This window comes from Ipomoea nil, unplaced genomic scaffold (assembly GCF_001879475.1).
Source record: "Ipomoea nil cultivar Tokyo-kokei standard unplaced genomic scaffold, Asagao_1.1 scaffold0803, whole genome shotgun sequence".
NCBI lineage: Eukaryota > Viridiplantae > Streptophyta > Magnoliopsida > Solanales > Convolvulaceae > Ipomoea > Ipomoea nil.
The window spans coordinates 91,193-163,281 of NW_017617231.1; the positions used below are offsets into that span (position 1 = coordinate 91,193).

The window sequence follows — 72,089 nt, forward strand, 5'->3', positions numbered from 1 at the left end:
TTTAATAATAAATTTTATAAAAAATTGAAAATAAAATTAATAAAAAATAAAATAAAGTCATTTTTATTTTTTTAAAAAAAATTTAAATAAAAATTTATTATTAAAATTTATTAAAAATGATTTAAAATTTATTAAAAATGCCAACTCAGCTGCCACGTAAGCAGATAACCTGCTAAAATTGAGGGTAACCTGCTATCAGGTGAAATTGCACATTTTTGGAGTGTTCAGTGGCCTAATTGCACTTTTTTTTTTCGTTCAGTGGCCTAATTGCATTTTCAGGTTACATTTAGTGGCTAATTTGAACCTTATTCCTAATAATTATATACGTACAACATATATAAATCTAAACTAAATATGAAATATTTCATGACATGAAAGAAAAAATAAAACCTGCAATGCTAAGCTCAATAAACATTTAATTATCTATCCATATAACCTAGTTATGTTGCATTTCAGCCCAATACCCGAGCCCATTAACCCAATTATAAAACCTCATTACTAAATCCTAATCCATATTTTTTGACAATTGCGCTTTCGTCTACTCTGTTGCGTTCGTCATTCTCTCTAAAATGTTCACTGACTTACGCGAACCTTCTCTGTTTCCAGCATCTTGACACACTCGATTTTAAATCATCGCACGTCCAAGTAATCCACTGCTAAAAAACTTTTCAGATAATCTGACCGTAGCTTTTGGCCGTTGTGGAATTGCTTTCTTCCCCAAATGCCGATCTGAAAAATCGGGTGACCGGAGCAAATCTAAAACAAACTAATAAATACAGTATCATCTTCAAGTAAAACTTATTGTTTAAAACGAAATTAAGAAATACATCATATTTTCTAATTACTTAATATCAATTCAATAATTATTTGTTTAAACTTATTCGTCTCTCCAATATTATTGTTCATGCAACTGATTTAAATTTTAAAAAACTTTTTTTTCAATTTAGTAACTGATTTAGTAACTTTTTTTAAAAAAAAAATTCCCTCTCAAAACTATATTAGAATGAACAATTAAATTGTTGTCAATCAACAAAATTGTAAGAATAAAAAAACAGGTTAATCTTATTTTTTAAAATTGGATACTCTAAATTTTTTTTTCCTGTAAACAATAAATTAATTTATATAATAAAATGTTAACTTAAAAATACTGGAATGTATTACCTGCTTCATCATTAAATAACAATAATTGTAGATTAACATGTATTGAAAATAGATAAGTATGATGCATTATATACCTTAAAATGATGCAATTTCATTTAGGCGGGAAATTGATTGGCAAAAAACATTTTGCTATTATATATTGTAAGATAAGATTTCTATGAAGAATTTTGAGCTTGAAGATTTTTGCTTAGTTACTCTCCTAAGTATTGCTTCGTGCTCTCCGATTTGTTCTATCGTCACCTTTCAATCTTCACGTCTTCATGCCTTTTATAGGTAATCAAATATATCCGTTGGAGTGGGATAATTTGATTTTTGAATTCTTGGAAGTTGTAGCCTGATCTGATAAGTTGACAAATTTATCTTCACTTTCGGCTGTGTTGTAGTAGCTTGATCTGACAAGTTGAAATTTCTCATTTCAACTTGGTCCGTGTATTCAAATTTTGTTGACTTTGTGATCCTTTTAACATTTGGCATGTAATCTTCTTGGAATTTGCATAGAACTATTTTTGTAATGTAGTGGATGTTCACTTCGAAAAATATTTCATGCAATTCTTTGATGTTGTGAATGATGCTTGAGTTCTTGATCTCCAATAATCTTGACTTGATATGGGGTTGATCTTCTAATATATTTAATTTTGAAATTAAACACCACATTGATCTCTTCTACCACGTTGTATCTTCAAATCTTCTTTGATATTGCTTCTATCGTTTGACCTTCTTCGCTTGCCAAGTGTGTTATTTGTCTTGCTACAATCCTCGCTCCAAGATGTGTTACTTGGTATGCTACAAATGTGCTTATTCGGCTGTGCCTCTTGCTATCAATATTTGCTCCTTTGCTACATGGTGTGTTACTTGCTTATAAAGTATGCTACCACCCTTGCTACAATCTCTTCTACCAACTTTTCTTCTTGATTTGGTTTCGAATTGTTGAGCTTATTCCATTGTTAACACTTTTGCTTCAAGTCTTACTACAAGATGTGCTATCAATCTTACTTCTTAGAGTTTGATTTCTTTTTGGATTCGAACATAGCTCAAGAAAAATATTTGTGGTTGCATCCTCTTTTACTTGAAGTCTTCTATCATCTCTTCTACTTTGAAGTCTTCTACAACCTCATGAGTTCGAATAATCTTGCAATATAATTATTTCCTACCATCATTTTGTACTTCCACGATAAAATGATCATTAACGCCGTTTAAGATGTGGAGAATGGAGACCCTAGGGGCGAGAAAATTTCGCCTTTTGTGGGCACAAATATAAAGTAAATTTTTAATACGGGTACGGGTGTTGCCATATCAAAATAAAATGTCATTAAAAACAAAATTATGTGCATGTATGACTACACAAAACGGCTCCCCAAGACAGTGTTTAGTTTTTAGCATACCAATCTAAACGGTATTTACATGGCAACCTACACTGATCTTTACTTTTAGTTGCCCTGCCAATAACCAAAACACTAGGATGCATACTTTTTGTTAACACAAACATTACATTTCACAAATATTTACTAAGCATTGACATGAAATTCGAGACAGATTCTTTATTTAGAACATTGTTTCCATGTTCTACATTCTCCAGCAATCTTGATTCGGCTAACAAGCCAGAATACTCGGATTTCGCGTTCTTTAGTTCCTTCCGGAGAAAAACAACCTACAGAATAGATCACGATCAAGAAGTCCTAGTTAAGTATTATAGCAGTCCATAACACGGTTAGGGAAATGGCAATTACCGAGGTTTCAAGATTTGGTCATCTAAAGCAAACGAGAGAATGAATTCAACAAAAAATTCAAGAGTTGTTTGAGATACCTTCAGATCAAGTTCCTCCAGCGACTTTCCATATTCCAAGCACCTGCCAAATGAGAGAAGACAAGTCAAGGGTATGGAACGAATGACAACACTCGGTAAGACTACTCTCGGTGGATCATCTTCACGCTGTGCTACATTAACTTAGTCTTCAAATGTGCACGACGCTAGTAAAAGATGAGGTTTTACGAATACAAGTGTAAAAAACGAAGCACTATGTCCGGTTCTTACCTTGCATGGAGCTTTTTGTTCTCTCGAATCAAGTTGTTCTTCTTACTGGACTCTTGAGCTTCCAAATAACTAGTGGTACTAGTTACAGGCTACCCAAAAAAAAAAAAAAAGATAAATAAACTACAAAGTGAAAAAATGAAGAGTTCAGTGAATATCTTTTATAACTCTCTAGGGGGAAATTTTGTAATCTGTCTCCTATCCTCTCAGTGAATTATAGTCTGAAACAAGAAGTCTTCTCCCAAAATTTTGATACCAAATGATGGCTGACTTACAGATAAGAGTTCATAACAATAACAATACATACCTCCGCGGTTTGACTGGCCCTGGAAATAACACCAGCACTACTGACCGTTTCATTTTCAAGTTCTATAACTTCTATTGGAGGATCGTGCACCTTCCTTTTAGGAGGCGCTCCTGTGCAATGAGAAGGATTAAGGTAAGGATTGCAACAGTCAACAATTGAATTCTCAACTAATATGACAACTATACACAACATAAGCAGGCATATATATGACATGATAACCATTCACCCCTAGCTTGAAATACCTTGTCGGGCATTATCCTTAAAGGTTGGTGTTAAGCTTCCTTGTTTTGAGACTTTTGAACCAGTGACACTGGAACGGTTTTTAACTAGCAGACCCGGCTGATATGTAGGACTGGGTTGATGGTATTCAGATGGAACCTGCGTACTGATTGAACTCTGAGTTTTCCTGACTGGTTGATAACCAAGATGTCCACAGTGATGATCCCTATCAAAATTAACAGTATTATCAGCTTTCTTACACTCCATAAAATATATGTCAAGTACAGAGGCAAGCATGGATGCTATAATGGTAAATATACAAGCACATGTATCTCTTAAACAAAGAATTAACTATTGTGTTGAGTAAGAGAACTCCAAGGAGTATCCAATTTCTTGTTAAAGAAGTTCCGTACATTGTGCAGACTTGATTGAGTCCAAATGTGGCATAAAATGCAGAAAAGATGGTGTATCCGAGTATCTCAGACAAAAGGAACTTAAAGCTCTTGCTAGTTACTTCAGTCAATAGCAAATAGAATAGTTCCCAGGTGTATCTTTCTATCTCTCAATAAATATATTACCAGTACTCCCACATCATTTCTTTCAAGCGAACTTCAAGCTTATGAAAAAGTGCAGTTCTTTCAAAGTCCTGCTTATTGTGAGTAGGCTGAATGAAGTTTGCTTCGAGAACACCTGAAAGATCATTAAGGTTTTTAAAGCCTACTTTTACATTAAAAATCAGGTCCAAAGATGTAATGCCTCAAGAGATTCTTACCCACAACCCCTCTGCCTCTATTAATAGTGTAGCTGACAACTTGCCAAAATGGCTGTAAATAATAAAAAAGCATGATGTAAAACATAGGCTCAATGGAGAACATAAATCATAAAGTGCATACTACCAAGTACCAACAAGCAACTAAAAAAAAAAAAAAAAAGAAATACAAGCTCCTCAATATTAGAGTAACTGATTGCGCGTGTGTGTGTGTTCTTAATAGGAATCCTGAATATTTTTGGAGATCTGGGCTCAACATACCACAAAACCCATCATTCTATATGACAGCCTCAATCTCAATTAGACACTCCACTAGATGTTAGAGATCAATATTGGCAGCCCTTAAGAAGAGCTTAACTACTAATCGAATGGGACAAAAGTGAAAAATGATACAGGATCAGTTTGGAAGGCTTCAAAATTATCTAGGGTATGGGAAAGGAAGATTTAGACAGCTTTACCTTTATTTTCAAAGTAGTTTCTAAGCTTTAATCAAGACCTAGTTTCAACTAGTGAGAACTTGCCTACTACACTTAGCCCAACCTTCAACTAAGAAATGAATAATAAACAAATATGAAATTAAAACAATCAAAGGAAAGCTACTAACCAGTATTAATCGATTTTTGTGGTAGATATTGAAACCATGGTGATTCACTAATGGAGCCTCCTTTAGGAATCCAATTGTAGTCACCACTGAACCCTGAAGTATAAGGACAGAAATAAAAGTTATAGGGAAAAAGCGGCCTTTCCAAAAGGGCTACTGGGAAATCTCAAGCTTAGCATATAATTAACTTAAAGGCCACATGAAGGTAAAACAGGTATAAACTGAAAAGGGTAAACCCAAACTATATTCAGGTTCTTCCCCTGATTCATCATATTCAGGTTCTTCCCCTGATTCATCATAATCACATATAGCCAAAATAAAAAGTTCCAAATATCTTGTTCAGCAATGAAATGCCACATTGAATTGAAAATAAAGGTAGATAGAAGCATAGTCTGCTTTCATCAAGAACATGAGAGAAACACAATATGTTTTCCAATGGAAAATCAATACTAAAAAGATCAGGTATGTACAAATAGTCAAATACACTAGTAAATATCTACTTAATACAATATACGTTAGTTTAAAGACAAAGCATTTTGAACCTCTTTGCATCCACCGCTTTGAGGTCTATACAAAATGAATTCAGGGTACTTGAGATCAGTAGCAATATTATGATACTCAATCATGCGTCCTCTCAACAATATGAAGAACTTTTCTGGGACTTGCAAGTACAAGATTGATAGATATGCCTGTTGGGTATCAATTACAAAGTGTTAGCAACTGATGACCTTGCAAACACATTGCATAGAGGATTTATTTGTGAACTGCAACCAAGTAAACTTACACGCAACGAAAACCGGAGAGTATTAGCAAGATGCTTATCACTTTCTGATACACGATTGCATTTCTCTGTAATTGCATTTCCACAAACACGAATATCCTGTAGTTAGTGTGAAAAAAGAAGTTATTCACAGTAGGAGATGACTTGAAAAAACATTTGAAATGTGAAACAATATAAGGAAACAGACCTCAGGATCGGTGTCAAAATCAAGCTCTGTTTTTCCTCCATCATCTAACCATAAACTATAAATAATAATCTTCGTACCATGATTGCCAATATCATCACACTGCTCATTATATAGGAGGAAAGAATGAGATTTAAATAAATGCTTCGGAAAAAAAAAAAAAAAAAAAAAAAAAAAAAAAAACTCATTATATAGAGTTCATATTGCTAGAAATGCAGCAAAACAGAAAATACAAGAGTGCAAGCTTTCCTCAGACATCACTATGGGCTAGAGCTCAAATAGGTTTTTATATTATATTTCAAGATACGTATCAAAACTCTTCAGCACTTTCTTTAATAGGGTGCCATGTGTAATCAAACCACAAACCACATATTTGTGACTATACCATATGAAAACAAAGGATAACAAAAATCGATGTCTCCAAAAATGAGAACTCCGTATCAGATTGCTATAGTTGGAATAGCTGTATAGGCTGAGGATATTGCAAAAACATATTCTACTTGGGGCTGATATCAACAGGAAAATGTATCCAATATTCAATAATTTGCAGATTAGAGATAACAAAGCCACATATTCAATTCATCCTAACCACCCTATTGGAATATTTCTCTGATGAAGCTGCGAACTTTACATATAATCAATAGACAGGCAAACATGAACTTCTTAGATTGGGAAGTGAGAGGTAACCCAATAAAGTAAGGAAAAGGTGCACATGGGTAAGTGTGACCAGAGGCTTGATCACTTAGATTAACAGGCTAAAAACAAAAACATATGCCAAAAACCTCAAAATTGATAGACAAACAAATAAGCCTCTTCCTTTACTCCCAAGACATTCCCTTATGATGTTCTAACACTATGGTTACTCACTTAGCCCTTTTGATCAGACAACTCTTGCTACCGGTTTAAAAAAAGATCCCCATCATCTTCATTTCTTGCCAATGGAGCACTTAAGATAACAAGTCTTCTCTTGGTGCCGGGAATGGAAGAACAGCAAGAGACAGGGCGATAGGTTACAACATGGATAAAAATGGAACCACATCTAGAATTGACTACAAATTCAGTGGCAATAAGACAAGGCCATCCAGTGTTTCGCATAACAGAGGAAATCAATAAGTAATGAGAGTACCAAATATGGAGGTTAGACATACTTGTTCAAGAAGGTCTGACTCTGTTGAATATGGAGACCACTGCAACATCAAAGAAAGATTACTCATAAACTTTTCCTCTGTGGATAATGAATCCCATGCACCAGTTGATGTTTTAAACTCATAGTCAATCTGCATCATTAAGCAAAAAGATGAGACCCTAAGACAAAACAGGACCAGATACCTCTAAGAGGATTCAATAAACATCATTTGCATTGTGCTAATAATAGAATATACAATCTTCCTCCGAAAGCATGCTCAATTTCAGAAACCAAAATCTATTGACAGGATAGGGTAATGAACTAATGACTACAGTGGAACAAGATGGAAAGTTATGCAATGGATGGCAAAGTTTATAATGCAAATGTGACTTTGAGGTCTCATACCACGAGTGGATGATAACAGCAGCATGGTACAGGGCATGAAATGTATGACAACAACAGATGATGGATATACATAGACAATGCACTGAGAATAGAATATCACCTACTATTCAAGGTTTGGACCAAGTCTTACTAATAGGAGTATTGGACTCCAGTACAAAAAGATCACATAAAAAAATAAATTCCTAGCCATATCAATATTCATTTTCATATGAAATAAAGGCAGAGCCACTAAATATTATTTGGCAGAATGGGAAAGAAGGGCACAATTATTCAGTTCAAAGCAGCAAAAATTAATATCCTTCAGGCTATGTGCAGTAGTTAAAATGAATAAGATAAAGATCTAGAAAATTAAACTAGAAACGCACCATGGGGACCACAATTCTATCAAGGCCTGCTTGTGTCAAAAAAGAGTAAGATAGAAGACCGATTGTTTGGGTCAATTTCCTGGACAGACACACATTTTAATATATCAGTGTGTTAATGTAGAATGAGTAATTTAAACTGAAAAGAAATACAAATGCTTCCAAAATTTCCAAGTAAAAATGTTCTCTACAATGGTGAGTACAGAAGAGATTTCCATTGTCAAAATAAATTTATAACTAAATTAAACAATTCAAGTTGTATGTTATTAATTGTTTTGTTGAGGGCACAATCTCCATGACACTTTAGAAAATGTGAATCAAAAGGTATAAGAATTAAGAACCACTCTAGTTTACAAGGGTGCAATTTCAGCAGAACTAAAACAGAGTACATGCATTAACAATAGCACAACAACCCTAAGAGAATAGGTGCTGCTGCTAAGCTTATAGAGTGGATGTTCCCAAGTGCATATACTTCTAAAGATTAGTTCTATTCTTCACAAGGAAAGAAGATTGATGATGCAAATCATAAGGTGAGTAGCATGAAGTGGGATCAAGTCCTCTATATCAAGAACCAAATGATGAAGATATCTCTTACAGAAAAGCAGAAAACAGAAGCAGACAAAAATAAAAAACTTCTAGTATTTAAACCTGTTCCTCATTGCGCGGCTGAAGACTATAACATCTGCCCCAAGTCTCATAGTGCTGGTCTTAAAACCATTTCCATCTGAAAGGCTGAAAGTTAGAAATTAGCTAGAACAGAAAAGGTCAAACAAATGTCAAGTAATCATCTACATACACTTTCCAATAGCTGACTTCGACTTATCTGAAAATCCAAAACTCAAACAATGGCGCATTGCTTCAGGGTCCATTCCACCACCATCATCTGGGCACAGTTAGCATGCATATATTATACTCATATAATTTAGCATTTTCATAAAGCCAGATTAATAGCAAAGTATCATATGCATCTTGCAATTTATAACTTGAAGATGGATTACCTTGAATTAACAAAGCAACACTTCCATCTCTTGGATTTAAGCATTTATCTACATTGACAAAAGAAGCCCCATTCGGTGCCTACATAATCAATTCAACATGTGATGTAGAGCACAGAAATGTTATCCACATTAGCATGAATGCATGTAAATTGTTACAATAACAACAGAACACAACATTTGCAAAAATGGTTCTCCACTTCTCTATATATCTTTTTATGGGGTAGAATTCACAAGATCAAACCATACGACTTGCAAGTACTCTCAGTTCTAAAGATATTAATGCATGATAGGAGATCATGTACATAACATTAGATACGTCAAGAATGCAGCATTTTAAGGGGCATCACACTGATGCATTTTGGGGACAGTTATTTTTGCAGAACTAAGAAGCAACATGAGGCAGAAACGGAAAGTTGATGTAGAAAGGAAGCTATTGTAGTACATTTGGAAAGCTTCGGTTATTTGGGAAGCTTCTCAGTTGGAAGAGATTCATTTTTTATGAAAATTATTGCCTTGCTTTATATATTAATTCATTGTTTAGTAAGTTGGAAGATTTTAGCATATTACTAAACTTATTTAGTTTCTTCGTTGGATTTTAGCCATTCTATGAGTTGCATTTTACCCAATAAAAAGGGGGAACCAGTTTCAATGGAAGATGTTGAAATTGAGGGATTGATAGGTCTGGCGGGTGGAGAATAACCACCACCTGCCAGTTAGGGTGAAGCAAAATATGTGAGCACCAAAGAACAAGAGAATAAAGAGAATATATATTATAGTGAAAGATTACAATAGATTGTCTCTCTTAATGTATATTCTATACTTCTATGGACCTCTATATATACTAAACTAGATACTAAATTAGTCCTAATAGGAATAGGAAACTACTAATAAGAATAGGAAACTAAGACAACTTTCCTAATATTCAACACTCCCCCTCAAGCTGGAACATCTGGAAGTTCCAAGCTTGGATCAAAACAAACACTCTACATCACTCAAAATTACAAATGAAAAATAAATGCAACTAGAGGTTAACAGTGCTGAATGGCTTCGGAGGGACAATGCAACCCTTGGAAGGAAAGCACCAGGGGCGAATCTTGTCATGAACATCCTTGGAATGGAGGCACCAAGGGTAAAGACTAACACGAACACCATCGCAGCAACATAAGCACTCTAGGACGGATGACTTCAAAGAAGATTGCACTATGTCTGACCCTTCCTTGGGAATGAACACAAAGGCACCAAGAACGGAGCTGAACAAAATCCTTGGGAATAAAGACGAACACACCAAAGAGCCTTGGGAATAAAGACGAACACACCAAGGACGAAGCTAAACACGATCTTGGGAATGAACACACCGAGGGCAGAACTGAACACGAACCTCGGGAATGAAGATGAACACACCAAGGATAGAGTTGAACATGAACAACCTCCCGATAACACAAGAAAGCGGTAGAGGCAATAAGGGAGCAAAGAATAGCAAAGGATGCAATAGAGCCCATAGTAATGAAGACAAAATAACAAAGGATAACACACTGATTGTAGATAGTCGCACTCCCCCTTACTTGAAACATGGGAAATAATCAAAGGCCTTTATAATAGTGTGAAGACCCATGGGATAAGGCATACCGGAGATAAAGAAACAAACACGGTTATACCAAAACACAAACACCATGGGGAGAAGTTCGCCAACAAATCCAAAAAAGAACCTTCAAATTTCACCAAAAAGTCCAAAAATGGCAAGAGATTCTGCCTCAAGGGAGGTTTGACCGGCGTTGACCATTGACCAATGAAGTTGACCGGCAACCAACGGAAGATCGGGAAACACAGGTAGATGCGTCTCCTCGGGACGAATCCAATGGTGGCAACGACGTCTCGAACGGAGATCGGAGCAGAGAGATCTGGCCGGAAAACGATAGCAGATCTCGGTGGCGGTGGTGGCGCGTGCTGCGGCAGACGGCGACCGGATTTCACTCTGAAGCTCGCAACGAGGTTCCTAGTCCGCCTGTGGAGTTGGTTAGGGAGAAAAACCAATAGGCAAGCGACGGAACAAAGAAAACAGTGGCGGCAGTGGTTAACCTCCGGTGGCAGTAGCGGCGGCGGAAAGCTAGGGTTTATATTAGGGTTTTAATATTTGAAGAAAAACAGCGAAAGTGGCTCTGATACCATGTTGAAATTGAGGGATTGATAGGTCTGGCGGGTGGAGAATAACCACCACCCGCCAGTTAGGGTGAAGCAAAATATGTGAGAACCAAAGAACAAGAGAATAAAGAGAATATATATTATAGTGAAAGATTACAATAGATTGTCTCTCTTAATGTATATTCTATACTTCTATGGACCTCTATATATACTAAACTAGATACTAAACTAGTCCTAATAAGAATAGGAAACTACTAATAAGAATAGGAAACTAAGACAACTTTCCTAATATTCAACAGAAGGCAAGCAGTTTTTCATCCCAGCAAAGGGACTAGGGAGTTTTGGGGCCTCAAGAAAACCCAGTCTGGTTCTTCAGTCATTGTTTCCTTCATTTTTGTTTTGCCTGTGACGATAGTCCATAAGTCCATAACATTGGCTCCATTGCTAACCTCATGGTCGATCAACCTCCCAACAATGCAATTTCTAGAGCTGAGTACAATGACCTGTCCTAATCTGTTAAGGAATTGAAAAAGCCCCTCGCCGATCTCACCAGTAACTATAATGTTGTTCCCAAGCAGCCTCAGCCAGCTTCTTCCGCAATCCAACCTGCCCTTGTTGAAGCTACACCCCTCACTAGTGACGATACCATCTCTTGTTCCCAATATACACACATTGAGTTTCCTACATTCCCCAACCAAGGGTGCGAACTCTATTTTCGTACTACTCATACCCCGAGTCAAGCACAAGTCGAGTTGGCAGCCTTTAATATGACTAGTGAAGCTCAATTGTGGTTTACCAAATCTTGTGAGGTGAACCCCAAATAACTTGAGTATTTTCAAGTAGTATTGCAAGCTGCACTTTGGCCCTCCTCGTAGTACTAACCCCTTGGGGGAGTTGGTGAACATCAAGTAGCGTCCATGCCATAATGATGAATGTTTCAAATTTCCAACTTCTGTTGGCTAGGGTAGATTCCGTGCGAATTGACCAACAAGTCAATTTATTTACCGCAGGATTAGATGAGTCGCTCTGGATTGATGTGGAACAGAGTAAGTTCCTTGGTGGAAGCCAATAATACTTCTCGGGATTTCTACCGTCAAATTCTTTACATGCAAAAAGGGACATTTTGGATATCCCCACCTCCTCTTCAAGCCCCTACAAGAAGGAAATTGGTAACTATCACCAACTCTAAACCGCAAGCTATGCAGAAAACTGGTCCCAAACTTCCTCCCATTAGTCAATTGTCACCTGGAGAGCAAGAAAAACAAAAATCCAAGGGCCTTTCTTTTAATTGTGATGAGACATGGATTCGCGGCCATTGGTGCACATATTTTGTGTCCTAGGCATTAATGATTAAGAGGAAATTGGAGAGCCTGACATTGAGGACCTTGAGGTGGTTGAAATCTCCTTACACACAATAATGAGAGTGTCAACCAAAGAGATAATGAAACTTCGGGTAATGATTGAGGGCATGCCCCTACATGCATTGGTGGTTACAAGGCACACCCATAATTTCATAACACTTCAACTACACATGAGTTGGCTATTCCTACGGCTACTCGTCCTAGAATTAAGGTTGCAGTCACGAACGGGGATCGTCTATCAAACACTAGACTCTGCGAACAAATTTTGGTTTCTAAGGGCTCATTCTCGATTTTGGTGAATTTATTCCAGATTCCACTTGTGGGTTTTGACTTGGCCTTAGGTGGGATTTTAACTCCTCAACAATGTAGTTTATTTTGAATGGGAAATTGGTTTCGCTGTCCAGCGACAGTCCTAGTGCATTGGCTGCAGTTGCTTCCTTGCACCCAGCTTCCAACCAAGACATTTTGAACATCCTTCTATCGGAGTTTGACCCATTATTTCAGGAGGTCTCGACACTGCCACCATCCCACTATTGTAATCATCAAATTGTTCTCTCTTCTGGTTTTGATCGACTAACCCAGTTGTGATCTATCCTTATGGGTAGCCCCAACAAAGCCAGCTTGAAACAATTGGGTTGATGAAACAATATATGTTATTTTATATGTATTGAGGAAGAAATCATATGTTTTAAATGAAAACGAAGAGACAATACATTACACATCTAGCTTGGGATCAAAGAAAAAAATCCCAAGTATAAAGCTTAAAAGGAAAAACTGTTTGTAGCAATATAACGGGATTCAGTCTTGTTTAAGAATAATACTAGCAATAAGAAGGTAAACGTGTTTTAACCACTCTTGAGTCCTTACTTTCCATATGTTTTAGGCCTCAACTCTTGCTTTGTTTAGTGTCTTTTATGTGAAATTATTGCTTGTGGATAAGTACTTTGCTTTGTTTTTTTATTTATAAGTGAAAGCATTAGAAAGTTGGAAATTGAAGAGAATGCTATATTTCATATATGATGAGTGATACATACAACTATTTATACATGTAGAAGAATGTAAAAAATGAAATATTATCCATACAATTATGTTATCATATCGCTAAGATCATGTTAACTATCTCTAAAATCATGTAATCACAATGTTTCCACATTTACAATTCATAACACTCTCCCTTAAGTTGGAGCATAGATGTTAATCATGTCCAACTTGTTACAAATTGTTATTACATGGTCTTAGGGATAGTTAGCATGATCCTAGGGATAAGATAACACATTTGTAGGGATAATATTTTCAACATGTATAAATAGTCGTATGTATCACTCATCATATATGAAATATAACATTCTCTTCATGGTATCAGAGCCTATTCGGTTCACTTTGTGTTTACCAATTATGAGTACCGGTGGCGTCCAAGCTTTCGTAAGCCCACTTGTCCAGTCCACCATGGTGGCGTCCAAAACTTTCGTTTAGGGGGGGTCCGATCCAATTTCGAGTAGTCAACCGGTTAGATTTAAAATGGCCCGGTTGTCCACTTGAGGAGGAGTGTTAAGAGTTTCACATTGATAAAATAAGAGAGAAAATATGGATTTATAAGACTACGGGTTAGACTAGCTAATTGGTTGGATTCAATTTTTTAGTGTCATTTGGTCCATGTGCATTATAGCCTAGTTGAGTGACCCCTAACCCAACCTTAATTTATAAGAGAAATAAAATTTAAAGATCAATTTTTGCATAAAAGCGTCTCATGTTCAATTGTTCAAATGTATCCTAGCACACAATATTCCAATTAAGGCGATTTCAATAGTATAGGAAAAGCTAACTTCAAGGGGCTAAAACTTTCATGAAGACAGCAAAGACAAACAAAGTTACTAAGTTCACAATGAAAAGGTTACCTACAAAGCGGAAAAGGAAAATTAGAGCCAAAAATGGTTCAACCATTTTATGTGCCTATATACCAAAGCACAAATATGCGTGAAAAGCATAACATAGAGACTTTTTTACATGGAAATTGATCTTTTGCACCAAGGTTATCAAGGCGGACTTTCTAGGCGAGATGCCACCGACTGCCTAGTCGACTAGCGACCGCCTAGGCGATGAGTATTAAATAAATAAAAAGTATATATATATATTGAAAACATCTTGTCTTGGGCAGCCTTTTTGCTAGCCTATTTACTTGAAGTATGACCCTATTTACTTCAAGTTGTCTTGAGAAGATGAATAGTTTTTCCTAGGGTGGTGAGAAGTCTAGTATTTATTGATAACATGCCAGAGTGAGGTAGTGGGCTTTGCTCGGAACAGGAGGACGACGCCGGAACTTTAACCACGCCGCCATCAGAGCCTCCACGCGCCGCCGCTGAGCCGCTGCTCCGACGCCACGCGCCAGCGCCTGAGGCAGATTCCGACGACTTCTCCGGCTGAAAATTACACCGGTCAAACTCGCCTTAGTGTGTAGGTCCAGCCCATGTATGTTTTGTGGAGTTTTGGGTTGTATTCTGCACTTAGGTGAAGCAAGCACATTAGGCGTTCGGTCTCGACCGACCGGACGCCTAGGCGTCGCTTAGGCGACGCCTTAATAACACTGTTTTGCATAGTACTTCCAGTTACGATAAAAATATATATAATAATAAACATGTAATCTCACTATACGATTAATTTTTTAGTTGAAATAAAACACATCATTCAATTTGGTAAAAGATTTCCACACTTCAACATCATGTTGGTTAGCTCATAAAAAGTATTCAGCACACATACGGGAAAGAGCATGTTGAAGATAAATATATAAAATAATAAATGTGCAATCTCACATAAAATACTCTAGATGAAACAAATCTTTCAATTTTTCTAACTTTTCAACACTTTTAGCTATAAATACATGTTGCAAGCTATAAACTCACATAAAATACTCTAAATAAAGCAAGAATTCAGACATAAAGTATATGCAATATAAGGGCCCAACAAACCAATAATCAAGAAAGGGGAAACAAATATACTTATATACATGCGTGCAGACACACATACATACTTTTATCACTTTTGGTTCTCCTTCTTTTATGTGTGTGTGCGTGTGTGCACGCACATTTCTATTGCTTGTGTAGGCATGTGTCTAAAGGATTTCAAAAGAACTAACCTCATCAACAGCATTGTCAACCAGCTCAGCTATGGCTGCAAACATTGAAACAAAAATGATTTGGTGTCACATATTCCACATTAGCAATATACAATGTATTTGTGTTTCTTTCAATGAGGAAAATAAGTAGATAATGAGCATACCACCAAATGCCCATTTGTGTGATGTGGCATTTGAGTGTAAGAACTTGGGGTGAATGCGCAGGTAACTGGTATCATCTGCCAATATAAATATTACCAGTTAGATAACTGGTTATTGGAGAAGCAAGTAAATGGCTAAATGCTATAGTATATGCCTTCCATTAGACACAGCATACTGCTGCCTTGGACAAATATGGAATAATTAACTGATGGGCCAAAGCTAGGAAACTAACTGTTCCACCAGTTTTAAAGTTTTAAAAACTAGGACTTAATTTAAGTATGTGAGCTTGTGAAGCTCAATTGCTGAATTGTATCCGTTGATCATCAAAGACAGCAAAGCATTGTATACTTTCCCAACAAATATAACATTTAGCATTTGGCAGCAATACTTTTATGAGTTGGCTTAGAAGAAAAGTCATCCACATAATTTCCAGCTTTCCAGAATTGCCGACAAAGAGGTGCTGGACATATTTGCGATGAGGTAAGGCTTGAACCACCAATGGAGCACCGCTCTTGATTTAAGATACGTGTACTATTTTGGCTAGTGGTTAAAGCCTTTGAGCTTCCATTCCCTTTAGAGTTCATTTCAGATTTCTGGTGCAATGTTATTGTTTTACAGCATTCCTGATGTAATATTGACTTTCCAATCAAATCTGGCACAACTTTACACCTCTCACGTCAACCTTTCTGAGATCTTGATCATAACATAAGTCAAGAATGTCCATTGAACTCAGTTTAAAGACTGCAAAAGATTTAAATATAGGAAAATAAGTTGGGAAAGTTCACCAAATATGATAGTCTAAAAGAAAAGAAAAGCAAGCCTGCCTTCTTAACATGACCTCTTTGCAATACTTAACAGCAACAAATGTTATATATATAGGAGTGATCTTACTAGAAATCTGCAATTCCTAAGCAAAAATTACTCAAAAAAATTTCCAAATCCTAAACCTCACTTTGATAACAACATTGTAGGTTGTAAAGAGACAGAGGAGTGTTGATAAAAATGTTTTGGAGACTAGAGTCTCAGTCTCAAGTACATGGACTAATACTCATTAAGGGAGGTGCAGAAAGACCAAGAGTCACATAGGGAAATGAAAGAATCACCCAAGTATTTTTCACACATGCATAACATAGTTAACACATTATATATATATATATATATATATATATATATATATATATATATATATATATATATATATATATACACTAATCCTTTCAACAAGGAACCTTTTTTTCCTTTAAAAAAAGGGTGAAATGAAAAAATTCTCACAAATCAAGCACAATGAGACTCCAAATAAGCACAAAACAATCTAATGACCCTCGTAAAGATGTATCTTTGGCACTTATCAAAAATTTTCCAAGAGAAATGAAAAATAGAGATAAAAGACACAAAAATGTACACTCAAAGTCAAAATGTACACTCAAAGGTCAAAATTGTACATTCGAAGGCACAAAGATATGCACTCGAAGGTTAAAATTGTGCTTTGGTATGGAGCATAATATACCATTAATTATGATTTGAGAGACCAGATCTTTGACTAAGATTTGTCACAAACCACCATCATCATCTCTATATCTTGAATCTGAGAAATAGAGCTAAAGCTGCTTAATAGGGTTTCTGACTGTTATCACACGAACATGATTTAGTGCTGCTATTGTGATATTTCCAGTAGTTTCTTCATTTATTAAGCGCTAACCTCAGTAAATCAGCAATCTTCCCTCTTCATTTTGGGCTGTTTACCCCAACTAATATTATATGAAAATGATTTTAAACCCTAAAATTATTCTTAAACTAGTTAGATCTAAAACAAAACAAGAAAGTGTTGATCAAGAGGAGAAAGTTAAGAAGAAAATATTCATCAAATCAAAGTGGATAAATTGAAGAAAAGGAAGAGCTACTCAAAGAGAGAGGTAAGCAAGCATGCAAACAAGGTGGCTACAAAGTTATGAACTTATAGAGCTCCACTTGAAAACCCTAAAGAGTAAAAAATTTCACTTTTAGTCCTTAATTATTATTGTATTATCATATTATATCCCAAACTTTTGTTTTATTATCTCAATCAATTCTTTGCTTAGCTAATCCGTTTTAGTGCAGAGTTTTACTGTATGTACTCTCAAATGTACTCTTTAAATTTCACTGTCTAATGTGGTGAGCACTGATCAGCTAATTTTTTATGAATCCCAATATAAATGTCTATATCAACATTTTGTGTGTGAAAATAAAAATTGTTAGTAAAAAATAGGGTACACATAATATTTTCCTTAAGCACATCAGACATTCCTCACTCTCCCTCCCTCTTCCTCGGATAAACTCTTGTTTTTTACACTTCTTCACACCAAAATTCGAACACATAATCAGAATCAAGTAAACCAGTATATCCCTAAATTGAAAACCCCAAACTATTGTATTTTGAGGAGTACGCATTCTCGCTTGTGATAGTTGAAATCCACTAGCGAAGTACTTGAGGCTGAAATTTTCATTACCGTAATAGGGAGATTGATAAATGGATTCAGGGCAAAGATCTTTAAGCATTAACGGTCCAAAATATGGAATGCATACTCGTGGCTGGCTTGTATATACGTATATGGCTCTGTCCTATACATATATATAGTATTTGCTCAAGTATGTACGTGAAATGAAACTCAAACTTGATACCTTCTTTATGGGAAGCAACAATGATGTTTAGGGATGAAAATAGTCTGAGTCGAGCTTTAAAAAATTAGATATGGGCCTATTATGAAAATTTAATGTTTGGGCTAGGGCTAGGGCATGAGCTTGTATGTAGCCTTTAAGTGTGTATGTATGTATATATATAAACATGTTAGGCTTGTAGGCTTGAACGTCATGCCTGGTATATATAGATCGCTTAGTTTAATAGGCTTTGAAATGGGTCTAAGCATATTTTTTTTACTAACTAAATCAGACCTAACTAGGCTTTAATTATGTCATGGCATAAGCCCCTACAAAGGGGGCTGACATGTTCCTATTTTTAGTGATGTCATCAAACCACAAGGTATTTGGTGGCAAATTATATCGTGGACCAGAGTTCATAGTGTCCAATACATAGAATTTGACTTCATAATTAAGGTACAAAATTCATGTTTGTAATGCACATAATTCATGTTCATAAACATACACATAAATACAACATAATGAACATGAATTCTGTGCATTATAAACATAAATTCTTTGCATTATGTGTGGCCCTGTGGGGCTTATTGTTTTTCTTGTTTAAAATATTTTAATTTTTTTATTAACATAGCCCCCGTGGTCTCCTTTTATAGAGAGCCATGCATGACAGTATCGTTGTCGTCTAAAAAATTGACTGAAGTGTCATCCTGCACCATAAACTATACGCGATTATTCATGTCGCACACTGACCTGCTAAAAAGTCTAGACGAACAAAATTTTATGATTTGTAGATCTAAACAGCAGATATGAAAGGTCAGGATGCGGCATGAATAATCGTGTATGGTTCATGGTGCGGAATGACACTTAGCAAAAAAAAAAATTAAAAAGAATATAGAAAGTCCAGGTTGTTTTATCAAAGGGTCATTGATGTCAACTACTCCAATAATTTAAAGAGTTCTACTGCATAAACTCCTAAATCATACTCCTTAAATTTTACTCCTGAATGTGACACGCATTGATAGGTTACTTTTTTTATGTGGGTCCCAATAAAAGCGTCTACATCAAGATTTTGTATGTGGAGTAAACGTTGAGAATAGAAAATGAGAGTACATGTAGTATTTTCCTAATTTAAAACGAACGAGACAACCATGGTTGTCGCTTTTGTTTCAAATTCCCAGGGGAGATATATATAGAGAGGGTGTTAGAAATTTATATAGCAATGATGATTAATGTTTCAGATTGACTACCATGAAAGCTTAAATAATATTTGGAGTTGTGGAGTTATAAATATTATTTTAGCTTGGTAGAAAATTAATTGGAATACAGCAGTTGGAGAATGAGTTTGCCGGAAGGGCTTTGACAGAAGGCTTCGTCCATTCTTAAATATTGGGGAATTGTTTCAGTTGGAACTTTATCTATTTCCTAATATTGGGGAATAGTTTCAATTGGAACTTTGTCCATTCCCCAACATTTGTGAAATGTTTCAGTCATGGTTGTAGTAGGCGCTAGTCGGGCGCCCCGGCAGCGCCTAGCGCATAGGCAGAATCTAGGCGGGCGTAAAAAAAAAACAGTGACAGACTTGCTGTTTGACAATTTTAATGAGGTTATTTTTAACATTCAATCAAATAACACATCCAAATAAATGAAATAATGATAATTTATAAGTCATAACATCATAATCATAATAATATTAAAATCAATAATTAATGAAAGACGACATCAAACGAAACCGGTCAAAATCAAATGACTCAGCCGAGTTGGCTGACTCAGTCGATTTTGGCCGAGTTGGGCACCTAGGTGGCCGCCTAGGCAACCGACTGAGGAATGGCCGACTACATTCAAAAACGACTTGGCATAGGCGCCGCCTAGGCCGAGTTTTACAACACTGGTTTTAGTTGGAGTTTTACAACACTGGTTTCTGTTGGAGCTTTGTCCATTTATTAATATTGAAAATTGTTTCAGTTGGAAAATGAATATACAACTCGTGAGCTTTCAAACTTTCCAAACTTCCATGCAGAATTGTGCTAGCAATTATAATATATATAAATATATTATTCTTGCACAGTTATTTACACGGTTCATAACCTTACCAAGGTTCATAATTACGTATATATTCATGTTGAACACGATTTACGTAATTAATTTTCTCCCATGATAAATATATCATTTAAGATATGTTTTATGGAAGTTGAGTTTTTAAAACTGCAGAAACTTCCATGTAACTTCTCCAACAGCCATATTTACATTTATAAATATGTTGGAGAAACATCTAAATGATATGACATGCAATAAATTTGCATTAAACTGAGATACTTCACAATACTACATTTCTACAGGAAGTTCTTAAACAAAGCTACTTACGAATTTCATTCATTTTCTTGTATCTCATAAGATTAAATCTTAAACCTAGCTTGTTGCTTTATATGAGAGAAATTTAAAGCTTATAGGAAAGTGATTACACGTCTGAAAATCTCGTTTCCTCACTTTCCTATTATAAGTCACTCCACATATCAATGTTTTCTAAAAAAGGGCGCACCACCTTCATTTCAAACCCTCATCTCTCTTTGAAATGAGGGTGGCAACCATAGTCAATAGTCATCGCCCTCATTTCATATGATCTTGATCTAGACCTTATTTTTAAGGTCTAAATATAAAGAATAGTTATGACGGTAAAAAAAATTAATTTTTTATCACCACATCTATGCGTGATTGTATTAATAAAATAAATAAAAATACAAAAGATTTTAAAAAGAAAAAAGTAAAAAACAAAAATTAATTATTTTTTTTTTTTTAAAAAGACACATGTCAACTACATAAGTATTAACATGTTACATTATAACTCAATTGAACTTTTCTTTAGCTAGGTTAAAGGGTTTGAATTGTGTTTTTTTACTTACGAAACTCAATTGCACTATTTGTTCAACCTAAGGATTTAATTTGATCATTCTTCTCATTTATTTATAAGTTGGGCATATCTAAAAAACATAATAAATAAATAAGTGTGAATGATGGTTATACCTTTCATTTATGTGTGTTTTTTCGTTACGTTTTTTTTTTTTTAATACATTATGCTATAAAAGTTGTACTATACAATATTTTGGACAACATATCCCTACCGTTATAACTTCCGTCATCCACCATATATTTTATTATCTTCTTCAATAATAATAATTGATACACATTATATATTGAAGTTATATGTTCTTCCAAAAGGCTGAACCCCAACCCCGACATGACAGAGCATTTGGGAGGATGTAAATCATGGTAACTCAACTGAACATGAACCACAGAGGGACCCCCCCTCACTTTGAGAGGTTGCTCCCACACTGCCGCTGGTGAGACTCGATCCCTGGTCATTCTTCCAAAGTTTCACCTCTATGACCAGTTTCACCAGGACTATGTGGTCTAATGGTATCCGGATTGGACTTCCATTTGGAAGGTTGTGAATTCAAGCCTCAGTGGAGACGTTATTTGACTCTTTGTGTCACTACATTGTAATAGAGCATTGCACCTCTACAAGTTCTATGTTAGTTAATTCCTAAATTATAAATATTAAATTTATTAAAATGTTTTAAATTATTATTATTATTTACAATAATTTTAATAATTTTAATATCTAAAATATAAATAAATCTAAATTTTTTAATATAAAGTGCTAATATTGGGCACTTATTTTTTGCATATTGCACATAAAAAATACTAATATATATATATTCAACGATATATTTTTTTGGATGACGAGAAAAACTCATCACTACTCATGTAGTAACTTATAAACCACGTTATAAGAGAGGTAAACCTAGGGGTGTTCAATCAGTTAACCGTTCGGTTAACCGAACCAAATTAACCGAAGTTTTTTTTTTTCCTTTAACCGTTAACCGAATCGAAGTTTGCTCTACCGAATTCACCGAACCGAATTTTTTTTCGGTTAGTCGGTCGGTTAACCGATTAACCGAACTTTTTAAAGCTAAAATTTAAAATTCTAAAAATAACACCTAAAATAGTAAATCCAATTAAAATAAAATACATATCATAATAAATTCATAACAAAATATAAAAAAACATGAATTATAAACTCCAAACATCCATAACTTCAAATTAGTATTTATATTTATATTATTATCCTATATATAATAAAGCTATATGGTCTTGTGAAAATTAAATGGTGATAATCAACATTTAATTTTCACAAGACCATAATAATATTGTTGTTAATTATAATAACAATAACAATAATAATAATAATAATAATATATATATATATATATATATATATATATATATATATATTTATTTATATTTCAATTTCTACTGGCAAATTATTGTGTGAACGATTGTCCACATAATTGTATGGATCATGAATATCAAATACATTGTTAATATATTAAAAATACATTATTTTTATATTGAAAGTACCTTACATACATATATAATGTACCCTTAGTATATTTAAAATATACTTTTTATTGCATGCAACCTCAAAGTTCATAAGTTTGAAATTACTATATGGCATAGCTAAGCGGCCTAATATTTAAGATTGTTGATGTGCAGATTAAGGACTACGGAGACACAGATGCGTTATTCGTGGATTCATCGGATACTATCCAACAACACTCTCCAACTTAATTGACGTGAAGTAGGCTTAGTAACATTAAGATTATATTCTCGAATTTTTAGTTCTCATCTTTTATTGATTACGCACTTAATTCGATAGTATTTTGAAGAAAAAATCAATGTTTGAACTAAGATTGTGATTTTGGTCTTTAAAGGTCAATTGTATGTTGCTATATCTAGAGTTAGAAATCTCAAAGGTCTAAAAATTGTGATCCGTGGTGACTCTAAATTGTAATTCAATTACTATTGTAGTTTACTAAGTTCTTAAAAATTTGTAATATTAAATATTATCTACTAAATTTTTAATATAGTTTAAGATTTGTAGTAATCACCCACCTTAAATATTATTTTAATTGTAAATATATTTATGTTCATAATTTTATCATAGGAATTCACACATAATAATTATTAAATAACAAAAATTTTATATATAAATAAACCTCATATAGAGTATATTTTTATAACATATTTTCCGTGCATTGCACGGGACAAATACTAGTTTATATATATATTAAAAAACTTCGGTTAACCGACCTTTCGAACCGAATTAACCGTTAACCGAAGTTTTAAAATTCCTTTAACCATTAACCGAACTGAATCGAAAACGGTTAACCGAACTTCGTCGATTCGGTTGATTAACCGAAAATTATCCGAAGTTTGCACACTTCTAAATAAATCGCACTAGAAAAATATTATGTGATTAATTAAATCACACTCATAATATTCTAGTATAAGAATCACTTTCATCCATTTGACACCACTTTCGGGGCATGCTCAACGGATTTAGGCTTATTCGACCAATGTTTCTAAAAAACATAATTTTAAAAAATGGCTTTTTGAACTTTCTATTACTACCAAATGACCTCTTAGTTTTTCAGTTTTCATTTTATATTATAAAACTAAAAAAAAAAAAAAACATTTTCAAATTTAAATATTTATCAATTTTCGAGGGATAGGAGTCCATGAGTTGGCCAAATCAACACTCTTGTGTAAAGATTCGGCACTGGCTATTTGAGCCCCTGTTCTACAAATTTCGATTTCAGTTTTCAAAAAAAAAAATCAATTTATTATATTAAAATACAAATATCAGGCAACATTAATATCTAGTGTTATGATAGTGTAGGTGTGCGTGTTGGGTACAGGGTATAGCCGACTAAGATTATAAATTGAGTTAATACCTAAAATCGTCCTCGACTATAGTGGTTTTTCTCAATTTCGTCCTAAATGACTTTGGTGACCTAATATCGTCCCAGACTTTTGTGTTTCGCTCAATTTCGTCTTCCATTTGTTATTCCGTCAAATTGGTGTTAAATAAAGGGACAATTCAGTAATGTCAATATTGGTCTCTCTTTACTTTCAACTTGTGAAGTGCGAAATTCCTCTTTCTTGTACGAATTACACCCAGAATTACTCCCGGACCTGCAAATCAAATTTTATATTCGCAGTTTTAGGAGTAATTCGTAAAAAAAAAAAAAGATTTCGCAGTTCACATGTCTATGAGTAAAGAGATGCTAATATTAAAATTACTTAATTGTCTATTTATTTAACACCAAATGGACAGAATAACAAATGATGGACTAAATTGAGCAAAAGCACAAAAGTCTGGGACTAAATTGCGCGAAACACAAAAGTCTGGGACGATATTAGGTCACCAAAGTCGTTTAGGACGAAATTGAGAAAAACCACTATAGTCGAGGACGATTTTGAGTATTAACTCATTATAAATTTATGTCAAAAAGTATTTAAAATTATGAATGATATTTTTAAATTTTGATATTCATATTATTATCGAGCATGAAGCATCACCATCTCTCCTGGTGCAACGCCAGCTTCACCGCCGGCCTTTATAGTCGCGATGCCATCTCTGATTCGCAAACCTCTGTGCCATAGTGGCGGCTGACGGAGGAAACACGACACTGATGGCGGCTGACGGAGGAAACACGACACTGAAAAAACTGTTTTGTTTTTGTCCTTTTTTTAAAAAAAAAATTGTCGGTCGTTTCCTAATGCACACCCTCATATAGTAATGGCACACCTCAAATAGTAATGGTTGCGGATTTTCCTAAGCTGGTTTATCTCATTGTGCTCATTTTTCGTCATTTGCCAACTAGGGTCACAAAGCAATATTTTACCTAATACACATCCTCAGATAGTAATAGTTGTGGGTTTTCATAAGCTTGTAGTCAATCCTGCAAGAAGACAAGGTTTCTAAGATAATAATAGTTGTAGATTACCCTAATTTGATTTACCTCAATATGTGTCCTTTGAGGGCTAGAGTCATAAGACAAGATTTACCAAATACAAATACATCGTCATCTTGTGGACTTGTCTAAACCTCATTATTCATTAACCCCAATGAGGTTTAATTTCTCCATTGAGGATGCATTAAGGATACGACCTAAGTTTAAGACTCTATATTTTCATAAGCTCCCCCATGAGTTTTAAAAGAGTACTTAATAAATTAATAAACACAACTCATAAATTAAATCAAATAACAAACTATAAATAAAGTAATTATAAAAAGGAAATTACTATACATATTTCAAACTTTTACTCTCAAATATTTGAGGTAAACAATTTGTTCTGAACCCACATAATATAAATATCTTATTTATTAGAGAAGATAATAGAGAAAGTGAAATTTAAGAGTCTATATAGCGTTTGATTGAAGGGAATTTAAATTCCACTTAATTCTCACCTAATTTCAAAGACCACAAAATTCCCTTGTTTGATTGAAAAGAATTGCAATTCCAAGGAATTGCAATTCCCTGTGATTTTAATTTTTGGGATTTTAAGAAGAAAAAAAGATAGTGATGAGTCAAAATTACTCCTTCTTTTTTTAACCTAAAATTAATGCCTAACAACAACAATAGACATTTTTGACTTTATACTACTTATTCCCTTTCAATTCCCATATATACCAAACATTAGAATTAAAATTCTCAATAATTCTATTCCTGTAAACCAAACACCGTAATTTAAATTTCCACTTTATTCCCAGTAATTCATCTCCCATGGAATTGCAATTCATTTCCCATGCAATTCCCACTCTCCAACCAAACACCCAATTATTATTCAAGCCTTAAAAAAAAAACACGCACATTTATTACTCAAGCATAAAAGATTTAAAAATTAAAATTGATCTTACAATTTCATTGATTTCGACCTTCTGTTTCTTTGACAAAGCTAAAGAATTAGGCATGCAGACTGCAGAGCTGGTGAATAAAGCCGTAGGAAAATATATATATAAAATTAAAACTAGAGATGGGAGGTAAGAGGGAGAGAGATACGTTGGCAAGTCGCACTGTGAAAGTGAGATGACTCTCCTTTAAATACACATTGTTTTGTTACGGGAGACCAACAAAATCTCCTCAACAAATTCTGAAAAAGATAGGAGTCTTTGACCGTGAGAATAACTGAATAGATGAAAATCACGCTTGTTACATCTATCTATAGTTTTTTTTTTTTTTTTTTTTTTTTAGATAATCTCAACTTTGTCAGATTAATCTTCTTCCAAAAGGCTGTACCCCAACTCTAAGGATCCCCTACACTCCGACCCGACAGAGCATTTGGGAGTTTGTCAGATTAATCTTAAGTTCACAGGACCCCGCATCTAATGCTATTGTATAGGTAAATCGTGAGTTACAGAATCAATCAATCGGTCATACCTTAAGAGATCGAGTGTTTGGTAGGTTTGGTTTGAAGGAATTGAAATTCCACACTTTACGGAATTGTAATTCCATGACAAATGACTATTTTACCCTTATTCTTATTATTATATATTATATATTATATATTTATATTATTAATTTATTACTCCGTACAATGACAATTTTTTTTTCGATCAAGAGGAGGGGTGGACCCTAGCAGAACTAATTGCTCTCACTGCGCGACCAAGTTGCACGAATAATTTCACGATCAAGCATGTCCTCCATACCAGATGGGCAATAATCAAGTTCTCTCCAGTTTGCATTCATCATCGTCCCCAGAGAGGCCGCAGCATCCGCAATCTCCGTACAATGACATTTGAGTCTTTATTAATTTCTTCACTTTGAATTCCCATCATTATATTTATGTCTACCAAACAATGTAATTTAAATTATCTCTTTATTCTTTTCTCACCAATGAATTACAATTCTTTTCCCGCATAATTCCCTCCTCCCAACCAAACGCCTTGTTAATCTTCATGCACACCCGTACAAGGGATCCAAACCATACATTCCATTATCTTGGGACCCTAGTTTTCATGCGCGTCCTATTGTTTTTTTTTCCCCTTTTTGTTTTGTTTAGATGACTAGAAAATCCGTTTTTATTATTTGAGGGTGTGAAAACTTGCTCTCATGTAATAACTTACAAATCACACAATTTGAATGTGCGCACTACACAAAATATGTAAATAAAAAAAACATGTAAAGTTAATAATTTTTAACAAAGCCTATGTCTAACAATTTTTTTGGGTCTCAAACTCTCAAACCCAATTCCCTGGAAGCCTTGCGGAAATATGAGGAAACAATAAAATTGGGATCAAAGAGTGGGGCTTGCGTCTGATGTATTATACATGAGACACAAGTCCCACTTGTGGCTCTTAATTGGTCGTATGTAAACTTCAAACCCATTTTCCACTTGCTTTCTCACCACCGGCGACCGGCCAGCAAAGATGATTCATTACTTCTACAATACAAAACAGGCACATTCCCCCATTGATGTCAGCTTAGCACACTTGAAAAAGCTCTAGGTTGAACAGCAACCAATTTTGTTTACTGCAGAATCATCTTTTTCTGCAACTTCAATCTTTTCACCATCGGAAGGAACAATTGAAGACTGGGTTCCATTTTTGCCATCGTCGATGGACTTTTTGCTCATCACGTCGTAGATTTGTGTGAGAACTTCCCCGAATGCAGTCTTGACGTCGGTGGATTCAAGGGCATATGATATTGGAAAAAAATAGCATAAAATACAAGAAATGACATTGTAAATGACTATTTTGTAATATAATTATTAGTGGGGTCCACTTTCGATTTTGATTGGGTCATAGTGGTTTCGAGTTCTTCGTAGTGAGACGAAGAAATTGATATATTATACGCTCAAAACGGATAATGAGTGAATGAGATATTGATTCTCAAAGTAAATCCATTTGAGTTGGGAAAGTGAAGAGAAAAATCTTAAAAGTAACTTTTGTCCTACATTGGTTTGAAAAGTCATTGTGTATGTACCACGAGAATGCATTATGCTCGTAACACTGGTCGTAATGGAAGGCATCCGTAAGTCATTTGTGTTGTTATGAGCACGAGCACGCATTACGGTCGTAACTGGCCTCGTAATGTGTCCTATCTAGCATCTTAAGTCCAAAGCTATAAATAGGGGGAGTTGGGAACCATTTGGGGCATTAAATTATAGAGTTAATTCCAGCAATGGTCCTCCGACTATATTGATTTTCCAAAATTAGTCCTTGACTTATAATTTGGACACTTTACGTCCCTTGACTTTCAATTTCTTTCCAATTAAGGTCCTTTCGTCAAATTACGGTAAATTGGACTTTAAATGAAAGGGTAAATTAGTCATTTCAAATGTCTAATGTATAATTCTTCGTATTTCTCCCTTGTATGCGCGACTTTGGAATCATATTCACTTAATTGCTTAATCCCAAAATCCACTCGAAGAACAAAATTCCATTAGGGATTAAGCAATTAAGTGAATCTGATATTCGAAGTCGCGTATACAAGGAAGAAATACAAAGAATTATATATTAGGCAAATGGAATGACTACTTTACCCTTTCATTTAAAGTTCACTTTACTATAATATGACGAAAGGACCTCAATTGGAAAGAAGTTGAAAGTCAAGGGATGTAAAATGTCCAAATTAAAAGTCGGGGACTAATTTTGGAAAATCAATATAGTCGGAGGACCATTGCTGGAATTAACTCTTAAATTATACTAGTAATTCACCCGCGCGATGCACGGAAAAAAATTATGTTATTATAAATATAAATAAAAAAATAGAAAAACTAAAATATTTTAAATTATTTAATATAATAATATTTGTGAGCTTTCATTGGTCAAGTATTTATTATTTTTATAGAATACAAAATTACAATTAAAATTAAAATTATAATTTTGTATGGTTAATATAATCTATAATTATGTGCATATTCAAATAAACTTATAGAGATAATTTACATAATTACATTGATTTATTTGTAATTGTATTTCATCTATATTATAATTTTCACAATACAAATAATAACTAAAATAATTACATTTGGAAAGCAAATTTCAAATTTTATATGTGTAAATTTAAACTCTAATTGAACACATTTTTTATTTGATTATATAATATTTAGCTATTTTATTTTTCAAAAGTATATTTTTTATATGATTATATAATATATAGCTATTTTATTTTTTAAATGTTGCGTTTTTTTTTTTTTTTTAATAATAAAGGATGTTGTTGTATTAATTGTAACATTAATTATTTCCCAAACCATATAGCTTTATTATATAAAGGATTAGATTAGGCCTTCGGGTAGAATAGGATTTTTAGATATGAAATCCACCGATGCAATCAAGACGTTGGCCTACGCCGCCAGCAAGTTGAGCGGCTTCATGTATGTGGGCGAGAAGGCTGACTCAACCACAAATGCGCCGTCGTAGAAGTACAACAAAAGCGGAAGTTTCAAGCCTACAGGAGTTATGGGCGGCATGTAGAGCCTAGCATAAAGTTTGGGCTTCGGAGAAATCACGACGTCTTTGCTTAGCACTCTGGTTCCTGCGTTGAAACCGGCCGGATAACCTTACCACACAACTTTCTTTCACGAAGGAGATAGCCTAAATTGACAGAAATACCCCTCTCTTAGACGGTCAACTGATGGAAGATCAAAATTGTCCATGTCATAATAAATGTGTCCAAAATGTGTCAATTTTTATTTTATTTATTTTTTTTTTTATGGAGGACTAAAATTGTCCAAGCCACAATAAGTCTATGGAAAAAAAGGGAATTCACTCTTTAATAAATAAAGAAAAAGATTTTTAAACAATAAAAATAAAAAATATTTTAAAAATGTCAAGTTTGTGAAGAATTAACCTGCTATACTGGTCGATTTGGACTCAATTGAACAATTTTACAGGTTTAAAAAATATAAATGATTTTGTTTTTTACTCAGAGAACCTAATTGCACTATCCGAATTACTTAAAAGAGTCAATTTGACCTTTTATTTATTTATGGAATAAGGGTCAAATAGGCCATCCAATTACACACAAAAATACAATTAGGCCATCGAACTCACAAAAACTACAATTAGGTCCCTGAACTACGCAAATTAATGCAATTTCACCAAAAATGACTTGTTTACCTATTGTGTCGGTTTCAAAATTAAAAATAATTTTTAAACTTTTATTTTAATAATTTTAAATAATAAATTATTTTAAAATTAAAAAAAAATTAATAATAAAAAAAAAACAATTCGCCGAAGGCTTCGTCTCCGGCCAGCCATGGAGAACCCTTCGTCTCCATGGCTGGCCGGAGACGAAGGGGTCCCCTTCGTCTCCATGGCTGGCCGGAGACGAAGGGGTCCCCTTCGTCTCCATGGCTGGTCGGAGACGAAGGGGTCCCCTTCGTCTCCGTGGCTGGACGGAAACGAAGGGGACCCCTTCGTCTCCGGCATATTGTTTTTTATTTTTTTTTTTTAATTTTAATTTTAAAATAATTTATTATTTAAAATTATTAAAGTAAAAGTTAAAAAATTATTTTTTAATTTGGTAACTGACACGTCAACGTATCAATAGGTATACAAGTCATTTTTGATGAAATTGCATGAATTTGTGTAGTTCAATGACCTAATTTTAGCTTTTTTGAGTTGGGTGGCCTAATTGCATGTTGGTGTGTAGTTGGATGGCCTATTTGAACCTTTTTTTTTGTTTTTTTTTTAATAAGGAATAAGGGTTAAATAGCCCATCGAACCGCACAAGATAATGCAATTAGGTCACTGAACTCAAAAAAACTACAATTAAGTCCCTAAACTAACCTATTTCAAGCAATTTATTCAATTTGTAGGTTTTCCCCTTTCTAACAGGTCACTCAATTTAAAATATTATTTAAAAATAATTTTTTAAAAATAATTAATTAAAATAAACTAAAAAAATAAAAGATTAGAAAAAACCATCGTATCCGCTGAAAACGAAGGTCTCCAGTCATGGCCATGGCGCCTTCTCCCTGTCTCTCACTCTCTGCTCTCTACGAACTATGCAAAGGCGAAGGCGCGAAGTGACCGGCAACCTGCGGTCGCAGGGGAACGCCGGAACTGCCGACTGCGAATTCCGAGTCTCCGATCGGTGACCTGCGTGCTGCCAGTGCGGTTTGGCCTTCTCGAGTTCTCCCAGTCTCGCTGTGAAGTCGAAGCGGAAGTGCAGAACTACTGACTGCAAACTCCAAGTCTATGACGGCGACCTGCGCACTGCCATCTCCGATTTCTCTCCCTATTGGCTATTCCGGAGACGATGCTTTAAAAAAAAATATTATTTTAGTTTATTTTAATTAAATATTTTTTTTAAAAAATATTTTAAATTAAGTGACCTGTTAGAATTGGGGGAAATCTGCAAATTAGACAAAATTGTTTGAAATATGTTAGTTTAGGGACTCAATTGTAGCTTTTTGAGTTCAGTGGCCTGATTGCATTATTGTGTATGGTTGGATGACCTATTTGACCCTTATTCCTTTTTTAAAAAATCAAAGGAAAAAGGTACAAATATGCCTATTGAACTATTTGGGGATAACAATTAAGTCACCGAACTCGAATAAACTCCAAATTCATCTATGAACATGGAAAAAAAGTGCAATTAGCTTTTTTAGCAGGTTAACAACAGGTTTGGATTGACATGTGTATATTTTATTTTATTATTTTTATTATCTTACTAAGCATTTGACCCTCCTCTTGGATGTCATGTTTTCATAATTTTATTTCCCTGACGTGTCTTTAAAATAATATAGTATTTTTTTTAAAATTTTATTTTAATAATTTAAAATAAAATAATTGTTTTAAAATAAATATATAAAAAAAACAGCATCCCTAGTTGGGCGGAGACGAAGGGACCGTCGAGCTAGTCTCGGAGATGAAGGCCCCCTTCATCTCTGGTCGCCATGGGCCCATGGAGACGAAGGGAACTGTCTCCATGGCTTGCTACCGCTTCATCTCCCGTTAGTCATAATTATTTTATTTATTTTATTTTCAAAATAATTATTTTATTTTTTAAAAATAATTATTTTATTTGAAATTATTAAAATAAATTAAAAAATTATTTTTAAATACAATATTTGACATATCAAGAAATAAAATTAGAAAAACATTACATTCATGAAGAGAGTCAAATGTTTAGTAGGATAATAAAAATAATAAAATATATACATGACAATTCAAACTTGTTGTTAACCTACTAAAAATGTTAATTATATATATATTTTTTCAGATTTATGAATGAATTTGAAACTTATTCGAGTTCAATAACTTTTGCTATTTTGAAATAGTTGAATAGCTTATATGTATCTTTTTCCAAAATCAAATCATAAAAGGTTTGGGCACCCGGTGGCCGGTACCCCACGGAGCGCTGTAGCCAGACCATGAATTGAACAATAACTTACTTCAGTCGTTAGTACTTTACCTTTTCTCCATTCTAATCTAAATGCTCGATTTATATCTGCGATCAGTAGAACTTAACTATGTTGTACTCTCGCATTTCTCTTACGTTGTAGCGATCGGTGTTTGTTGAATTCGGCAATGGAGTCAAAGCGGCAGGTGTTCTCTGTGGATCTTCTCGAACGATATGCCACAAAGGGGCGTGGAGTGATTACCTGTATGGCTGCCGGAAACGATGTCATCGTTTTGGGTACTAGCAAAGGATGGGTGATCAGACACGATTTTGGAGTCGGCGATTCTGACGGTATTATCGGTTTTCTGTACTTGTACTTTCTGTGTATCAATTGTTTGTATTATTGGCAAAATCTGTAATTATGCATAATTTTGTAATGACTAGAGCTAATGAAGCAGAACTGAAATTCTGGAAAATTGAATTGATTGAAATGGAAGGAAATTGAAATCTAAATTGCACAAATTCCTAGCTTTTCACCATCAATGTTAATGGGAATCTAATCCCATGTGCATTGGTGTCAGCTCTAGATTGCCCAGTTAAAAAAATGGGGAAATGAAAGTTGAAGGGAAACAGAGCTGGATAAACTGAAATCTATTAGGACAACATTTGCATGGTTGACAGTTTTCCCCAATTCTTACTTGTTAATTAACCAATCCCTGTGACCAAAATGCAGTTGTGGTTCATAATGCAAACAACAGGATTGGTGCTCTGCATCCACAAAACCCATATTTTGCCCTGTTTTCCTATCTTCTATATGCTACTGTATCCCCAAAACATTGGGCACACATCACACTGGAACAATAGTACATGGAGTAGAATGAACCTTGGGAAGGCTGAAAAGGGAATTGTTATTTTTTTAATCAAAGTTAACTTGATCTTATAATGTGGTGATTAGATGAGATATTTAACCAGAATATATTCTATCAATTTTCCTAGTTATTAATAAATTGTATACATGCATGATTTTTCTCGGAAAATAAGACACTTAGATTGTGTTCTAATACAAAAACTGCATGTGTGCCATGTAAAATAAACGTGTCTTAATAGATTACCTTTATTTATGATGGGTTTTTGGAATCTTTCAAATGAAGACTTGATAGGCGTACTTGTATTACAAGTCTTAAACAGAAAGATGCGTGGAGTTGTATTGTTTGGTCTTTTGAATTAGCTATGTGGGTGAAAGGCTGTGCTATCTCTTGTTTCATTGGATCTCAAATTCATGCTCATATGGTTTATATTTTAACTCTATAGTTTGTTTTGGTTGCTAAATATGCTTCACTTAACATAACATAACTATTCCTTTTTAGCTTATCATTATATTTCCCTTCAAACATACTCATTTCTCTTTATTTTACTTTGTACAATAATGAAGTACATGTGTTGATTTTACATGTTATGGCCCCATTCTTATTCACAACTTGCAACTTGTTGTAAGCCTTGCATAGATGGAATCTGAGTAACGTCCTTTGTAAGTCCAAAATTTAATGCATTCAGTTTGACAATCATTTGCTTACTTTGTTAATAGAATTTCAGGCTTTTTGATGTTTCTCATTAATTAAATGGAGTGAGCAATTATTTACTCATAATTCTGTACAGTCATTTAGTTTCTAAATAGAAGCTGTTGTAAGACAGATATGATGTTTGGAACACCATGTTCTGAACAATGATAAAAGTATAATAGTTATTACTGTCTGAGTAATTTAAATAATATTGCATTGAGTATTTCCTTACATTTTTTTAAGCTAGTCATACTCGTATATGTGTCATATTTTTGTTCCAGACTGTTGGCCATTTTGGCTTGCAGCATTTTTTGTTGGAACTAAATTCTTAGTATGATTATAAACTCTAACCACTGTTTTCTTATTGAACTTTGTACAGATATTGATCTTTCTGCTGGTAGACCCGGGGAGCAATCTATTCATAAAGTTTTTGTTGATCCTGGTGGTAGTCACTGCATTGCCACAGTTGTTGGCAATGGAGGTGCTGATACATATTACATGCATGCAAAATGGGCTAAACCTCGTGTTTTAAGCAAATTGAAAGGGCTTCTTGTCAACGCTGTTGCTTGGAACCGGCAGCAAATAACAGAAGGTAAGCAGTAGTATCAGTTTCTTCTCTTCTTATACATAATTGCACCATAAGTTAAGAATCTTTGTACACTGCCTTGATTCTATTTGTTGACTATGCAGCTTCAACAAAGGAAGTCATTCTTGGCACGGAGAGTGGCCAACTGTATGAGATATATGTGGATGCAAAGGATAAGATGGAGAAGCACATAAAGTTGCTATTTGAACTCAAGGAACTACCTGAGACTTTCATGGGTTTGCAGGTTTAATTCTTTCTAGCTTCATCTTTTTCCCCTCTCTCTCTATGTCTCTTTTTATTATTTATTTTAGTTTTTGTTTTAAATTTATTTTTTTTAATATTCCTTCTATTTAGTTTCATTGGTCCGTGGAGCATCTCTAGGTTGGCTCTGCTTTTTATTTTTAATTTTTCTCATCTACTTGCTTTACTCATACTCTTGAATTGATCTTCTGCTTTATAGCTTTTAGTTTCGTTTTTCTTTTTCTTTCAAAAGGGATGGAGTAATATGATAGTTTTTTTTTTTTTTTTTTTTCTTCTTCTTCCTTTCAGATGGAAACAGCTATTGTAAACAATGGAACTAGATATTATGTGATGGCTGTTACTCCCACACGCCTATATTCTTTTACTGGGATTGGGTCGCTAGAGGTAATTTCGTTTTTGTGTTTATCAGATTCATTTTGCATGTAACTTCCTGGACATCTAACATAGAAGGAAAACAAAAATAAATTCTTCATTTTCTTTTGGATTATTTTAGTAATTAGTTTTTCATTTTTTAAGCATTGTTTTCCATTTTCCCAACTTGACAAAGGATTTGGAACACATTTTTTTTCTTGTTTTCCAAATACAAAAATACAGATAACTCCATTTATAATCATTACCTACAAGGCTACAAACTTAAACTTCACTTATCTATCATTCTATCTACTCCTACCATCTATCCACCCACCTATCTATATACCCCTACCTCCACCTACCTACCCTATCATCATCCCTATCTACTTTTCTTCCATAATCACCATTACGCCTAGTATATATACCACCACTATAACTACATTTAATGCTGTTTTTCTTACTTCACCCACCATCATCTATCTTCTATATTTCCATCTACTTATTTCAATATAATCTACTTACTTGCACCTAGGATTAAATTTTATTTAGGATGACAATGGCTAGGGTACCAACCCCTTTAGCCATTTCTGAACTCGTCCCGTACCTGAATAAATATTTTGTATTTATCCAAACCTGTTCCACACTACTTGTATGGTACCCGAAACCAGTTTAATATATTGAACAAAAAAGATAAATACAGCACGCGCACATACACACACAGGGGGGTTTCTCTACTTCCTGAACCTGTGACGAGTATTGTTTTGCGGTTTTGCCTGCCCAAACTCATCCCAAGCCTAATTTTCAACTATCTGAACTTGTTCTATTAGGGTCCGGGAGGGTTGGGTACTTGGTATTACCCAACTTCTTGTTATCCCTAGATGTTTTTTATATCATACTAACCAGTATTAATTTTGAATATTCAAAATAATATTTAGATAATACCAACCCGATCTGATGCACACACCACTCAATATTATTGGTGCTTATTACTAGCATTTGTAGGTTAAATGAACAGAAGAAAAAGAATTTCAAATAACTTTGTATTTGATGACTTGGAAAATAATATAGAAAATAGATGCTCATAATACGATTTTGATTTTTCTATCATTTTCCTAATGGAAAAAGAAAAATGAGAAAACTGTGGAAAAAGAAAACAAAAAAATGAACTAAATGTGCCCTAGTGTCAATTGCTATTTTTAAGTCCTACATTAAAATATCTAGCTAACATCTTTTGTTTGTAACTTAATTTTCAACTTCTTTTGTTGTGCACTCTTGCCTATGAACATGACATTTGTGTTTTCCATGCTTTGCACTTCTGTTTAATTGTTTTTTTTTTTCTTCGGTGTAGTCTGTTTTTGCTAGTTATGTGGACCGCACAGTACATTTCATGGAGCTTCCTGGTGACATACCTAACAGGTAAGTTCTTTACAATTTTGCATATATATTGTCAAATATAATGGATGTTGGACAAAATCTTTGCTTTCTCCTTAAATGTGGAAGGATAGAATTGGTGCCTGCCTGTGCAATATCTAAAATATTCTTCAATGAAATTGTGTAATTTGGAACTCTAGTGTGACAGAAAAAATGCCTGCAGTATTAATATGAATATATTTCTGGAACTAATGCAGCGTATTGCTATGAAATTGCAAGACTATAAATCAGGGATAGTTATCTTTTGTGTGTGTAAATCATTATAGATTTTAAGCTCTTGACTTCACATGTATTTGGAATCATTTTTCTTTTTGCAGAGGATCTATTTGTCACAGGCTCAAGTGGCACTTAGCAATCATTTTGCTAAGTTATCTAGTGGTCATTTGCTTAATTTATTTAATCTTTGGACTATAAAATGCTAAATTGATTGTTTGAATTAACCCAAGGTTGTATAAATAGGGTGCTATCCATGATCTACCTAAGTAATTTGCCACTTTTAAATGCACAGAATCTTTATACTATAAAATGCTAGTTAGATTGTTTGAATTAGTACTAGGTTAGTAGGTTGTAAAGGTGGATTCTCTTCAGGATCTACCTATGTAATTCCCCACCTATAAATGCATACCTTAAGGAATTGCATTGTTTTTCACATTGTCTTTCTCTCTCTATGTTTATAATCTATTTAATTGGATTTGTGAAATGATAATATATTTTGCAATGCCCTTCTTGCAGTGAACTTCACTTCTTTATAATGCAAAGGAGAGCTGTGCATTTTGCCTGGCTTTCAGGAGCTGGAATCTACCATGGTGACCTAAACTTTGGCGGACATCATAGGTACAGGATGGTTTCCATGACTTAGTGTGTTTTTCTTGTAAACAGGTTTGAACTTCATATGTTGTTCTAAGAGTTAGTAACTTTTTCCCTTTTTGTATGATTTCCGTAACATGATTATTTCTTGTTAAATGTACTTTACACCAATTATGGATACATTGGTTCTCTGATATTTGCTAATAAATTGGAGATTTCACATGCAGTTCACCAGGTGGGGGTGAAAACTTTGTGGAAAACAAAGCTCTTTTGGACTATTCAAAATTATCAGAAGGAGCTGAAGTTGTTAAACCTAGTTCTATGGCAGTATCTGAATTTCATTTTCTTCTTCTTATTGGGAACAAAGTTAAGGTGAGTCCACTGTCCACTTGATGCCGTATTATTCTTACATTGCATGTCTTTTTACAGCTAGTTATGCAATAAGCCATTTGGGTTTTCCCAATGCCCATTATATATTCCTTGCAAAATGGTACATGACCTTATTGACACTTTTAGTGGATAATGGTAAAACATAAATTGTTATACCTTTTAAGTGGGCATTTGTTCAACACCTTGTATTAATGTACATGTTGGGTTAGCAGAATTGGCAAGGAACGGAGTAGGATTTGGTGGAATAGACCAATTTTGTTGTTCAGTTTGTTTTCAGTTCCACAGAATTGAACTCCACGGAATGACCTATTCCCTTTGCAAGCAGAATAGCCATTTCAGATTCTCCCATGGAATGAACTATTTCCATTGACTGTGGAATTGACCATGTTTTTGAGATAAAAATACCCTATCTTTTATTATTTTCAACCACTATTGTATTATGTTATGATAGAGTGTGTATGTAGATGTACATTATACGCTAACACACGCTGACATGCACATATACATACGCATGTATAACACACTCTCTCTGTTAATGACTTTCTAATTTCTATTCATCTTCCATTTCTTAACCCAACCATATTATTCTTTAATAATGAAATAGTATGTCTAGTATATTTTTTATCTATTCCATTCCTTATGAAATCCTATTCTTATTATCTAGTTTTATTTCTGTGAACCAAACTGGCAGTCAAGGTATTAGCAACTTTCTTAGTTTTCTAGAGATTTTTTTTTAGTGTGTTACACATAATGACTTTTGCAGTATAGAGCCATTCATCTCAGCAGTACTTGAAGTCATATTTCTGAATGTTGATTCTGGAAACTAGTTGGCAGCTTGTCATAACATTTCAGGGGCATAATGGGAACTTTTTTGTTTATTTGTACATATTTTACTTGAAGCATATAATTTCCCCCAAGCATCTAATTTAATATTTTGTTTTCACAATTCTTGGTGCATTATGTAGAAGCCCACAAGATTATTTTATTGGTAGATTGTAAACAGGATTAGTAAGCAGATAGTAGAAGAACTTGTTTTTGATCAAACACCTGATGCAGTTTCAAGGGGAATCAGTGGGTTATGCAGTGATGCGTCTGCTGGACTGTTCTATGCATATGACCAAAACTCTATCTTCCAGGTTTCTCTAGTCATTGTTATTAACTGTTCATTGATGCACTAGGTAACATATTTCTGGCTTAATGTTTTTAACAATAAGATGTGAATTAGGTGTCTGTTAATGATGAAGGCCGAGAAATGTGGAAGGTATACTTGGACTTAAAGGAATATGCTGCAGCATTGGCTAGTTGTCATGATCACCTGCAGAGGGATCAAGTCTATTTTGAGCAGGTTTATTTATTTTTTGTTTTTTTTTTGGGGGGGGTACATCTAATGCTGAATTTATAGCTTTTCTTTATTTATTTTTAATTATTATATCCATGTGTATGCAGGCTGAATCTGCTTTTTCTTCAAAGGATTTCCAACGAGCAGCTTATTTTTATGCAAAAGTAAATTCCATTTCTTTTTTCTTCGTTCTTTTTCATTATTATTATTGTTATTATGATGATGATGATGATGTTTTTGAAATCATAATTTGCTCATTTCTGTCAACAATTGAATATTTCTATGTTTGCATTTTGGGTCTGCCTTTTCTGTAGCTTCACATTTTTTTTTATAAAGCATAAGTATTATAGAAACTGGTGGATGCTTTTTAACCAGGCTCTTATTAGTTATCTTCTATACTTGTTTTTTTTTGAGGATCTATCTGAAATTTATTCCTTCTTCAATGAAAATATCCTTCTATTGGAAAAACACCTTCCTCGTAGTAGAGAATGTACTGGCCTTTTAGCTAATGGAAGTTTTTCATATTTTTTTTGGAAAAAATAGAAATAAATAAGGAAAATTGGAGTTTGTGTTCAAGTTGAAATATTCCCCAAACTGAAAAATGACAAGAAATTTCATTTATCCAACTTTGAAAATGCACGAAATTTAATTTATTGAATAGTATGTTAAGTATGTTATATGTGAAACTGTATGTTCTTTTCCCACTCCTTGAGATTAAATGATACTCCTCAGGTAGAAACTAGAAAACTTATATGATTTTATGTGAAGATTTGGGTTTTAACTCTTCTTTTTTCCTTGAGCCTGTAGTACTTTCAACCAAGTGTCTGGGAAATATTTGTATTTGTATATATAAAAAAAGTATATCTCTCACTGCAATTGCGCTACTTTAACTCCTCAATGATTTAGCTTGTATCTCAATGGCACCTCCGCGGCGCTCCCAAATGGGAGGTCATAGTTCGAACCCCAGTGGGGGCGTTGACTCTTTGTGCTTCAATATGTTTAGAAAATATGTATGGACAAATACTATATTGTAAGAGCCAGAAGTACTAAAAAAAGTTAATATATCTGCTATGTCCTTTTTTGTTTATTTTTATTCCAGCTGTAAATTGCATTGGAACTAGTTGCTAGAGCCCATTGCCTTCTTGATATCTCTTTCTCTCCACATAACCACACCCCTTTTAAAATTATAGTGGTTTGATATAGATAAATAATAATGTTAATTTTTTCATCCATCTATCTAGCTCTTTATTTGCTAGCAATTGACTACATCCTGATGCAAGGGAATTTAAATTGCAGATTACGTATGTGTTGTCATTCGAAGAGATAACATTGAAGTTTATTAGTATAGGTGAACAGGTAATAGTTATTTTTGGTATTTTCTTTGGGTTACAATGATCATAATGCATTTGTATTTTCGTAAAACAAGTCATCAAGTCATTGTATCATTGAAAATCATAAATTCAGTTCATTTTAATATAGTTCCTAGTTTGCAGGATGCTTTGAGAACCTTCCTTTTAAGGAAACTCGACAGTCTTGCTAAGGATGACAAGTGTCAAATAACTATGATTTGTACATGGGCAACTGAACTGTATTTGGACAAGGTCTGTTCTGCTGTGTTGCATAGCCACTGGAAAAATTCTGTTTTTCGTTTCTCTCCTGTTAAACTTAGATATTGTATACTATATACATGAACACTTTCAGAGTATATGTGTGTCATCAGTTATCTCTGATGTTAATCTGTCACATTCTCCCTTCAAAGCAATACCAGGTTCTGAATAGGGCAATCTAGGATTATTTCTACATTAGAATTCTGTGTGAATTTTTGAATAGTTTAGAATTTGTCCTTAATAGTCAATTTTATATTTGTTCCCCAGACACCAGGCTAGTGATTGTAGAACATCTACATGGGAAATTTCCATGTCAATTATTAGACCATTTGGTTCTTGCCCTTAGTAATCAATTGCATATTTATTCCCCGAGACCAGGGTAGTGCATATAGAACATGTACAATAAGAGAGATGCTATATGTGCAATTGTCTTTAGGAAGCGACAGAAGCGTTGAGAATGCAAAGTTGGATTTTCTCTTTGGGCTGGAATTTGATGGGGATGAATGGGTTTCAATGGAACATGGGAGGGGATACAAATAGGTTTGATTCTCAGGAAGAACTTCTAGTGAGGTTTTTGGTGGAGGTATTTTGCTTCCAAGAATCTATGGGCTGAACCTCATCTGTTTATCTGAGAAAAATTTGATCTTTCAATAATTAATAAAAGATATGATTTAAAATTCTTGAGAGGATTTTCAACTAAAATTCTATGGGTGGACCCTTCATGTGGTGCCACATATACTGATATACTTCAAAAAAGGAACTTTTGAGAGTAGCAAAACCAAACTTTTCAGCCAATTAGCTACTAAACCCTGGTCCAGTGGGTTAAAGTCTTTATTTTGGTGATAATGCAATGGGAACCAGAAGTGCTTTTGTTTTGTCATTTGCCACTAACAAATGAATAAGTATCACTTATGATCTAAAAGTTTTCTACTGCTTGTGATGTGATTTCTGTTAGTTGTAGTTGTAGAGTTTCTATAAGCTGTTATATATTTGTTTTAAATTCTATTTGTGATTTTCCCCTCATCTCTCCTAGATAAATCGGCTACTTTTAGAAGATGACGGTGCTTCAGAGACTCACAGTTCAGAGTATCAAGATATTATTATGGAGTTTCGTGCTTTTCTAAGTGACAGCAAGGACGTATTGGATGAAGCAACAACTATGAAGCTACTTGAAAGGTAACTAGCATAATAACATTGCAATTGGTTTTGTTTTACCTCGAGCCTTTTTACTTTTTGTTAACAGAAGAACTCTATATGTTTTTCATATATTTTAGACTAAGGAATATACATACTTATACAAGAAACTATATAATAGTAATGTAAGGATCGAAACTCAATCCCTAAGAATATGCGCATTAATCCTAATGTCATGCTAAATATATTCCTACCATTTATAATGTTTAGAACTCCTCCTCAAGTTAGAGCATAGATATTGATCATGCCCAACTTGTTAAATAAGTAATCTACTCGAGAGTCGAGACCCATTCATGGCTTTTGTAAAAAAATCTCCTAACTGTTCTCTTGTCTTCACAAACCCTGTAAAAATTAAGCCTCGTTGTATCTTTTCATGAATGAAATGACAATCAACTTTGATGTGCTTGGTTCGTTCATGAAAGACAGGATTGACTGCAATATGGAGAGCTGATTGTCACACTATAGCGTCACAGGAATAGGATCCTTGAATCCTATTTCATTCAGAATGTGATATATCCACAAGATTTCACAGGTTGCTTGTGCCATTGCTCTGTACTCTTCCTCTGCACTTGACCATGCGACAACATTATGCTTCTTGCTTTTCAACGAGATCAAATTCCCACCAAAGAAGACACAAAATCCGGTTGTAGATCTCTGATTTTCCTTAGATCTTGCATAGTCTGCATATGTAAAGCGCCTAATCTCCATATGTCCATGTTTTTGACATACAATTCCACGTCCTGGAGCCCCTTTCAAATAGTTTAAGATTTGTTCGACAGCTCTCCAGTGGTCAACAGTTGGAGAAGCCATAAATTGGCTTACAATACTGACTGAGTATGCGATATTAGGACGGGTTACAGTTAGGTAGTTTAGCTTACTAACAAATCGTCTATATCTTTCTGGTGTTAACTGTGAATTCGTGATCATTGATTCATTGGAGTACTGCATGACTTAGCTCCCAATTTCCCTGTTTCTGTCAATAAATCAAGTACACATTTTCTTTGGGAGAGAAATATACCTTTCTTACTCCGTATTATCTTGACACCCAAAAAATACTTTAATGTACCAAAATCTTTAGTCCGAAATTAACTATGAAGAAAGGTCTTAAGAGATACAATACCAGCGGTCACTACCTGTGATAACAATGTCATCTTCATAGACCACAAATAAGATAGTACCTGTTTTAGAATGCTTATAAAAATAGAGTGATCAGACTTCCTTCTCAACATGCCCAACCTTTCAATCGCTTGACTGAATTCCCAAACCATGCATGAGGGCTCTGCTTTAGGCCATATAGAGATTTGCGGAGGCGACAAACTTTACCATACTCCCCCTGAGCAACAAACCCAGGTGGTTGCTCCATGTAGATTTCTTTGTGAAGGTCACCATGTAGAAAATCATTCTTAATGTCTAGTTGATGTAAGGGCCAAGCATACATAGAAGCTTTAGAAATGAGCAACTTGACAGAGGTCAATTTCGCAACCGGGGAAAATGTGTCAAAGTAACCAATACCATAGGTTAGAGCATACCCTTTTGCAACTAGACAAGCCTTCAATTGAACCACTGACCCATTAGGGTTAACCTTTACCGCAAACACCCACTTGCACCAAATGGCCTTCTTCCCTGCAAGTATCATGGTACCATTGAAATCTAAGGCATTCATTTCCTCAATCATAGCGTTACGCCAACCGGAGTGTGACAAGGCTTGTTTTACAATTTTAGGAGTTTGTATGGAGTCAAGAGAAACAATAAAGGAGCAAGAAATACGAGGTAAGTGAGTATAAGAGAAAAAGGTGAAATAGGATACGTACAAGATCTTTTACCTTTGCGAAGGGCTATTGTCAAGTCATCTAGATCATCCAACGAAGAAGCTGGCTCAGGACATGAGACGGGCAATGTGTCAGGAGCCAACAAAGTATCCGGGTTGGGAGTAAATATTTATGGAGGGACAGAATGTTGCTTACGAGAATAAACATGAGTGATTGGTGGTCGTAAAGTAGGGATAGAAGTGGATGTGGTGGTAACCATATAGATGTGACATCATCATCGTCCCCGTGGCTTGCAGAAGTTGAAGGAAGTGAAAAGGGAACATCTTCATGAAAGGTTACATTAATCGACACTAGATATCTTCCCATAGACGACAGTAACACCTATACCCCTTTTGGACAAGAGAATATCCCAGAAAGATGCAACTTTTGTGGGAAGAGATGCTGATAGGGTGTTGTTCCACGTAATATCAAAGATGGCATATGGTTAATCAAATCAAAAAACATGCAGTAGAAACTGTATCAACCCAAAAGTGTTTGGGAACTTGCATTTGGAACAGGAGAGCTCGAGCAGTTTCCAACAAGTGTGTTTTTTCTTTCAGCAACCCCATTTTGAGATGGAGACATGGAGTGTCAACACAAGATGATTGGTGTAAAACACCATGTTCACCCATATAAGAGGAAATGGGTTCAGAAAAGTACTCTTTTAGCATTATCACTTCGCAAGATACGCTTACGAATATGAAACTGCGTTTTTATTTCAGCACAAAAAGCACGAAAATGAGAAAACAATTCAGACCGACTCCTCATGAAATATACCCAAGTCATGTGAGAATAATTGTCAACAAAAGTAACAAAGTATTGAAACCCAGATTTAGTCATAACACGACATGGACCCCAAACATCATAATGAACTAACTCAAATGGAGCATTTACTCTAGGAGTCAAACTAACTCAATGATGTTTAGCAAATTGACAAGACTCACAATTTAAAGAAGACACCTTATGATATTGCGAGCACATTTTTTTTTCACAGAGGTAAAGAAGGGTGTCCTAAGCGACAATGGGCTTCAAAGGGAGTACCCATCCCGAAGTAGGCAACAATTTTTGGAATATTAGAATCAAGAATATAGAGGCCACCAGACTCATGTCCTTTATCAATAATCTGCTTCGTCGTAAGATCCTGAAATATGCCGTGAGTAGGGAAAAAAGTTACAGAACAATTCAAATCATGAGTAATTGGAGTAGCAGTGCCAATCCCAAGCACCCTAGAGGTGGACCCATCAACTAAAGGGACATGGGAAGTGAATGGAGAAGATTGAAAGGTAGAAAGGAGGCTAGAGTTACCTGTCATATGATCCGTGGTACCCAAATTGATAACCCACTTGGAAGTTTAAGAGACTTGGCAAGTATTGGGATTACTTGAAGTGGCAACATCTATGATAATCTCTATTAGGAAAGTTCCAAGGATTCCAAAACTCAAAGAGTGTTTAAGATACACTTCTATATCTCCAAAAATTATCAAAATGTGGTACATACATGAAAGAAATCATTCAAGACATACATAAGACCACAATAAATAGTTAAGTATAGATAAATTCAATTAAAACTATCTCTCTAGACAAGCACAAAAAAAAGAAAAAGACAAATAGATCAAAGCTAAAGTGTGTTTTTTACCTGTTCATCGATGGGTAAAAAAACTGTCTTCATTCCTTTTTCAACAAGTAATTTTTAATATTTTGTCATAAGTGCAGAAATTACTAATATGTGTAACGTTGTGTGAAGTCTAAGTATGTTGTAATTGTCATTAATTGCTTCTCTGTATAGGTGATGTTTTAAATATCTATTGCATGAATGATAGCTTATAAATTGCTAGTTTGTTTTGTAAAATATAATGGAATATGTATTACCTACTCAAACTTTTAACATAAAAATTACATCTCCTTGCAGCTATGGTAGAGTCGATGAATTGGTCTTTTTTGCTGGCCTGAAGGAGCAATATGAGATTGTTGTTCATCATTATATTCAGGTATCGTTTTGGTTCCTGGTTTTATAAAAGCTGGTTAGGCTCACAAATAGACATGTTCTTTTTTCTTTACCATTTATGGTTTCTTTCAATATTATGGGCTTATGGCACTTTTGATTCTTATCCCATGATTTTCGTGAAGTACTTTAAATGTGGGAATCTTACATAGATTCTTGAATTATTTGTGCTTTCATATGGTATACATACGTGCTCAATTTATTTATTATCTTCTCAATATTCACAAATTTGGTTCCTCTCCTCTTTTGTTTATTTATCCTTTCAATGGGTGATGGGATCCTGTTATTCTTGAAATTACAGTGTTTGATGTCAATAATTATTTGAATTTTGGAGATAAAAAGTTGATAGATTATAACCATTGGTCAAATGAATTGTTGGTTTTTTTGTTGACTTCAACTTTATGTTTGGTTCAAGAAAAGTGAGGGGAAAGGAGCAATATGTGACTTTATGTTAGATGTGCATGCATTCTCTTCCTAATTTTTTAATGTGATTTAGTAGGGAAAGGAACTACTACTCTATAGATGTTTGTACTTTGTAATTCATCTAGTCTATGTTGCACAGAAACTAGAAACGGGTAACATGGAAGCACCAATGTCAAAAAATGTAGGCAACGAAACGTGAGGGAAATCCACAAATATAAAAAAATATAGGGATATATTTGTCAATATTTTATATATTAAATATGCATAAATATTAATTATCTACTACTAGTTTCATGAAGAAAAGTATTACACTAATAAATAAAATTTTAAAAGTAATGTACTAAATTAGTAATAAATAGTTAAACATTACAGCATCTAATCTAATTGAAATAATAACAGAATATCCAAAATTTAAAATATTTTAAAACTTCAACAATCATGTTTTAATTAAAATCTCCATTAGAAAAATACAGACTCTAGCGTCGGTTCATCCAAAGATAGGTTGGCAAACTCGAGGATGCCAACATCTTCCATTCTCGAAATTCGTCTTCTCTAACATCCCCCCTTTTTTATTTGTCATCATAATATTCTTTCATATTCCTTGATAGAAGACGAAGAGAAGCAAAGAAAAGCAGTGTCGGGGAATCGTAGTCATCTATGTCTTTCACAAAATAGGGTTTAAAGAAATTTTAATATTTTAAAATTTGGCCCAAACTTTTTTAAATGGTCCAAAACGGGTTTCCAGATCAGGAAATGTGTTTCCTAACATTTTCTTATTTGGAAAACAACCCAAATTTTTTCCGAAACTTCTGGTTTATTAGGAGAACATTTTTGAATGAGTTTCTGTGATTTTTGGAGACGAAACAGGGTACCATTTTGGAGTTTCCGTGCATGATAGCATCTAGTGTTTGGTGGTCTGATCATTAGTTAGAGGCTTGAACCTTATTTGTGTATCTTTTTATCATGTATAGCAAGGAGAAGCAAAGAAAGCCCTGCAAGTTCTTCAGAAGCCTAATATCTCAATAGATCTTCAGGTACGTTATTGTTTCTGCGTATAATTAATTAATTATTTACTTTCTCTTTCAACTTATTTGTTCCTTTAATTTTCACTTGCTTGTGCATTTTAATATGTTTTTGTAATGACTAGGACTTATGATAATGTTGTTGGAAACTGACTTCTCTTTGCAGTACAAGTTTGCTCCAGACCTTATCATGCTTGATGCATATGAAACTGTTGAGTCATGGATGACTACTAAAAATTTGAACCCGAGAAAACTCATTCCTGCCATGATGCGTTATTCAAGTGAGCCACATGCAATGTAATGCACATTTCTTTCTTAGAATTATTTTCTTGAATTGATAGCAATAACTGAAATAGTAAATAGTGAGGCAAGAGTGACATGGTAATCACAGATACTGTCAACTAAGATAAAGTAGAAAACTGTATTACTGTGTATTAGTGAGGAACCTGTACAGCCTATATATATACAGCAAGGAGCAAGCTAAACCATAGAATTCAAAAAATGGAAAGTAAGGCAGGGATAAACTCTCTAACTGCTCCCTCCTAATTATTCTAACACTCTCCTTCAAGCTGGTGCATAGATATTGATCATACCCAGCTTGTTACACATGCTCAAATCAACACAGCAAACCTGGGAGAACAAACTGTCGCCGGAAACTTCCTCACGCGCCGGCGCGTGACGTAGGAGGTGGCGCGTGACTGCTCTGGTGGCTGCACGACTCTTTCTCCGGTGATCGTCTCACTATTCCGACCTCAACTCACTACCTCACTCACTCTCTCTGGCTTTGATACCATGTCAAGCTAAACCATAGAATTCAAAAAATGGAAAGTAGGCAGGGAGAAACTCTCTAACTACTCCCTCCTAATTATTCTAACAGATACAACTATACAATACATTATAGTGAGTAATATTGGAGAAAAGCATGCTTGTCTTTGTTGTTTACACAATTTGTTATCTTTTTTTTTTTTTTTTTTTTTTTACTGGGTTGAGCCACCACTGTTTTGCCCAGTATGGTTACAAATCTTGTGGGTGGGTTAGAAACTACTCTTTTGAGCAAAGCTACATTTCTTTACACTGGTATGTTTTAGTTAATCTATTATGAAGTGGCCTTGTTTCATTATTTTATGTTATTTATAATATACTTGATAATTATTGCATCTTTTACTCCAAGGTTTCTCTGGAATGGATGATGGATCATTACATGATGCATCTCAAAATTCGATTCTATCTTTGTTGATTTGCGGTTCTTTCTTCTGCATTCTATTTGTAGGAATGAAACCCATGAAGTTATAAAATATCTGGAGTATTGTGTGCACCGACTGCAGAATGAGGATCCTGGTGTTCATAACCTGCTACTTTCATTATATGCAAAAAAGGTTAGTTAGTGAGAGCTTTTGCAAGACTAGCTTCACTGATAAATGCCATGCTGACTTTCTCCATTATTTCATTACAATTCAACTTCTTATATCAAATGTAGAAAATTTTCATTAAACCTTAGGAGACTAGAAATCCTGCTTTTAACTTCAGCTCAAGAATGCCGTGTGCATTCGTCTGTATCTTGATTAAGGAACATTTCTTATTACAAGTTTGCAGTAGTTAATATTTAGCATTATATATTTCTTTTATTTTTGTTATTCTATTGAAAGATGTACTCTTACTCTAAATATATAGTGAGTGTTCTATTCATTTCCAAAATAGTGCCAGGCAGAAAAATATGTTCAGCTCAATATTTTCCTTAATTTTCTTGATCTTGTTTTCTTCATCTGATTTTGCTGCCTTTTGGTATTGAAAAGATCCATTTGATTCAAAATGATGTTAGTATATTAACAGCTCATTAAAAGGTGCATAATTTGTTTGATATACTCTAGGTGACTTAATTTCATGTGTCCTTTGATCTCTCATTCATTTATTTATGTGCCAAATTATTGAAATTGAGTGATTGAATGTCTGGTGGATGGCAAATAGCCACCACCTGCTAGTGAGGCAGAAGCTAATATATGAAAAATCAGCAGGAGTATATTAGTTATATTAGTAGTATTGTGATGCTGCCTCTATTCTGATATTGATACACATGCTTATATAGATACCTAAGGAGCTGCATAATGGGCTAAGCCTAAGATTACGATAGGGTTACACTAGGGTTTTCTTTTATATATATTCATCCGTTAACAAGCACCCCCTCCCTCAGTTGAAACTTAGTAAGATAAACAAATTAGATGTGGTTAGAGAATGAGACTATTGGATGTGAATACCCTCAGAAACGGACCCTTGGGAATAAAGATAAAAGCACCAAGTGACGAAACTGAACATGAACAACCTCAAAACAGCATGGCAAAACAAGGAAGCAGTCTAGGAGGTGGTGTCAAAAAGAAGGCTTTCCCTGTTGAGTGGTAGAGGTGAAGGTTCGAGCAGCTGAGAGATTCATTTTGGCTATAGCAATGAAATGAAGAGAATAGGGTAGTGGTCAACTGGTTAATGGCAGGGAGTGGTGTGAAGCAGTAATGGATCAATATCGAACATCACAGATTAGGTAGTTGAAAGGAGAAGAATGGTGCGAAGCAGCAATGGATCAATGTCAAACTTCACAGATTAGGTTGTTGAAAGGAGAAGAGCTCGGTGCAAAATCAGATGGATGATCTGACTGCTCAGGTGATGCATGACCATGCCTGGGAGAAGTTGGTGGCAGTGCTTCTGATGTGAGGTTGAGATGAGGTTCTGAACACGATGCTGATGTTAGTTTTTCCCAAGATGGCCAACAGAAGAGAGTCGGAATAATGAAAGTAGTCACAAGAAGGTTTTGTCAGGTGAAGAACGAGAAAAATGCGCAGGGTTTCATATTGGGAATTCTTGAGAATAGATTAGAGTTTAGGTGTTTAGAGCTCTAATATCATGTTGAGTTTGAGGGATTAAAGGCTTGACAGATGGAAAATAGCCACCACTCACAAGTAAGGCACAGAGGCAGAAACTAGTACATAGAAAACCAAAGAAAGTAGTACATTGACTATATTAGTAGTATTATGATGCCTATATTCTGATGCCAATGCTTATATAAGTACATATACGCTATAATAGGTTACACTAGGGTTTTCTTATATTTCCTCTCAACTCTATAGTTGTGACATAAAGCTATAATAAAGGCAGATATTGAACCATTGGTTTCTTGTTTCTCTTCTGCACTTAGTTTATCTTTTATGAAACTTAATCTGGTCTATGCTAGTTCATTTTTTTAGGAGACTCAGACAAAATGACACTTGCACAACTAACATTGACTATTTTCTTTTGTTTTCTTTTTTAAGGAGGATGAGAGTGCTCTCCTGCGCTTCCTGCAATGCAAGTTTGGGAGGGGTCGGCCAGGTGGCCCTGAATTTTTTTATGACCCCAAATATGCCTTGCGCCTTTGCCTCAAGGAAAAGCGGATGCGCGCTTGTGTTCATATCTATAGCATGATGTCTATGCATGAAGAAGCAGTTGCTCTTGCTTTACAGGTATAGACTGATAATTTTGTTTGGATGCATTTATACTCATTATTTGCCAAATGAGAAACTTGGCATTTTTGCCATTCAAGGTCGATATACATACATCTAGAAAATACCCAAATACGTTTATACATCCCTGCCTTTTTCCCCTTTCTAGATGGATAGTTTAGACTGATATCTCTCTACAATCAACATAAACATATTGTTCAGTTTATACTCTAATTGATAACCGTATGACTAAATTCTAGTTCCCATTCGGCCATTCTTGAATGGCTTAAAGAAATGACTCAAATGCTTTATTGAAAACAAGTACATCACGTATGTTTTTAAATATTAATCTTGGAGAAGAAATTAAGGTCAAGATGATGCTTGGCTGTTTTGAACAATGCATGAGTGAGTAGATTTTGTGCTTAAAACAACTAATAGCTGAACCTAATGGTTGATAAGAGAAAGGGCTTGAGTGAACATTATGAATTCCAAAGTTCATTTCTGCCTTCTCATCAACCAAACTTGTTCTTCCTGTGCAATGCAATAGGTTGATCCAGAGCTTGCTATGGCTGAAGCAGACAAAGTTGAAGATGATGAAGACTTGAGAAAAAAGCTTTGGCTTATGATTGCAAAGCATGTCATTGAGCAGGAAAAAGGAACTAAGAGGGAGAATATCCGAAAGGCAATAGCATTTCTCAAGGAAACTGATGGATTATTGAAGATTGAAGATATCTTACCTTTCTTTCCAGACTTTGCTTTAATTGATGATTTCAAAGTAAGTATCTCTGTCTTAGTAATCTTTATTCTGGCTTCTGCATTAAATGTTTTTTACTGTGTAGTTCCATTCTTGCCCTTCATAAATACAATATTGAAAATTCTCTTTCCTTTGTCATTAATTTCAACCCATGGAAGAAAAGGAGTATTGTGGAAAATTAGCTTTAGTAGAAGTATTGAATTTTTGACGAGGTCAATCTTTATAGGACTTTGTAAAATAGAAAGTAGGCCACTTGTTGAGGGGCAGAGTGAGTATAATGGGTACTGAGCACTAAATGTTTCCTAATTGTTACATTTAATTGTAACTTAATTACTAACTTGAACCATAGATTTTAAATTTTTGAAGTATAAGAGAAGTTATATTCTCTAGGGCACAAGCCCTCTGAAAAATATCAAATGTTAAAAGTAGATGAAATAGAAGTAAAAGATTAAAAAGTCTTCTCCATCCTCCTCACATCCAATCCAAACCTGTCCATTCTTACATTTCTCTTGTTTTGCAATGCTATGAAGAGATGCATTAACATGACCTTTGGGTTTGAAGGTAGACTTCAAAACTATCTATTTGTTTCAAATTCTTTAACTTTTAAATACAACCCTTTAAGGCTTTAATAGCAAGTGACCATTACTTCTGCAAATATCAGATATTTATGGTATTGTATTCCTTAGTGTGAACTCCTTTATCATCAAACATCAATCTATCCTTTATCAGCAAACATCAATCTATGTATTTTCTTTCAGTTTGACTTTATGTTGTCTGCTCAACAGTTTAGAATTGGCACTTACTACCAAAATTATTGCAGGAAGCAATTTGCTCATCATTAGAGGACTATAATGAGCAAATTGAAAAATTGAAGCAGGAGATGAATGATGCAACACAAGGTGCCGACAATATTAGAAATGATATTAATGCTCTTGCTCAACGATATGCTGTCATTGATCGTGATGAGGAATGTGGGGTAATTATTCTCTTTTGTCTGCTGATTTCATAATATATGTCTGGTTTGTCATTTATATTTTTGAAAAAGTAAAAATTTTTATTGATTGACCGTGCCAATTTGGCATTTATGGGGTGCCACCTCTTGTACAGAATCATGGGACAATAAAAATGGATCTATACATTTTGTGGAAACAGTAGAGGAAAAGGAAGAAATGATGCTTTATTTCATTGTATCTCTCACTAGTTCTCCAGATTACAACCATATATATATAGGCATAAAGAAAGGCATATGAAAGGGCATAATAAATGCTGAAAAACTACTCATCTTCTCAAAGCTACAACTTCCTAGAGTAGAGTAAATATGACTGCCTATGTCCAACACTCCCCCTCAAGCTGGAGCATATAAATCAAAAGCTCCAAGCTTGCTACAAATGTATTCAATCCTAGGTCCACGAAGAGGTTTAGTGAGAACATCAGCAAGTTGGTCATTTGACCCAACAAATGAGGTAATGATGTCTCCAGATGCAACCTTTTCGCGTATAAAGTGACAATCAACCTCAATATGTTTGGTTCTTTCATAATAGACACGATTGGAGGCAATATGCAAAGCTGCTTGATTATCACAAATCAATTTCATAGGACCAAGTTTATAGAAATTGAGTTCTGTGAGAAGTTGTTTAATCCAAATTAGCTCACATATTCCAAGTGCCATTGCTCGGTATTCTGCTTCTGCACTTGAGCGGGCAACCACATTTTGTTTCTTGCTTTTCCATGAAACGAGATTACCACAAAAAAGAATACAATATCCTGATGTTGATCTTCTATCCCAAGGGCATCCAGCCCAATCTGCATCTGTATATCCAACAACTTCTGTATGTCCATGATTCTTATAAAGTAATCCTGTACCTGGAGATCTTTTCAAATATCTTAAGATTCTAATGGCTGCATCCCAATGGTTTTGACATGGCTCTTGTAGAAATTGGCTAACTACACTTACAGCAAATGAGATATCTGGACGGGTGATCGTCAAGTATAGTAGCTTGCCAACTAATCTCCGGTATCTACATGGATTGCATAGAGGCTCCCCCTGTCTTGGAAGAAGCTTGACATTTGGATCCATGGGTGTGTCAACTGGTTTGCAGTTTGTCATACTTGTTTCTTCAAGAATATCTAAGACATATTTCCGTTGGGACACATAGATACCTTTTCCAGATTGAGCAACTTCAATACCAAGAAAATATTTTAATTTCCCAAGGTCTTTTGTCTCAAAATGTTGACACAAGTATTTCTTGAGCTGTTCAATTCCTTCTGTATCATCTCCTGTGATGACGATGTCATCAACATAAACCACAAGATATATGCTTTTTCCAAGAAAATGTTTATAAAAGACAGAATGGTCGGCCTTGCTTTGGATCATGCCAAATTGTTTGACCACATCACTGAATCTCCCAAACCAAGCACGTGGAGATTGCTTCAACCTATAGAGAGACCGTTTGAGACGACAAACAAGACTTGCTCCTGTCTTAGTCACAAAACCAGGGGGCTGCTCCATATATACTTCCTCCTTCAAATCACCATGTAAGAAGGCATTTTTAATATCTAACTGATATAACGGCCAGTGCCGATTGGCCGCCATTGAGAGGAAGAGGCGGATAGAGGTGATTTTGGCAACAGGTGAGAAAGTGTCTATATAGTCAATGCCAAATTCCTGTGTGTATCCTTTAGCAACAAGTCGAGCTTTAAGTCTATCAACTTGTCCATCTGGACCAACCTTCACATTATACACCCATCTACAACCAACCACAGTTTTTCCCGGAGGTAAAGAAACTAACTTCCAAGTTCCAGAAGAATCAAGTGCCTCCATTTCATCAATCATTGCTTGCGTCCATCCTGGATGAGTTAATGCCTCCTTGACATTCTTTGGAACAGAAACAGTAGACAAACTAGTAATGAAAGCACAATATGATGGAGATAGTCGTTTTTGTGAGAGGAAATTATAGATAGGATAAGGATTTCGAGTGGATCTTTTACCTATTCGACTAGCAATGGGAGAGTCTTTTTCTGTTGTGGTTTGGGCTGTGTCAATGGGAAGCAAAGATGTAGGACATGAATCAATCGGACACCCATCTTCTTGGGAGTTTTGACGATTGCGTCGTTGATAGGTGTACCTAAATGGTGAAACATGTCCTTCCTCTTGAATGGTTGGATTTGGTGTAGTTCTTTCAGGAATCTGTATAGTTCTTTCAGGAACAGTGTGAGATACAGGTTCTGAAAAAGTAGGAACAGGGAGAATTTCTGTTACCTCTGTGGGTTCCCCTAGGATATCAGACTCAATGGAGGTGGAAGAGAAAAAAGGTGTTGTTTCAAAGAATGTAACATCAAAGGAAATATAGAAACAATGTGTTTTAGGACAGTAACACCTAAAGCCCTTTTGGAGACGAGAATATCCAATGAAAACACACTTTGCCTTAGCATCAAGTTTGTCACGTCCTGGGGAAGAGTCATGAACGAAACAAGTGCACCCAAAGATCCGTAATGGGAGCTTATGGAGCCTGTGGGCGCAAGACGTGAAGAGGAATTTTTCCTTGCAAAACAGAAGAAGGCATTCGATTTATAAGATAGCAAGAGTGAAGTATAGCATGCCCCCAAAAATTCTTAGGAACCTTGTTATGAATGAGCAAAGTACGGGTTATTTCAACAAGATGCCGAATTTTTCGTTCAGCAACTCCATTTTGCTGAGGAGTTCTAGCACATGAAGATTCATGAAGTATTCCATGTGATGAAAAGAAAGAAGTGAAAGAGTCAGAAAAATACTCTCTTGCATTATCACTTCGTAAGATTTTGAGAGATACCCCAAATTGATTCACAATTTCATTGTAGAATTTCTGAAATACATCAAATAATTCAAAACAGTTTTTCATTAAAAAGACCCAAGTGCACCGAGAGAAATCATCAATGAAGACAACAAAATATGAGAACCCCAAAATAGATGAAACCCGACATGGTCCCCAAACATCGGAGTGAACTAGAGAGAATGGGGTAGTAGATCTCCTATTCACTCTACTAGAATATGAGGCTCTTGAGTGTTTCCCAAGTTGACATGATTCACACTCTATGGCTTTTAGACTTGACAAACTTGGAACAAGTTGTTTTAGTTTATTGAGATCTGGATGTCCTAAGCGACAATGGTTAAGGAGAGGTGAAACAGTAGCAGTGCAGGCTATTTTGGTATTGGTAGGATATAAAAGGTGGTAGAGACCTCGTGATTCTTTTCCTGCACCAATTGTCTCCTTTGTTTGACGGTTCTGAATAATTACAGAATCAGAGGAAAAGGTAACCAGACAATTAAGAGAATGAGTAAGTTGGTTAACTGAGATCAAGTTGAAGGGACAACCGGGAATGTAAAGGACATTAGATAAAGATAAAGAATAAATGGTGACCTTTCCAATTCCTATAGCCTTTCCTTTTGACCCATCTCCGAAAGTAACAACAGGAAGAGAGTTTGATAAATTAATATGAGAGAAAAAGGAAGGGTTACCAGAGATGTGATCAGTGGCTCCAGAATCCAAGACCCAAACTGATTCAGATCTTAATGCAAGGGCAGTATGACAGACAGTGGTACTGGAAATTCTTAATGCACTGTTCAGAATTTTGGGTTCTGCCATAATCATCGGAAAAATCTGCGAAAAACACCGGTAGGGTCCCAGGAAAGAGACAAGCTGATCTGGAAAATCTGGCCAGAAAATGTCGCCGGAAAAGATGGGCAAGGTCGCCGGAGTCCTTGTTGGAGGGTTGTGGTACCACCTTTGTGAACAAAGCTCCCAGTATTGAATAATATGAAAGAGGCAGTAGCAGTGGTTAAGAACACAGTTCACTGTGTTCATCTGAAAAAGTTTTCAGGCCCCAAAGAAGGTGGCTCTGATACCATGTGGAAACAGTAGAGGAAAAGGAAGAAATGATGCTTTATTTCATTGTATCTCTCACTAGTTCTCCAGATTACAACCATATATATAGGCATAAAGAAAGGCATATGAAAGGGCATAATAAATGCTGAAAAACTACTCATCTTCTCAAAGCTACAACTTCCTAGAGTAGAGTAAATATGACTGCCTATTTCCAACACATTTAAAAAATAATACGAACTTCTATGTCCAAGGTTGACCTTGCTTAGTGTTTGCACTTGTGCTTTTATGTCTGAGTGTCTTTTCTAGCACTGTAGATTAGTTGTTATTTAACCTGTCTGGGTGTTTGATGAAGCTTAATGACTGGAGTGAAGTGTGACTTTGTTTTTGTATATGTGCAAACCTTTTTATTGGAAACAATTCCCTGTATTTTGATCTCATTTTGTACTGTTGGTTTTAAGGGTTGCGGGCGAAAAATATTAAATGTGGGAGGTGACTTCCGAATGGCTAGGGGATATGCAGCAGTTGGACCAATGGCCCCTTTCTATGTCTTTCCTTGCGGACACGCCTTCCATTCCCAGTGCCTGATTGCCCATGTAACTAGGTGCACCACTCCAACACAAGTAAGTTATGGAGTGGATCCATCATCTGTCATCTTCTTTTATCCCATGTTTTTGACGTTGCAATTTTAGCCATAGCTTTGTCTTTTTGCGAGTAATATCCAAATAGTGTGTGGCAACCTTTTCATACCAGGGAAAAATTGTCTGAAATTTGCTGCAATTAAAACAGGATAACTGGTAGGATTAGAATTCCATGTAAATTATCATTTCCAATCCTGAGAAATTACTAATCAAAGCAAGTAGGTCTCTTCATATGTTAGAAATATTATATTAACTTATCGAAAAAAAAGAAGAAGACTTATCAAGTATAAAAAATTGTAATTCCTCAATTTTACTTTCAAATTGAGAGGCATGCGCTTGACTTTGATACAGATTAAGAATGCATTATGTCTTTAAATTTAAGTGTAGACCAATATAAAGTCAGATCTTAAACTTGATAGCAATGCAAAGTTTGAAACAGTGTTTAAACTGTAAATGGAATTAGAATTCTTTTGTATTAACTTCCTCTCCATGTAAATGTGTCTGTGTGTGTGTGTGTGGTGAAAAGAAAGGAAATAGGTGAAGAAGAATGATGGAGATGGGAAGAAGAGAGCATGTTTTCTTGCTTTTCACTTTAGGAGGTACATGGATGAGTAGTATTCATATAAGGACTAATCACTTTGTATACCCATCAGTGTTTGGTCTTCCTAAATCACTTTGTATTCCTAATACTCTGCAATCGTATGCATAGTAATATGAAGAAACTATGGAATTGAATTATTTGGACTTGATTGTCTTTGCTTTAAAGAATTATCAGATAGTATTACTTAGAGTTAAAAGTTGACATGTAAATGTTTTTCTCAATCAATATTGTAGGCCGAATATATACTGGATCTGCAGAAGCAGCTTACTTTGCTGGGCAGTGAACCCAGGAAGGAGTCAAATGGTGCCTTGTCTGAAGATCAACCAATAGCTAGCTTGACCCCCATTGAGAAGGTTTTTTTTTTTTTTTTTTTTTTTTTTTTTTTTTTTTTTTTTTTTTTTTTTTTTTTTTTTTTAATGCACAAAGATCTCTCACTTTTTAGTTGCTAAAGACGTGTAAATGGTGATGTCTTTATATTGCATTCATGTTCCATATTGAAGTACTGGTGGTTCTAATTCATGGAAACTTTGAATGAGATAGTGTCTCTGGAATTTCAATGGAAATCCTTTTAAAAAATAATTCTTCCATGCCATTCTTTGGAGCTTCCATTTATGGATTACAACTATCAACATTTTTATGGGTTACAAATCGATGCTTACATGGGTGTTTGATAATGTACAGATTCGGTCACAGCTAGATGATGCCATCGCCAGTGAGTGCCCATATTGTGGTGACTTGATGATCCGTGAAATCTCTTTACCTTTCATCGTGACTGAAGAAGTACAAGAAGTAGCATCATGGGAAATAAAGCCACATAACCCTGGGAGTCAGCCTCAGAGAAGCCTATCTTTATCTGCATGATCAAATAATGCTCGTGTGCGAAATTCATGTTTGCATAAGAGGTACTGATCATTCAACTTTCAGTTTACACTCAAAACTGAATATTTATGATTTCTGGTGTGCTTGTTAAAGCTTACAAGTTACATATTTATAAAACTTTCAAATTGTGGTAGACATGCTTGTTTTATTTTCTATTTCATATTATGTTGTAAGATGACAATTGAGATACTTCACAAATACAATTCCTGTAGAATTGAAATAACTACTATGTTCATTTTCTTTATTTATATATTAAATTACACTTTACCACAACACCACCTTAACCTAACCAACATACACTTTGGTACCTCTAAAATCAATATTATTATTACTAAATGGACTATTTTGTCTTGGACCTTGTATTGACTCACTACCATTTTCTGAAACTTATGTTGTTTGTCATTGAATATCTTGGCAGAGAAGTATTAGCTACATTAGCAAAACTCGGATGCCAAGACATTTCATCTGCTGTGGATTGCCAGTCTGAGTTTGAACTGTGTGTCGTAGAAAGGCCCCATTGGTGGAGCCCTCAGATGCTAGCATATTTGTGGAGCTCTTTCTGGTGATGAAATCTGCACCATCTTTATCTCTTTCACCCTTTTCTCAGCTTCCGACATGGTTTGTCTGCTCTTGCCTCTATTTCCATTGAGATTATTGGTTGGTGGATACATGTGTTTGGCAAAGCATATTTAATGAGATTATATGATCATTGTTACTATGCTTTTTTAAATTCTTTGTTTTATATAAACATAATAATACAATATTGTGCTTATTGTTTCTTACCCCTTTGTCTTGAAACCGTTGATCATTAGCTTTTTTGTTTATACTCGCCACTGTTGACCCCTTTCATTTTCCCATCCTCTAGAGAGAACTTTTGAGGTATGTTCAAGTAGGGAATTTGACTGAAATGGGAGGAATTTGAGTGGGACGAAAATAGGACGTCTTTGAAAGTTTGGACAAAAATGAAAAAAAAAAAAAGTTTTTCAAATGAGTTGAATTTTTTGTCGTATTTGAAAAATGTAATACTAATAAGAAATAAAATGTTTATTACTTATATTGGAAAATATAGTACTATAAAAAAATGTAATATTTTTACATTTTGATTTTAATGTATTACATTTTTTTCTCAAAAGTATTATAGAGTACATTATTTCCTCGTAATAGCGGAAGTTTTAGGACCTTCTGAATATCCCTAGCCATAGTCGTTGGTATTACGTGGGATGGTGAATCTGCAGAATAAACGTTAATGTTTTGTCTACCATTTCTCTCCCGAATACCTTCTCTCCCGAATACCTGATGGTGCGTGTATGCTGAATATGGGAGCTGTGGGAGGATTGTTTTGCTTAGACGCCTACCTGCCATCAATGTTCTACTTAATCTTTTACTTGCACCACAACCACTAACTTAATACAATATAGTAATACAATATTTTGATGAAAAACGCAGTACTTTTACATCAAAACGTTAAAGGATTATATTTGTCTTCAAAAGTATTACATTTTTCTTTATAAAAGTAACAAACACTTTATTTTTAATTAGTATTACATTTTTCATTATAAATATTATATTTATGTGTTAACCTGACTCGTCTCATGAATTCTCACACAAGCATGACCATTTTTCAAAAAAATATCATATACTTCATACGTGCATGTCAAATGTGTTTGACGTATTCAATACGCCAAATGCATTTCTATATGTGTTTGTGTGTGTGTTTTTTTCTTTGTGAATTTAAATGAGGGAGAGTGCGTTTGATCCCTTCTTACACCAGACCTATTAGAGAAACATTTTTATTGCTTAAAAAATGCATGAGATACATGGGTGCTCTGAATTTGTATAATCAAAAACTGTCTCCAACATAAAAATGATAGTTTGAAAGCGTTATCAATAAATTATATTCAAAACAATACAATTTGTATTGTGGTTGAGAAAAAGATTCGGTAAAATATAGTTTTCTAAAAAGAATTCATTCGGAATAATTGCATGCATCTATAACCAGTCCCAATCTTCATTCTTTACGAACATATGATCCCTGTCCACATTTTCAAGTTCACATACTATTTGTATGCATAATATCACTTTAACTATAGACTCCTCCTTTGTGTATATTTCAAACTGTATCTATTTAATCTTTCTTTTAATTAGCAAATTATGATTGGAACAATCAACAATAGAGTTAATGTCATAATGTCATGTGGGGTCCTCCGAGTATAGTGGTTTTACCTAAATTTTCAATTGACCACGCATGGTCCTTCAGCTTTCAAATTGTTGCCATCCGTATTTCAAGTTAACCACCCATGATCATTCAACTTTTAAAATTTAACTAGTTGTGGTCCTCCTAAAAAGATCATATATGGTTAAAATTTGATAGTTGAAGAACCATGTGTTGTGACACCCCAGAAATTAATCCCTCAAACCCAAATTAATTACCTAATTATTTTCTAAGGATGGATTTAACCCTCCTAATTACCCTTACAATTCTTTTTATAATTTTCCATTGAATCTAGTTAGGGGATCTATTTGACCCAAATCCCTAACCTTTTAATATGGTCAATGGGTTGGACTTTTATCTTATAACTTTTGGACCCTAGCTTTTATTTAAAGGAAACCTTTCTAGCCCTTTATAATAATAATGAAGAGACCCACTTGTAACATTTCGGATTTTCTAACTAGAAACCCAAAATACAACCTAGAGACACTACAATTACACTTAGCCAAAACACTCAACATTTCAGCTTCACCCCAACCTCTCTTCCACGCCATTCCCTCTCTTTCTACCCTACCAAAGATGTTCTTCATTTCCTCAACCTAGAAGACCAACAAGATTGCACCTTTCTTCATCACCAAGCCTGGGAGGGGTAAGTAGAGCTGTCAAAGCGGGCCGGCGGGGCGGGGCGGGCTAAAAAGCCCGCCAAGAATACGGGCCCATGGAGGGGCAGCCCGCCCCACCCCCCATAGGCCCGTGGGCCCCCGCCAAGCCCGCCTTTTTTTTTTTTTTTTTTTTTTTTTTTTTTTTTTTTTTTTTTTTTACAGTTAACAAATTAAATTAATGAACTCTTGTTCATCCCTAAAACCATAAACAGCTACTAAGACTTCAACATCTCAACAAGTACCATCCAGAATCTATCATAAATGGTCATAATAAAGTTACAAATACCAACCCAGAATTCATGAGTCAAAGGGGGATATATAAAAGCCTCACCTTGAACAACATTTGGCGGGCTTCAAACTCAGGCATGGGAGGGTGATTAGGTGAAATGGGAGAGCAGTCTTGTTGAGAAAGGGACAGAGCAGAAGCGTTTGGGATGAGAATCTTGTGCTCGGTGTTCATGTTTCCCAGAATATTCTCGGCGAAATTGCTCTCAATCTTAGCTGGAAATGGGTCTCTGGCTCCAAAATCACCCAGCAAATCGATGCCTTTCTCGGAGGCAAGGATTCTGGTGCGAATTCGAGAGCCGCCGGACTGTGCGCGCGGTGGACGGTGGACAGTGGTCGCCGGTTGATCGCGGTGGACGGTGGTCGCGGTAGACAAGGGCTGGCGGTCCTGGCGGATGGCGTATCGCGGCTCGCTGACTCGCTGTGCGCCTGGGCTGTGCGGAATAAGCTAGGGCTTTGCGTTATTACATATTTGAAATTAGGAATTTAGGAATTAGCCGATTAGGATTTAGGAATTTAGAATTTTTTTTTTTTAAAGAGGCGGGCTGGCGCGGGCTTGGCGGGGCGGGCAAAAAAGCCCGTTTTTAATACGGGCTTCAAAAAGACAAGCCCAACCCGCTCTTTTGGCGGGCGGGGCGGGAAAGCCCGGCGGGCTAAGCCCATATTGACGGCTCTAGGGGTAAGTATTAGGAGTTTATGTTCTTATCTCATAGTTTTCATCTATATTATCTAAGTCTTTCCCTCTTTGCATGTTGGGTCTTGGGTTTCATGATGAAGATCACATTGAAGAAGACTTGCAAGGGTGATCATAGGGAGTTTGGAGTTTTTGGATAAGCTAAGAGGTAACCCTATGTCCAACAAAACTTATTTTCCTTGTATAAATGATCTCTTGATGATCTTATGTGGTGTGATGCATATTCTTGTGATTATGCTATTGTAGAGCTTGTATCTAGGGTTATTTGATGCTATTTGATGAGCTATTCCTTGTATTCAAGTCCCATTTGTTGTTGATGAGAGTATTGAGGTATTTGGATTTGGATTGCACATTCTTGAAATTTTTCTCGAGATGAAATTCTTCTACAGGCTTCGGTACCAGCGAGGGCCTGGCGGGCAGTTTACCACCCGCCGGTACAGGGTTGTTTCAGCAGGGGTTCGGCGGGTGGTTTAGGGCCCGCCGGAACCACCTGCTAGTACGGTGTGAATTTTCGGCGGGACCTTTTCCACCCACTGGTACGTATGTTGTTGGCTTCTTGATTTGTTGATCTTCGAGTATTTGTGTGTCTTTATTGATGTCTCGTAAGTCTAGAGCAATGTATTGTGAACCTTATGGTTAGGTTATGAGTCTTGAATCGTGGTTGTAATCTGATATTGTGATTCGTTGGATTCGAATGAACGAAGTCTATGATGTTCGTATGAGCCTTTGCGATTACCTTGTTAGCTTGCATGCTAGTTACATTGTTTATTGGTTCTAGTGTGTGATTACCTTGTGATAACCCTCTTGATTCTTGATTAAATTGATACTTGAGCCTATCTATTCGTTGTAATCATTCGATTGGAATTCTTTGATATCGTTGTATAGATTTTGGAATGTCCTACTCGTATCTCTTCTTGGAATTCCTTTTAATTGTGATCTATCGTTGTGAGCTTGTACATTCGTTGTACTTTATCCTTGATGATTCTTTGATTGAGTTATTGTCGAGCTTTTACTCCCTTTGTGTTGGTGATGAACTTGTGATCCATGTGTATCGGTGGCTGGGAGTTTTGCTCCATGTGTACCGGTGGCTAGGAGCTTTGACTCCATTTGTATTGGTGGCAAGAAGCTTAGTCTTCATTGTAGTGCTAAGGTTGGACTGGTGTACATGTTGGACTCGTGTAAAGGTTGGAACTGTTATAAGGTTGGAACGTGATATTGATATTGCATAGTGAACGTGGATGATGTGACCCCTTTGATTATGAGTATACCATTGCATTTGGTTGAATAGTCGAGTTATCACCCTATCTTGTTTGCTATTCCTTGAATTGATCCATATCGTTATCTCGTGGTATTGAGTGGTATTGTTGAGTATATTTCTTGTATGGTCGGAGTATTACCTCTTTTCCTCGTGATTTATAAAGCTAGAGTTGTTTAGCGATATACGTATGTGTTCCCAAGTCTCAAAATGGTTTTTATATAAAGTATATGAATATGTATTTCAACGCGTTGGAGTTGGGTTACTTAGCAATTTTCGCTAACAGTTGTTATACCTTATGATTTCAGGTGATTAATCGATCCGAGAGCGCAATAGATGGAGCCTCGATTTAGACTAGGTTCCCTTTCTATAGCTTAGATGTTATGGCCTGTGAGCCTTTGGACTTGTAGACTTTTAACTAGTGGTTTGTATAAGCCTGTGCATCTAGGTTGGATGGCCTAGGTGTGACATGACATCCCTATTACTATGTTAGCTTCCGCTGGATTTTATATGTTAATGATTAGACCTTGTCCTTATTTTCCTAAGTTTGGATGCTTTATATATGTTTAGTTTTGGGGGTGTTACATGTGTGGTTAGGGCTGGACACATCGGGTTTCGGTTCGGTTTTTTTTTTTTTTTTTTTTCGGTTTCGATTTTAAAAAAATTAAACCATTCGGTTTAAAAATAAAATTCGGTTCGGTTTGAAAAGTTCGGTTTCGATTCGGCTCGGTTTTGGTTCGGTTTTGGTGGAAGTCCACTATTTGAATATTTCCTTCTTTGCCTGACCGATTGTTCAATTGGCTCACTTGGCAATATGAAGAGTCATCCATCTATAGTTAATATTTGAAAAATAAGAATTATTAAAATACCAAATGTTGGGACTTACGACTTAGAGTTAAGATCTGAGGACTTGAGGAGTTGAAATTATTAATTATTATAATATGTATATATAATACTAGCATTTTGTACGTGCGATGCGCGAAAATTTATGCCCAACATTAAAAAATTGATAAATACAAATAATTACAAATTATAGTTCAAATTATATTTTGCAATTCCTTAAAGTAGTAAATTTTAATCATCGTATTTGAAAACTATAGAGATGAACAAAATTTATATTTTGTTTATTAATAATGTAAACAATTTTGATATAATTTATACTTTGTTTTTACAATAAATAAAAAAATATCTATAATACTAATCTAGTAACCGGTCACATATATTGGTGCGTGCCTATATATATACACACATATATATGATTTACTATTCATAGAAATTTAATTAAAATATAATCAACAATTAAAGTAATTATATAATGATTTTAATAAAATGATAATTAAAGAATAGAAAAAAGATATCATAGATAATTAGATATAGGTGTATGACAATAATGATAGAATTATGAAAGTTTTAGAATTAAATACTAACGGTGTTATAACGGTATAATGCTATTTTAGTAATACCCAAGATTTCGCAACTTAAGCTCTGATACCACTTTGTATTAGAGCTTAATCATTTCCTGTGCCCAAGATTTCGCAACCTAAGCCCCGATACCACTTTGTATCAGATAGAAGAGGATGATGGAACAAGAGGGGAGGAAAAGGACCACCAACAAGATGATGAGGTGAAGGAGGGGCGAGGGGCAGCTCAAAACCCGATTTTGAATGTGTTTAAATTTCTTGTGGACTTCTTCAACCGCTGGCGCAAAGGAAAATGACCTGAAACTTACTAAGTGTATTACATTTTTTTTTCAATATCAGAATCGAATACCTGATCCTAGGCAGTTTGCCTTTTCACTTCTGTGACATTTTAAAAACATATACATTCCTTGCTGCGTTTTTACGATAACAGTAATTCGGATTTACCTTTGAATTTGCTGAAAGTACATTTTGATGAAAGAAAAAAAAAAAACCGATCAGGTTGTCTAGCCCTATGTGTGGTTAACTTGGACCACAGATAGTAACAATTTGAAAGTCGAAGGACCACAAGTGGTCAAACCGAGTGCCCAGCCCTATGTGTGGTTAACTTGGACCACAGGTGGTCAATTTGAAAGTAAAGTCGGAGACGGAGGACCATATGTGGTCAATTTGAAAGTTTATGACTACACGTGATAAAACCACTATACTCGGAGAAACCTAGATAGTATTAAATCATCAAAGAAATAAAGTAACTCTGCCTCTTATATCCCAAAGGTTCGTACCACTTTGTAGCTCTGATACCACTTTGTCTTAGAGCTTAATCATTTCCTGTTCTATTTCTCATACCCAAGATTTCGCAACTTAAGCTCTGATACCACTTTGTATTAGAGCTTAATCATTTCCTGTGCCCAAGATTTCACAACCTAAGCCCCGATACCACTTTGTATCAGATAGAAGGGGAGGATGGAACGAGAGGGGTGGAAAAGGACCACCAACAAGATGATGAAGACTCCCACCAACAAGATTATGAGGTGAAGGAGGGGCGAGGGGCAGCTCAAAACCCGATTTTGAATGTGCTTAAATTTTTGTGGACTTCTTCAACCGCTGGCGCAAAGGAAAAGGACATGAAACTTACTAAGTGTATTACATTTTTTTTTTCAATATCATAATCGAATACCTTATCCTAGGTAGTTTGCCTTTTCACTTTTGTGACATTTTAAACACATATACATTCCTTGTTGCGTTTTTACGATAACAGTAATCCGGATTTACCTTTGAATTTGCTGAAAGTACGTTTTGATGAAAAAAAAAATCGATCGGGTTGCCTAGCCCTATGTGTGGTTAACTTGGAGACATATAGTAACAATTTGAAAGTCGGAGGACCACAAGTGGTCGAACCGACTGCATAGCCCTATGTGTGGTTAACTTGGACCACATGTGGTCAATTTGAAAGTAAAGTCGGAGTCGGAGGACCATATGTGGTCAATTTGAAAGTTTATGACTACACGTGACAAAACCACTATACTCGGAGAAACCTAGATAGTATTAAATCATCAAAGAAATAAAGTAACTCTGCCTCTTATATCCCAAAGGTTCGTACCACTTTGTAGCTCTGATACCACTTTGTCTTAGAGCATAATCATTTCCTGTTCTATTTTTCATACCCAAGATTTCGCAACTTAAGCTCTGATACCACTTTGTATTAGAGCTTAATCATTTCCTGTGCCCAAGATTTCACAACCTAAGCCCCGATACCACTTTGTATCAGATAGAAGGGGAGGATGGAACGAGAGGGGTGGAAAAGGACCACCAACAAGATGATGAAGACTCCCACCAACAAGATGATGAGGTGAAGGAGGGGCGAGGGGCAGCTCAAAACCCGATTTTGAATGTGTTTAAATTTTTGTGGACTTCTTCAACCGCTGGCGCAAAGGAAAAGGACATGAAACTTACTAAGTGTATTACATTTTTTTTTTCAATATCATAATCGAATACCTTATCCTAGGTAGTTTGCCTTTTCACTTTTGTGACATTTTAAACACATATACATTCCTTGTTGCGTTTTTACGATAACAGTAATCCGGATTTACCTTTGAATTTGCTGAAAGTACGTTTTGATGAAAAAAAAAATCGATCGGGTTGCCTAGCCCTATGTGTGGTTAACTTGGAGACATATAGTAACAATTTGAAAGTCGGAGGACCAAAGTGGTCGAACCGACTGCATAGCCCTATGTGTGGTTAACTTGGACCACATGTGGTCAATTTGAAAGTAAAGTCGGAGTCGGAGGACCATATGTGGTCAATTTGAAAGTTTATGACTACACGTGACAAAACCACTATACTCGGAGAAACCTAGATAGTATTAAATCATCAAAGAAATAAAGTAACTCTGCCTCTTATATCCCAAAGGTTCGTACCACTTTGTAGCTCTGATACCACTTTGTCTTAGAGCATAATCATTTCCTGTTCTATTTTTCATACCCAAGATTTCGCAACTTAAGCTCTGATACCACTTTGTATTAGAGCTTAATCATTTCCTGTGCCCAAGATTTCACAACCTAAGCCCCGATACCACTTTGTATCAGATAGAAGGGGAGGATGGAACGAGAGGGGTGGAAAAGGACCACCAACAAGATGATGAAGACTCCCACCAACAAGATGATGAGGTGAAGGAGGGGCGAGGGGCAGCTCAAAACCCGATTTTGAATGTGTTTAAATTTTTGTGGACTTCTTCAACCGCTGGCGCAAAGGAAAAGGACATGAAACTTACTAAGTGTATTACATTTTTTTTTTCAATATCATAATCGAATACCTTATCCAAGGTAGTTTGCCTTTTCACTTTTGTGACATTTTAAACACATATACATTCCTTGTTTCGTTTTTACGATAACAGTAATCCGGATTTACCTTTGAATTTGCTGAAAGTACGTTTTGATGGAAAAAAAAATCGATCGGGTTGCCTAGCCCTATGTGTGGTTAACTTGGACCACATATAGTAACAATTTGAAAGTCGGAGGACCACAAGTGGTCGAACCGAGTGCCCAGCCCTATGTGTGGTTAACTTGGACCACAGGTGGTCAATTTGAAAGTAAAGTCGGAGCCGGAGGACCATATGTGGTCAATTTGAAAGTTTATGACTACACGTGACAAAACCACTATACTCGGAGAAACCTAGATAGTATTAAATCATCAAAGAAATAAAGTAACTCTGCCTCTTATATCCCAAAGGTTCGTACCACTTTGTAGCTCTGATACCACTTTGTATTAGAGCTTAATCATTTCCTGTTCTATTTCTCATACCTAAGATTTCGCAACTTAAGCTCTGATACCACTTTGTATTAGAGCTTAATCATTTCCTGTGCCCAAGATTTCACAACCTAAGCCCCGATACCACTTTGTATCAGATAGAAGGGGAGGATGGAACGAGAGGGGAGGAAAAGGACCACCAACAAGATGATGAAGACTGCCACCAACAAGATGATGAGGTGAAGGAGGGGCGAGGGGCAGCTCAAAACCTGATTTTGAATGTGTTTAAATTTTTGTGGACTTCTTCAACCGCTGGCGCAAAGGAAAAGGATCTGAAACTTACTAAGTGTATTACATTTTGTTTTTCAATATCAGAATCGAATACCTGATCCTAGGCAGTTTGCCTTTTCACTTCTGTGACATTTTAAACACATATACATTCCTTGCTGCGTTTTTACGATAACAGTAATCCGGATTTACCTTTGAATTTGTTGAAAGTACGTTTTGATGAAAAAAAAAAAACAGACCGGATTGCCTAGCCTTATGTGTGGTTAACTTGGACCACATATAGTAACAATTTGAAAGTCGGAGGACCACAAGTGGTCGAACCGAGTGCCCAACCCTATGTGTGGTTAACTTGGACCACATGTGGTCAATTTGAAAGTAAAGTCGGAGTCGGAGGACCATATGTGGTCAATTTGAAAGTTTATGACTACACGTGATAAAACCACTATACTCGGAGAAACCTAGATAGTATTAAATCATCAAAGAAATAAAGTAACTCTGCCTCTTATATCCCAAAGGTTCGTACCACTTTGTAGTTCTGATACCACTTTGTATTAGAGCTTAATCATTTCCTGTTATATTTTTCATACCCAAGATTTCGCAACTTAAGCTCTGATACCACTTTGTATTAGAGCTTAATCATTTCATGTGCCCAAGATTTCACAACCTAAGCCCCGATACCACTTTGTATTAGATAGAAGGGGAGGATGGAACGAGAGGGGAAGAAAAGGACCACCAACAAGATGATGAAGACTCCCACCAACAAGATTATGAGGTGAAGGAGGGGCGAAGGGCAGCTCAAAACCTGATTTTGAATGTGTTTAAATTTCTTGTGGACTTCTTCAACCGCTGGCGCAAAGGAAAAGGACCTAAAACTTACTAAGTGTATTACATTTTGTTTTTTCAATATCAGAATCGAATACCTGATCCTAGGCAGTTTGCCTTTTCACTTCTGTGACATTTTAAACACATATACGTTCCTTGCTGCGTTTTTACGATAACAGTAATCCGGATTTACCTTTGAATTTGCTGAAAGTACGTTTTGATGAAAAAAAAAAACCGATCGGGTTGCCTAGCCCTATGTGTGGTTAACTTGGACCACAGATAGTAACAATTTGAAAGTCGGAGGACCACAAGTGGTCGAACCGAGTACCCAGCCCTATGTGTGGTTAACTTGGACCACAGGTGGTCAATTTGAAAGTAAAGTCGGAGTCGGAGGACCATATGTGGTCAATTTGAAAGTTTATGACTACACGTGACAAAACCACTATACTCGGAGAAACCTAGATAGTATTAAATCATAAAAGAAATAAAGTAACTCTGCCTCTTATATCCCAAAGGTTCGTACCACTTTGTAGTTCTGATACCACTTTGTATTAGAGCTTAATCATTTCCTGTTATATTTTTCATACACAAGATTTCGCAACTTAAGCTCTGATACCACTTTGTATTAGAGCTTAATCATTTCCTGTGCCCAAGATTTCACAAACTAAGCCCCGATACCACTTTGTATCAAATAGAAGGGGAGGATAGTACGAGAGGTGATGGGCAACCTAGGTTATGGATCAATAGATGCGAGAGGTTCATTTTAATGTCTCATATCGCTAGAACTGAGGTTATAAATATATTGTATGTGAATTTGATTTGCAAATTAGGGTTGTGGTTTAAGGGATACTTGAATGAGTTGGAAAAGGTTTTCAGTGGGTACCTTTTGCAAAGGCAATTTGTAGAAGATCTTGGGGATAATGGGGCTGTCATGGATGAATTTGCAGGGTTTAAGTAGAGTGGGGGAATACTGGAATTTACAGACAAGTTTGACGAATTTAGGAGCTTATTGCTACAAAACTACCCTAACCTCATAGATGCAATTTTTTAGAAGCCTATGTAGCCAAACTAAAAAAATAAATAAATAAATTAAAAATTAAAAATTAAAAACAAGAATTAAGGGTGTTTTGGGCCTTTTTCAGCGACGCTTACGAGGTTGGATGCCGGATACTGTCAATGGAACACGTCAAAGAGACAAATGATGATTGGATCACTAGCATCAAAATGAAGGAAGAGCTTATAGTTAAGCCATTAGCGGACAAGAAGGAAATCAAGAGTGTATGGGTGAGGACATGGGTGTCGTTAGTGAAGTCCAGAAGTCCCTCAAGCAGATCAGTGAGAGTTTGGGAAAGCTCAATGCACAGGGTAACGTGATCCTTAAAAAGATTTCAAATGAACCCCAACTCCTCCAACATGCTAAACTTGACCCACAACCTGATTCTGCACCCTTGCTTACCGCTGCTGAATTCCAAAGTCAGATTTTGCCTTTCAAGGAGGAATTTCGCAAGAAAGATGAATATGGTGACAAACTGCTCATTGAGGTGCTAGGGTTGAAGGCTAATGTTCAGGCCGTGTGTGCATCACTAACTAAGTTTAAAGAATCCATTTTTGAGGTAGTGGTGAATCTCATTGGTGCTCACTCGAGCGTCGAGTAACGCAAAGAAAAAGGCACGACTAAGGATTAGGGGTGTGATGCACCGCAATCGGTTAGTCCAAGTTATATCACTTGTAATGATACAGACGGATTCAACAATAGTTTTGAAATTTTGAAACAGGTTAATTACACATCAACACTTCAGAGAATAGGGGTATAGGGGTCTTTAGATCTTGTCAAACACGTTTAGTTTACCTTATTTTGATACACACCCTATACTGTCTAATGATACATTTTATATCAGAGCCTAATCAATTCTATTTCTCATACCCAAGATTTCGCAACATAAGATCTGATACCACTTTGTATTAGAACTTAATAATTTCCTGTGCCCAAGATTTCACAACCTAAGCCCTGATACCACATTGTATCAAATAGAAGGGGAGGACGGAACGAAAGGGGATGTGCAGCCTAGGTTATGGATTAATAGATGCGAGAGGTTCAATTTAATATCTAATATCTCTAGAACTGAGGTTATGAATATATTGTATGTGAATTTGACTAGAAAAGTAGGGTTGTGGTTTGAGGGATACTGATGGACAATTTTTAATATTTATATGTCCTCGCAAGTGCACGAGTCAATTGTAGTTTTAGCGTGCTTTTAGCAAGGGAATTGTATGATGCAATTTAATAACTTGAAAAACAATTGGAAGGAACAAACTTATAGAGTTAAACAAGAAGTCTGAATCGTAGAATAATTCATCAAAAGTACGCAGAGAACTTAAATAAAATAATATCTAAAACTAAGGAACACAAGGAAATTGCATGCAATTTGATATCTAACAGAAAGATAAAAATCCTAATAAGAACATGAATTCGATACCCCTATTAATTCTGCACTTTAAATCTAATATTGCCAATGATATAAATATCAATCCTTAAAATTAAATATACTAAAGCTTAGCAAATAAAAGCAATTTAATAAAGTAAATATAATGAAAATTAAAGCAATTGAATAAAACAAATGTAGTAAAGCTTAATAATTCTAAAGCAAATGTAATTAAGGGAATAACTTACAATCTGACAGTACATAGCAA

General features: G+C 35.3%; 2 protein-coding genes across 4 annotated transcripts; one reads left to right on the forward strand and one right to left on the reverse strand.

The window, feature by feature from the left end:
* Positions 1 to 2,604: 2,604 nt before the first annotated feature.
* LOC109177204 (protein MICRORCHIDIA 6-like) lies at positions 2,605 to 18,320 on the reverse strand. 2 transcript variants are annotated; one of them, XM_019326515.1, is made up of 20 exons: positions 18,200 to 18,320; positions 16,102 to 16,454; positions 15,716 to 15,790; positions 15,573 to 15,607; positions 8,943 to 9,021; positions 8,741 to 8,827; positions 8,593 to 8,668; positions 7,948 to 8,026; positions 7,200 to 7,328; positions 6,055 to 6,153; positions 5,871 to 5,966; positions 5,629 to 5,775; positions 5,090 to 5,182; positions 4,489 to 4,540; positions 4,295 to 4,406; positions 3,740 to 3,942; positions 3,498 to 3,607; positions 3,194 to 3,282; positions 2,966 to 3,008; positions 2,605 to 2,809 (listed from the first exon to the last, which is right to left on the reverse strand). In XM_019326515.1, the coding sequence occupies exons 2-20, from the start codon at positions 16,295 to 16,297 to the stop codon at positions 2,654 to 2,656; spliced, it is 1,956 nt and encodes a 651-aa protein (XP_019182060.1). In that variant the 5' UTR covers positions 16,298 to 16,454; positions 18,200 to 18,320; the 3' UTR covers positions 2,605 to 2,653. The 2 variants fall into 2 exon arrangements, with proteins under 2 accessions (XP_019182060.1, XP_019182061.1); XM_019326516.1 differs by lacking the exon at positions 18,200 to 18,320 and adding an exon at positions 17,339 to 17,606.
* A 14,206-nt stretch (positions 18,321 to 32,526) lies between these two features.
* LOC109177195 (vacuolar protein sorting-associated protein 18 homolog) lies at positions 32,527 to 59,301 on the forward strand. 2 transcript variants are annotated; one of them, XM_019326506.1, is made up of 25 exons: positions 32,527 to 32,601; positions 32,706 to 32,893; positions 34,481 to 34,693; positions 34,792 to 34,931; positions 35,237 to 35,332; positions 36,648 to 36,715; positions 37,463 to 37,564; positions 37,765 to 37,909; positions 38,920 to 39,063; positions 39,153 to 39,272; positions 39,374 to 39,430; positions 40,563 to 40,622; positions 40,760 to 40,867; positions 41,907 to 42,049; positions 45,784 to 45,862; positions 47,271 to 47,333; positions 47,488 to 47,618; positions 48,592 to 48,697; positions 50,618 to 50,806; positions 51,333 to 51,560; positions 52,360 to 52,515; positions 56,860 to 57,021; positions 57,874 to 57,993; positions 58,322 to 58,542; positions 58,938 to 59,301. In XM_019326506.1, exons 2-24 carry the CDS (start codon positions 32,731 to 32,733, stop codon positions 58,499 to 58,501), a joined length of 2,973 nt encoding a protein of 990 aa, XP_019182051.1. In that variant the 5' UTR covers positions 32,527 to 32,601; positions 32,706 to 32,730; the 3' UTR covers positions 58,502 to 58,542; positions 58,938 to 59,301. The 2 variants fall into 2 exon arrangements, with proteins under 2 accessions (XP_019182051.1, XP_019182052.1); XM_019326507.1 differs by having other exon boundaries at positions 32,553 to 32,605.
* The last annotated feature ends 12,788 nt before the right edge of the window (positions 59,302 to 72,089 follow it).

Excerpts from the sequence above, each read along its gene's own strand:
- LOC109177204 (XM_019326515.1), bottom strand. The coding sequence starts at position 16,297 with ATGAACTCTAAAGGGAATGGAAGCTCAAAGGCTTTAACCACTAGCCAA. Across the intron at positions 9,022-15,572 it reads TTGACAATGCTGTTGATGAG|GCACCGAATGGGGCTTCTTT; the intron begins GTTAGTTCTTTT and ends TTGATTATGTAG. Across the intron at positions 5,967-6,054 it reads ATTTTGACACCGATCCTGAG|GATATTCGTGTTTGTGGAAA; the intron begins GTCTGTTTCCTT and ends CACTAACTACAG.
- LOC109177195 (XM_019326506.1), top strand. The coding sequence starts at position 32,731 with ATGGAGTCAAAGCGGCAGGTGTTCTCTGTGGATCTTCTCGAACGATAT. Across the intron at positions 39,064-39,152 it reads ACCAAAACTCTATCTTCCAG|GTGTCTGTTAATGATGAAGG; the intron begins GTTTCTCTAGTC and ends GATGTGAATTAG. Across the intron at positions 52,516-56,859 it reads ATCGTGATGAGGAATGTGGG|GGTTGCGGGCGAAAAATATT; the intron begins GTAATTATTCTC and ends GTTGGTTTTAAG.